Source organism: Bubalus bubalis, chromosome 3, assembly GCF_019923935.1.
Source record: "Bubalus bubalis isolate 160015118507 breed Murrah chromosome 3, NDDB_SH_1, whole genome shotgun sequence".
Lineage (NCBI taxonomy): Eukaryota > Metazoa > Chordata > Mammalia > Artiodactyla > Bovidae > Bubalus > Bubalus bubalis.
In genome coordinates this window covers 12,643,755-12,713,518 of record NC_059159.1, presented here as the reverse complement: position 1 = coordinate 12,713,518, position 69,764 = coordinate 12,643,755, and the positions used below count along the sequence as shown (strand labels likewise).

The following is a 69,764-nucleotide window of genomic DNA, read 5'->3' as shown; positions in this document are numbered from 1 at the left end:
TCCTGAGGAGAAGCCATGAGGAGAATATCAAGGGAACAGCCATGTGGGGGACATGAGGGGAACCATGAGAGGATTCTCTGAGGGGATATCAGGGGAGTGTGCCATGAGGGGACATTGACAGGCACACAAACGGCCCCACGGAGGCATAGCCACGCCTCCTACTTTATGCCCCTGTTCCTGCTGTGCGTTGCACTTTTGTTTACAGACCCACGACCAGACAAAACCAGCACGTCAACACAAGACTGAATCACATCCATAAATCTTTGGGTGGTGGGAGGATTATGGAACCTGAGGGCTTCCAGGAACCCTTGGCCTGCCCCACTGGCCTGTGGCAGGCCCCTCAAGTTCCTGGGGATCCCAACGACACGGAGGAGCAGCCCTGGGGCGGCAGCATCCGCTCCCAGGCCTGGGACTCTGCTGCTGACTTAGTGTTTGCCAATGGCATCCCCTGCTGGTGACTTCAGGCTGCATGGACTGGTGTGTCCCCACCCCAAACCACAGCCTCCAGAAAGTAGCCCCAGCCCTATGCCGGCCTGGCTGTCATCAGAACCAAAACTAAGAGCCTGTGCTTGGAAACGCTGAGAACTCCCGACTCTGATCTGTCTGGCCTATGTTTTCTGATCTGATGAATCAGGATGCTGCACCCTAGGGTCCTTTGTTCTCTCCCTTCAGAGCCCTGTCTGGTGGGTTGGGAACATGTGGAAGCCATCCCCAGGCCAGCTCTGCTGCATCACCAGCCCCACAGACCTGCTGTGAGTGTGCAGATGTGTCATGTCTGTGAGTGCGGGTGTGCAGTGTCTAAGTGTGCATGCATGTGCCCCTGGTGTTAGGTGTGTTCCCAGGGCCCTTGGAGGAGGTACCATGGTTCCTGGATCCCTCGTGCCTTGGCCAGGTCTAGTGACTGCAAGTCAATAGAAGACCTGATTAATAACCACAGGACCTTGAGATGCAGAGGGCTGGACCCCAAAGGCAGGAACCACAAACTTAGAGGACTGAGAACCAGATGTTGGCCAAGGCCACTTTTGGGAAGGATTTTCTGCCTATCTGCGTTTTCCAAGGCTTCTAAAATGAACATAAACTACTGTGGAAATAAGAAAACACACAACTGTAACATTCTCAGCCAGTCTGTAGCCTATGTCCACAGTCTGGGTGAAGCAGAGACACGGAGAAGCATCAAGAAGGGCAAAGGGGCCACCCATCCAGCCTTCCCCTGCAGATGGAAACGCCAGGCCATGCACAAGCCTGTGAGTGGGGTGCGGGTGTGTGGGTGCTATGTCACTGTGCTGGGTTCGACAGCAAAGGGGCGGGGGGCGGTGTTAGGGAAATTACAATGGAGGAAGGCTTGTTCAGGTTTCAGAGGCTGGAGAGAAGGCCTCTGACTGACTTCTCATCTTGCCTGGACTATGTGCTGCTTGCAAACACACAAATTGTTACCAGCAAGTCAAGTGGCACTTTGGATAAGAAAGGGAATGGGGCTTGGATTTTCTTGAGCCCCTGGAGTTCTGCCCAACTCCCTGGGGTCTGGAAAATCTTGTGACTCACAAGGTGAAACAAACAACAGTGTAAAAGGTGAAGGAAAACCAGAGCTGCATTGTTGCACACCCACGGATGATGGTATAAGCTGGCATCCTGGGATAATAAGCGGGAGCCTCCAAAACTGCAATATGAAGTCTCACCTGTGTGATGCAGACCTTTTCCCAATTGGGACTCCATATGGCTTTTATCGAGGGACCTTCCAGCTCTGTTTAAGTCTGGATGTTGGTCAGCCCCATGTGGTGATGTATGTGCTGTTACTTTTCTCTATTGTTTCTATTTCTCTTTTTTTAAGGGCTGTATACTGAAATTAAGCCAAATAATCTTCTAGTAAATATTGAAATTGTTTATTGTGTGACAAGTGGTTTCTTTTGTTAATGAATCCCTTGAACCAAAAACAAAAGTAAAAAACTCTCCAGAAAGCAGGAATAGAAGGAACATACCTCAACATAATAAAAGCTATATATGACAAACCCACAGCAAACATTATCCTCAATGGTGAAAAATTGAAAGCATTTCCCCTAAAGTCAGAAACAAAACAAGGGGGCCCACTTTCACCATTGCTATTCAACATAGTTTTGGAAGTTTTGGCCACAGCAATCAGAGCAGAAAAAGAAATAAAAGGAATCCAAATTGGAAAAGAAGAAGTAAAACTCTCACTGTTTGCAGATGATATGATCCTCTACATAGAAAACCCTAAAGACTCCACCAGAAAATTACTAGAACTAATCAATGAATATAGTAAAGTTGCAGGATATAAAATCAACACACAGAGATCCCTGGCATTCCTATACACTAATAATGAGAAAATAGAAAGAGAACTTAAGGAAACAATTCCATTCACCATGCAACGAAAAGAATAAAATACTTGGGAATATATCTACCTAAAGAAACTAAAGACCTATATATAGAAAACTATAAAACACTGGTGAGAGAAATCAAAGAGGACACTAATAGATGGAGAAATATACCATATTCATGGATTGGAAGAATCAATATAGTGAAAATGAGTATACTACCCAAAGCAATTTATAGATTCAATGCAATCCCTATCAAGCTACCAACGGTATGCTTCACAGAGCTAGAACAAATAATTTCACAATTTCTATGGAAATACAAAAAACCTCGAATAGCCAAAGCAATCTTGAGAAAGAAGAAAGGAACTGGAGGAATCAACCTACCTGACTTCAGGCTCTACTACAAAGCCACAGTTATCAAGACAGTATGGTACTGGCACAAAGACAGAAATATAGATCAATGGAACAAAATAGAAAGCCCAGAGATAAATCCACACACCTATGGACACCTTATCTTCGACGAAGGAGGCAAGAATATACAATGGATTAAAGACAATCTCTTTAACAAGTGGTGCTGGGAAATCTGGTCAACCACTTGTAAAAGAATGAAACTAGAACACTTTCTAACACCATACATAAAAATAAACTCAAAATGGATTAAAGATCTAAACCAGAAACTATAAAACTCCTAGAAGAGAACATAGGCAAAACACTCTCTGACATACATCACAGCAGGATCCTCTATGACCCACCTCCCAGAATATTGGAAATAAAAGCAAAAATAAACAAATGGGACCTAATTAAACTTAAAAGCGTCTGCACAACAAAGGAAACTATAAGCAAGGTGAAAAGACAGACTTCAGAATGGGGGGAAATAATAGCAAATGAAGCAACTGACAAACAACTAATCTCAAAAATATACAAGCAACTCCTACAGCTCAATTCCAGAAACATAAATGACCCAATCAAAAAATGGGCCAAAGAACTAAATAGACCTTTCTCCAAAGAAGACATACAGATGGCTAACAAACACATGAAAAGATGCTCAACATCACTCATTATCAGAGAAATGCAAATCAAAACCAGATGAGGTACCATTTCACGCCAGTCAGAATGGCTGCGATCCAAAAGTCTACAAGCAATAGACTTGTAGAGTCTGGAGAGGGTGTGGAGAAAAGGGAACCGTCTTACACTGTTGGTGAGAATACAAACTAGTACAGCCACTATGGAGAACAGTGTGGAGATTCCTTAAAAAACTGGAAACAGAACTGCCTTATGACCCAGCAATCCCACTACTGGGCATATACACTGAGGAAACCAGAATTGAAAGAGACCCATGTACCCCAGTGTTCATCGCAGCACTGTTTATAAAAGCCAGGACATGGAAGCAACCTAGATGTCCATCAGCAGATGAATGGATAAGAAAGCCGTGGTACATATACACAATGGAGTATTACTCAGCCATTAAAAGAATACATTTGAATCAGTTCTAATGAAGTGGATGAAACTGGAGCCTATTATACAGAGTGAAGTAAGCCAGAAAGAAAAACACCAATACAGTATACTAAGGCATATATATGGAATTTAGAAAGATGGTAACAATAACCCTGTATACGAGACAGCAAAAGAGACACTGATGTATAGAACAGTCTTTTGGACTCCGTGGGAGAGGGAGAGAGTGGGATGATTTGGGAGAATGGCACTGAAACATGTATAATATCATATATGAAACGAGTCACCAGTCCAGGTTCGATGCACGATACTGGATGCTTGGGGCTGGTGCACTGGGACGACCCAGAGGGATGGTACAGGGAGGGAGGAGGGAGGAGGGAGGAGGGTTTAGGATGTGGAACATGTGCATACCTGTGGTGGATTCATGTTGATATATGGCAAAACCAATACTATATTGTAAAGTTAAAAAATACAATAAAGAAAAAAAAAAACTTTCAGCAAAATGGTGAGGGGCAGGGGCGGCTCCGAGGTCACCCAGCCAGATGTGATGCAGCACCATCCTTGAGGACTGTTTTACCTCTTTCTGTGACAACTGAGATTCTCTGCAATCTCAACAGACTGTCCTGGCAGCATAGGTGCCCACGAACACTCCCTGCGATGCCGGGAAAAGTGATACTGCAGCTGGGGGATGGTTTTCAAACTGGGTCCTGGAGCTCATCTTTGTACTAAGACTCCAGGAACAGTCATGCTTGTCTGGGGTTCATCCTGTGCCAGGCCGCATAGGACATGTGTGTGCTTACAACAGGGCATCCAACCCCGAGACACTGCGAGGCCAGTGCTGAGAAACTTCAAAACAGCCGAGTTCATGCCAGACTGGTGGGCTCAGGGCCCCCACAGCTGGGTGTGGCCCCTCAGCTGGACTCCAGCCTGGGTCAGGCCCCCTGAGAACTGGAGAAACAGAAGGTGCCGTTTCAGAGTCCAAGGCCCTGAATCCTCAGCCAAAGGTCACTCTCATGTGGAGAAACCTCTGTAGCCTGTTCAGGGTCTGGCGTTGACTGGTTCACACCCTGGGCATCTTGCCCTGAAAATGACACTCTCTGCCCTAGCTTTCCAGTCGCTGTCATTTCCACTTTGGCCCAGCCTCTTCATTCTTTCTGAAGCTATTAGTAATTGCTTTCTGCTCGTCCTGCTCTTGCTCAGTATCATATTGGACACCTTCTCATCTGGGGCTGGTGTGCGGTGGGGTGCTCATAGGGTATCATATGTTTTTGCCTTTGCATACCGTTCATGGGGTCCTCATGGCAAGAATACTGAGAGGAGTCTCCATTTCCTCCTCCAGTGGATCAATTTTGTGAGAACCCTTCACTATGTCCCGTCTCTCTTGAGTGGCCCCATGTGGCATGACTCACAGCTTCACTGAGTTACACAAGCCCCTTCACCACGACAGGGCTGTGATCATGAAGGGGCTAAGAAGGTGTATGTGCCATAATCATGATGCTGGAGATTCTTAAAGGTGCTTTCTCAGACACCTCAGTAGAGGCAGTGGCTGGTGTGCCCTCTTTTGGTGGACTTTGCTTCTTGGGATTTGGTGGCAATTCCTTTTTATTCTTTCCTGAAGTGCAAAAAGAGAAATTGTAGGAGCAAGCCCTCGGAACACTCCAGCTTCTAGAAGCACAGTCTTCAGTACCCTGGCTCGTCTTTGCCGCTGTAGAAAGGAGGTCACCATAGCAGTGACTTGGGAGTGGGCTGGGTAATCGGCCTGGTGGATGGAGGTCACACCCTAAAACACTTTCTCTTTACACCCAAGCTTTTCGAACAGATCGAGTAATGGGGCAGAGTGACACGCTTCCCTGTGGAGGGATGGGCCCTGCCTGGGGAGGAGGAAACGTGCCTTGTGCCAGCCACCACATGCACGGCCCTTGGTTAAAGCTGCAAATTCTGCTCCTTTTTGGAAAGCAAGACTCTAAATGTTGGACTCTAGGGACATTTGGGCTAAAATGTACTCACATAACTCAGACCCAGATGACGCAGGAATTCTCTGTCAATTTAAATGCCATTCTCTCAGTAATAGAAGTTTAAAAGTCATTTATATCAATGGCTTGGGGAAACAGGATTTGTGGGTCGTCAAAGATGTCTCCCCTTTTGCAAGTCTTATAATTAGGAAAACTGCTAAGAAAGAAGCTATTAAACCATGTACATGGTCTCCAATCTAAGCTGCAAGCAAATGAGACAAGGAAGCTCATTGCTCAGGTGTTAGGAAACCCAAACCGAGAGGGCCGGGAATGCGGTGCAGGAGGTAATAGAATCACTCACTAATTAAAGCCATTGCTGCCCCCGCCCCCCAGGCTTGGCTTCCAAGCCACTGCTGGAGGAAACGGGAGAGACAGGGTGGAAATGGCAAAAGGGGGCCGGGCTAGCTGCTGCCCTGATTCTGGTCACTTGCGTTAGAAGGAAGAGGAGGAACTTGCTGCTTTTGCAATAGGTTGCCAAGCTCCACATTTCTGCCTTTTGATCTTGACTTTCCAATGTATCGTGATCCCAATTATCACCATACCTTGGATCACAGGTGGTTTTTTTTAGAACCTCAGCTTAACGCCTCCCGGTCTCTGGAAACCCTTCCACACCTGTGCCGTTGGCGCCCTCTGCAGGGTGGCTCAGTGACTTACAGGTTCATCATGCCCTCGCCCCGGGGGGCCAAGTGTGCTTTCCAGGCTCCCCTAAAGAAACTGGTCAAAGGAATGTCTCAAAATAAAACCTGGCAGGGAAAGTGCATCAGATGTCAGGTGGGTGAGTTGGAGGAGAAGAGAGAGATGAAGAAAGGTTGTGGGGTGATGGCCAGGGCAGGATGGTGGCAGCAGCCAGCCTGAGGAATCGCAAGAGACCTTATGGAGGGGCCTCAGCCCTGACGACCCCTTTTCCCTGGCCAGCAGGTGGGCGCCCGTTCCTCCAGCTCTGGTTCTCTTTTCTGTGTCCTGAGGCTCCAGTATCTTCCATCCGTCCAACCACTAGGACTCAGAACTGAAATAGAAACCCAAATCCCACTTTTCCACCATGAGGACAGGTTAACCTGAAGCCCCTCAAAGGAAACACGAATCAGAAAGTCAGAAGGCTTTAGCTCTAATGAAAGAAAAATGTGAGTCCTCTGAGTGTGTCTGGCCTTGATTCCCCAGTGCTGTGCTGTGATGTGCCCTGACTGTGTGTCCTGCAGGGTGATAGAGAGAGCTCTGACCACTGATCAGCCCTTGAAGCTGGGGGCCCTCTCCCTCTGGGCTCCAGCCACAGGGGAAGGTTTTGCCCCTGGGAGGGCTGGCCACCGTGCCTGCCTGTGGAGCAGGGTTGGACCCACCTGAAACAAATCTGTGGCCACCAGGTTTGTGAGGAGTGGGCCAGCATGGGGCATGGCTCCTGGACACCTCCCCCCGTGTGGTCCAGGAGCAGCAGCAGCTGGTGAGCAGCACACAGCATCGCCGCTGTCCAGACCTGAAGAACAAAGCCACACGTGACTGGGTGCTCCAGGGATGCACAGGCAGGAGACAGGGTGATCACAGCAGGCACAGTCCTGAGATCTGATGTGGTCTCCTGTGTGCTTATGAGCGGTGGGCTGCCCTCTCCTCTTCAGCAGTGCTTAATTCTAAAATTAAATTCTACAATTCTCCTGACAATTTTAACTCTAAACCTGTCTTGGAGCTTTATTCATTGTCTGACTCCAGCAGCAGAGATCGCTCCCAGCCCAGTGGCTCCATGGCATGTACGTGTGAGCATACAGGAGCCCGTGTTTGTGAAAGAGCCCGGCTGTGGGTCAAGTCGAGCCCGAGGGCAGTGACCACCGTCATGGGGTAGGTGGGCTAACGGAAGTGCACGGTGAGCCCAGCAGGACAGCACCGGGTGCCTTGAGGCAACCTCCTGTGGCATGAAGGGTTCCAGCCACACTGAGCTCCAAGGTGAAGTCGCTCTGCAGAGTCTCCATGCTGTCTAAGTAAAGGTTAAACAAAAGACAAAAAAGAAAAAAATACACGTGAGTTGTGTCAAAGTCTGTTTTGAGAAAAAGGTGTAGATCTGGGTTGGAAGAGACACGGGGCAAAAGTGACCTGGGAGCTCCCTATCCTCCGTGAACTGCCCTGCGACATGACAGCGACAGGTGCAGCCAGGGCAGGCCCACGTGCGATGCTGACGACGACCGTGTCACCAGCCGGGGGGGCCTCTGGCTGCCTGGACCCCTGAATGACCGTGTGGCACAGGCCCCCTGCACAGGCTCCCAGGGTATGGGTGGAGGCCCCTGTATCCACAGATCCCCCACTGCAGACCATCACCAGGAGGCCACTGTTCCAACAGTGGCATGGGCAGCCGAGGGGAGACCAGGTCAGGTGCATATGTGCACAGGGGATGACCCGACATGAGTCTCCCTCACTGTGAGCAGACCCTCAGACCAGGCCCCCCAGGCATGCTGACTCAGACCTGCCAACAAGGCGCCAAGTTCAGAATCGTATTCCACGCCCCCTCCGCCCGACAGCAGCTGCCTCCAAGGCCTGTCCAGTTAGAGCCAGACATGACACAACGGACTGGTTCCTTATTGGGAAAGGAGTACGTCAAGGCTGTATATTGTCATCCTGCATATTTAACTTATATGCAGAGTACATTGTGCAAAATGCTGGGCTGGTTGAAGCACAAGCCAGAATCAAGATGCCAGAATTAACATCCATAATCTCAGCTATGCAGATGACACCACCCTTATGGCAGAAAGCGAACGGGAACTAAAGAGCCTCTTGATGAAAATGAAAGAAGAGAGTGAAAAAACTGGCTTAAAACACGACATTCAAAAGACTAAGATCATGGCATCTGGTCCCATCAGTTCAGTTCAGTTCAGTCGCTCAGTCGTGTCCGACTCTTTGCAACCCCACAGACTGCAGCATTCCAGGACTTCCTGTCATTCACCAACTGCCAGAGTTAACTCAAACTCATGTCATTTGAGTCGGTGATGCCATCCAACCATCTCATCCTCTGTCATCCCCTTCTCCCGTCTTCATTTTTCCCCAGCATCAGGGTCTTTCAAATGAGTCAGTTCTTCGCATCAGGTGGCCAAAGTATTGGACTTTCAGCTTCAACATCAGTCCCTCCAATGAATATTCAGGACTGATTTCCTTTAGGATGGACTGGTTGGATCTCCTTGCAGTCCAAGGGACTCTCAAGAGTCTTCTCCAACACCACAGTTCAAAAGCATTAATTCCTTGCTGCTCAGCTTTCTTCATAGTCCAACTCTCACATCCATATATGACTACTGGAAAAACCATAGCCTTGACTAAATGGACCTTTGTTGGCAAAGTCTCTGCATCTCTGCTTTTTAATATGCTGTCTAGGTTAGTCATAACTTTTCTTCCAAGGAGGAAACATCTTTTAATTTCCAGGCTGCAGTCACTGGTCCCATCATTCATGGCAAATAGATGGGGAAACAATGGAAACAGACTTTATTTTCTTAGGCTCTACAATCACTGTAGATGGTGTCTGCGGCCGTGAAATTAAAAGACAGTGGCTCCTTGAAATGACTCTAGCAGTCATGTATGGATGTGAGAGTCAGATCGTAAAGAAAGCTGAGCACCAAAGAACTGATGCTTTTGAACTGTGATATGGGGAAGACTCTTGAGAGTCCCTTGAACTGCAAGGAGATCCAACCAGTCCATCCTAAAGGAAATCAGTCTTCAATATGCATTGGAAGGACTGATGCTGAAGTTGAAGCTCCAACACTTTGGCCCCTTGAGCGAAGAGTCAGTTCTTTGCAAAAGACTCTGATGCTGGGAATGATTGAAGTCAGGAGGAGAAAGGAACAATAGAGGAATAGATGGTTGGATGGAAATGAGTTGGACGACTTGATGGAAATGAGTTTTAGCAAGCTCTGGGATTTGGTGATGGACAGGAAAACCTGGCGTGCTGCAGTCCATGGGGTCCCAAAGAGTTAGTCACAACTGAGTGACTGAACTGATCCTGAGAAGGCCTGCCTCTGTGGTAGGGGCCTCCCCCAGTGAGCCTGGTCCCCGTCTGGGCTCATAGCCTGAACACCCAGCACCTGTGTCCTCGAGCAGGTGCCCACATTTCCAGCTTCTTCTGATTTTAAGAGCGAGGCAATGGACAGCCTGTCAGACCAGCACCAGTTCCCAGAACAGCAGGCACAGTTCAGGGCAGCATGGGGAGCCCGGAGATCGGCAGGGAGAGGCTGTCCGGCTGACTCAGCTCTTCTGTGCAGATGATGCTGAGGCTCGGCTCGACAAGGACCGAGTGGACAAGTTGTAAAGAGTGAGGGAGGAACTCAACTCACCAGCACCCCACCCTGACAGGTCTCCTCACCTGCTTCCCAGTCCTCTCAGCTTTCTGGCAGGAGAGCCCTCACGGGCACACGGAGGCAGGAGGCTGGGCTGCTCCGCGGGCTGGCCGTTCTGTCAAGGCCTCTGCCTAGTCCCTAGTCTGGCTTCTGAGACAGGATGACCTTCTGCTCCCGACAAGTGCCTTCCCCACCCACCTCCCCTCCCCCTAGCAGAGTGCAAGCCAGAGACGTGCAGGAGTGATGAGTATTCCAGGCCCAAGGCCACATAATTGGTTCCAGGTCCACGTGTTCCTCTGTGTGTGTGTGAGTCGCTCAGTCATGTCCAACTCTTAGTGACCCCATGGACTGTTGCTTGCCAGGCTTCTCTGCCCACGGAGTTCTCCAGGCAAGAATACTGGAGTGGGTTGCCATTCCCTCTTCCAGGGGTTCTTCCCGACTCAAGGACTGAAACTGAGTTTCCTACATTGCAGGCAGATTCTGTACCGTCTGAGCCACCAGGGAATCCCATCTGCTCCTTTAGTAGCAAACAGTCCCCACATTCTTTTAGCCTCTGAATCCTTTTTAGAACCCTTTGTCAGCTGAGACAGTGAAAATCCAACGAGAAAATGGCAACTGGGTGGCCGATACTCCATGCTCGAAAACGATGGAGTGAAGGAGTATGGGACCTCCATTCACATGCCACCAGTCAAGTCCCAAGATTTTGTGCCAAATGGCAACAGACTGGGTTTTGGAGAAGACAATGGCACCCCACTCCAGTACTCTTGCCTGGAAAATCCCATGAACGGAGGGCCTGGTGGGCTGTAGTCCATGGGGTCGCTAAGAGTCGGACACGACTGAGCGACTTCACTTTCACTTTTCACTTTCATGCATTGGAGAAGGAAATGGCAACCCACTCCAGTGTTCTTGCCTCGAGAATCCCAGGGATGGGAGAGCCTCGTGGGCTGCTGTCTATGGGGTCACACAGAGTCAGACATGACTGAAGCGCTTCCCAGGTGACTCAGAGATAAAGAATCTGTCTACCCAGCAAGAGAGGCAAGTTTGGTCCCTGGGTGGGAAAGACCCCTGGAGAAGGGAATGGCAACATATTCCAGGATTCTTGCCTGGGAAATCTCAGGGATGGAGGAGCCTGATGGTCTACAGTCCATGGGATGCTAAATGAGTTGGACCCAACTCAGCAAATAAAACAGCAGCAGCCACCTACAAAGTGGGGAGGGGCGGGACGCCGACTCTGTAAACACGTGTTCCTCCTCCCCAGGGACACCCATGGCTGTTGAGCAGCCTTCATTGAGAACCCACTGTGCTCAGAATGGCTGGCCTTCACCCCGTTGGGAGAGCAGGGACCTCGTCAGAACAAACACCCTTGTTTACGGACCCCTTGAAGATTGGAACTGCACGCTCTCTCCCTCCCTCCTCCCACCCCAGGGGGCCCAGCCTCAGTGTGGACAGTCCCCTGGGGTTCCCATGAAGCCTGAGCAGCCGGCTGGGCTCTGCTCTCAGCCTGTGGACCTCCCCCTCAGGCTGACTCTGGCACATTCCGGAAGGGGGGGACCTGAACCCTCAGGTGTGTGCTGACCAGCTGAGACCCAGGCTTCTGGACCTGTCCCCAGGACACCTGCCCTCAGCCTCCTGCTCACAGCCCTCCTCGGGGCCCCTTGTGGGAAAACACCCAATTTTAAACTTTGACCCTCAGTCACTCTCAGACCTGGTGGCCTCTGGCCCGTATATTCTAGCCCTGGGTCAGGACGCTCTGCCAGGAGGGGAGGTCAGAGTTGAAATGAGGATGCAGAGGAAGTAAGCACTGCCCCAGGGTTGGGGTGAGGAGTGGGAGGACAGGAGGGGCATCTGTGCTCCTGGAGTGTCCTGGCGCTGAGGGCCAATCTGCTCAGGCCAGGAGGGCGGGAAGACCCTTGAACCTTCTGACACCTACTCAAGGCTGAGTGAGCCTCTGAACAGGGTGGCGTTGGGGGAGTGTTTTGGGGGGATGCAGTTGACTAAAAGAAAACCACAGAGTGAGAGAGCTATGATGGAGTGAGAGAATCTGTCCCAAGAGATGGGAGAGGCCAGTTCGTGGGGCTTCTGGCCAGGAGTACAGGAGGACTTTCCTGGTGCACTAGTGGAAAAGAACCCGCCTACCAATGCAGGAACCGTAAGAGACCTGGGTTCGATCTCTGGGTTAGGAAGACCCCCTGAGGAGGGCATGGCAACCCACCCCAGTATTCTTGCTTGGAGAATCCAATAGCTACAGGCTGTAGGGTCACAGAGTCGGACACAACTGACATGACTTGACATGATGCACAGACGGTGAAGGATACGTCTGGGCGAAAGTGACTCTACTTCTTGCCACAGAGAACAGATAAATCACACGTTAAGATGACGGTGCCTTTCTCTGTGTGGGAAAACAAAAGCAGGTAGGGTCAGTGAAATTCTTCCTGAGTCACAGATCTAACGATCTAAGAGGCTGCTTGTCCAGATACACAGAGTCCGTTAACGTCTCTAATTCCTGTCTGAGCGCAGAAGTGCACTGTGAGTCAGCGGCTGCAGAGGATTCATCTTTGCAGAACTGGACAGTGAGCAAGACACTCTGTGCTCCTCTTTTGTGTGCAGGGTCAAGCCCAGCAGGCTGCAGCCCTCAGCTGAGTCACTCAGGGATGGCCCCTCGGCCTTGGTGACCATCCAGGAGCCCCTGGGGGCTCCCCCTCTTCTCCAGATGGTCTTGGGGTGACAGTCCTCCCAGGAAAGGCAGCATGGTGGTGCCAGGGTCCCACAGCCCCTCCCCTGGGAGAGGCCCCGGATGGGTCAGAAGAGTGAGGTGATGGCCTTCAAAGGACCCATGGTTTTGCACTTAGAGCCCGTGGGCATTTCAGCCTGGCCCCAGCCCTTCCACCCACCGCCTCAGGGCCTTGGGGAAGCCCCGAGATAGCCATGTGGGGGGTTATTTTACTGTCCCTTCACATCCCATCAACTCCACTCTCTTTAATCTAATAAAAATTGTTGTTTATTCTTAAAGAACACAGTATTCTCTGATTACTTGAGCACAGGATCATTGTAGAAATTCTGGAGGAAAAAAAGTTGAAGAAACTGTAAAAACCTATAGTTCCCAAACTCAGACATACTTCCTAATGACATTTTATGTTCATCTAGCTTTTCTGGAAGTATATGTTTCTATGGATTCAAAAGGAAGGGGCTTCCCAGGTGGCACTAGAACCTGCCTGCCAATTCAGGAGCTATGAGCACATGCAGGCTCGATCCCCGGATCGGGAAGATCTCCTGGAGGATCGCATGGCAACCCACTTCAGAATTCTTGCCTGGGAAATCCCATTACAGAGGAGCCTGGCAGGCTGCACGCCAGTGGGTCCCAAAGAGTCAGACGCCATTGAAATGAGTTAGGGAAATTGGGACGATGCTGTCTGCACAGCTAGGGGTTTAGGCTGCCTGGTTCTGCTGATGCCCCGACAGTACTGTCAGACATGCCCAGCCTCACCACAGCCCTCAGTCCACACCAGACACGTCCACACACAGGAGCTGTGTATGGAACCTGTAACTGATGCAGCTACGGTCACAGGAGCACCCCAACCAGATCCTCTGCTTCCCTGCAGACCCTCAGGTGGTCCCAGGAGCACTGGCTGCTCTAGGCTCAGTGGCACTTCCAGGAGCAGGGCCCCTCTCTGCCACACGACAGACCTCAGGGGCCCTCCCCCTCAACGACCATTTCAAGCAGCCCCTGAAGAAGGTCTTTCCCAGCTCCTGCCTCCCCCAGGAACAGCAGAGGAGTCTCCCTCTGTCCGCAGAGCTCTTTCTGAGATGCCTCTCGGAAACTCCCACGGAAGGAGGGCATCTCCCATGATCAGAAGGAGCCGCATCCCAGGCCCTGGCCTGCCCTCTCTTTGGTCTGGGGTTAGAGTCTTCCCAGAGAAGCGTCCTGATTCTCGGGTAATTCTGGGAATGGAGGCAGAAAGTTGAAAGGAGAGAGCAGACTCTGTGGGTGAAGGTTCCTCCACCACCTTCTCTGGGGGTCACGCAGGGTGACTAGGGCAAGAGAGAGCCGGAAGCCGGGGTGTATGGGCCAGTCTCACGCTCAGTGGGATGAAGGGAAGCCTCTTTGAAGGGCTCTAACTTTTATGTATGATTTTGTAACTGCATGTCCCTCCCTAGCCTGCTGGTCCAGGGACTTCCCGGGATTGGGGCATAAGCCTTACCCTTCCTGGCACTGGTTCCCACTCAGCCCTCCACAAATGTTTGTTGAATAAACAAGAGTTGATTTGGAAAAGAATTCACACTGTTAGAACAGAGTACTTTAAACAAATCAATAAATAACAACAGAAAATCAACCAACCAACACAAAAATGGACTTATCCTATCCCCAAAATTCCCTTGCTAGGGATGCCTACCACCTTACAGGTGAGGATTCTGTGGGGAGCAGGTTTGAACACCCCAAGTCTTCTGGCACCCTGGCAGTTTCCGAGGGTGCTCCCCCAGGGCCCAGAGTATCCAGGCCAGTCCCCCAGGAATGTCTGAGTCGGCTCAGAGACTCACGTCCGGTATCCCCAGCTCCTGTGCCTGCAGCCCCACCAGTGACTTGCCTGCCATGCCCCAGCTGATGCCAGGGAGCTCGTCACGCTTGCAGAGGACTTGCCTTCCAAGGTAAACACCCGACTGGGCCCCACCGGGGGCAGGATACCCACTCTGCACTCAGAGGCACTAGAACAAGGAGGAACTTGCTCTTTGGGGACCAGGGGGAAGCGCAGGCTGGTAAGCCTGTGCAGAGGCAGGGGGACAGCAGCAGGATGGGTGTTTAACTGAGGAAAGGGGGCAGGTGGTGCCTCAGTCAGGGCCACTGAGGGATGGGGCCACCAACCGCCTCATGGCACTGTGCATCCTGTACATAAACGCAGCGCTTGTGAGCACACCAGAGGATTCCCTCTCAGGATACCATCCCCGGAGACTTACTTTCTGTTTACCTCTTATTTCACTTCTATGCAGAGTACATCATGCTAATTGCCGGGCTGGATGAAGCTCAAGCTGGAGTCAAGACTGTTGGAAGAAATACCAACAACCTCATAGATGCAGACGATACCACTCTAAATGGCAGAAAGTGAAGAGGAACCAAAGAGCCTCCTGATGAGGGTGAAAGAGGAGAGTGAAAAAGCTGGCTTAAAACTCAATATTCATAAAACGAAGACCATAGCATCTGATCCCATCACTTCAGGGCAAAGAAAGGGAAAAAGTGGAAGCAGTGACAGATTTTCTTTTCTTGGGCTTGAAAATCACTGTGGATGGTGACTGCAGCCATGAAACTAAAAGACTTTTGCTTCTTTCAGAAGGAAGGAAAGCTATGCCCAACCTAAACAGCATGTTAAAAAACAGAGACATCACTTTGCTGACAAAGTTCCATATAGTCAAAGCTATGTTTTTTTCAGTAGTCATGGACAGATGTGAGAGTTGGACCATAAAAAGGCTGAGTGCTGAAGAACTGATGCTTTTGAACGGTGGTGCTGGAAAAGACTCTTGAGAGTCCCTTGGACAGCAAGGAGATCAAACCAGCCAATCCTAAATGAAATCAACACATTGGCCACCTGATGCGAAGAGCTGACTCACTGGAAATGACCCTGATGCTGGGAAAGAGTGAAGTCAAAAGGAGGAGGCAGCAGAGGATGCGGTGGTTGGACAGCATCACTGACTCAATGGACACAAATCTGAGCAAACTCTGGGAGACGGTGAAGAATGGGGAGCCTGCCATGCTGCCGCCCATGGGGGTCACAGAGTCAGACACAACTTAGCAACCCAACAACAACAGCTTTTGTAAATGCTGGGCAATGAACAGGTTGTCATGATAAGGGGGTAACAGTGCTCTAATGTTTAAATCGCCTAGTGAGCCCTTCCCCTTCCAGGCAGAGCTGCCTCCCCCGGGCTACTCTGGCCACTGAATCTCCATTCCTGTTGCCCCATCAGCAAGGTGACCTAAGGTACACTGGCAGGGCTCGTCCCCAGAGGGGAGAGGAGAGCGTCCAGTCAGCAGTGGCCTGTGCGCCAGGGTCTGGGCAGCCCAGAAGCATCAGGGACCCTGGAGGGAGCTGTGGGGACCACGTGGCTCAGCCAGACTGGCGGAGCCCGCCTCCTCCCTGACTCTGAGGGGCCACTGCAGGAGTTAGACCCACAGGACCCAGTTACTCAATGCACGGCGGGCGCGGGGCCAGACCAACCTCCCGTTCCCTGAAGCAGCAACAAGCACCCCAGTTATAAGCACTTCCATAAGTAAAATGTTATACTATTTTGAAGAAAATAAAAGAACGTTCAGATAAAGGGAAAGGCATATCTGGGCGTTGGTTGAGGAAGGATGAATACTGAAAATGTGATTCTTTCAAAAAATGAAATGTAAAGACAAATAATTCCCAAGAGCACTGATTGCTGGGGCAGCTGGGGACAAAATAACCAGATGTTGAAGGAATGCAGCCATTTCAGAAAGCAAACATCACGCTTCCGGGTGACTCCATCAGAAAGAGAAATATTAATGGGTCAAGAATTTTAGTCTTACATTTTAAAACTTAAAACTTTCTAAAGCATGGACGTTCCCTGGTACTCTAATGGTATGGATTTTGCACTTTCACTGCCGTGGCCTGGGTCCAATCGCTAGTTGAGGAATTGAGATCCCACAAGCCACGTGGAACGGCCAGCTTGGCTGAAAACATTCTGGACCTGAGACTGAAAAGACTGACGTGAATGCTGACATCTTGACCGCAGGAGCCCTAGGGAGATCACTGAAAAGGAAGAGGAAGGATGTGCATTTCTTGGAGTTTAGAAAAAAGAAGAAAAGAAAATGCAAGATTTTGGTTGGAAGGGGGATATAGGCGCTAGGGTGAGGAAGTAAGTAAAACACTCCCCTCCCCTAACCAAGGGCTTCCCAGGTGGCTCAGTGGTAGAGAATCTGCTTGACAAAGCAGGAGACGCAGGAGGCACGGGCTCAATGCCTAGGTCAGGACGATCCTCTGGCCGAGGAAATGGCAACCCCCTCCACTGGCCGAGGAAATGGCAACCCCCTCCAGTATTCTTGCCTGGAGAATCCCATGGACAGAAGAGCCTGGTGGGCTGCAGTCCACAGGGTCACAAAACACCAGACACGACTCAGCAACTGAGCCCAGCACAGCACTCCTAACCAGAGACAAGAGGAAAAGTTTAAATATTCCCCAAAAGGATGATGTACATAGGAATGAGCACAACTGGATTCTTCCTCAGCTGCTCTGGAAATAAGGCGACACTGGACCAGGGCTTTCGAAATATCGAGGAAACGAGAAGCCCGGATTCTGGGGCTGTGAACCCAGCCTCAAAGCTCACAAACACAAAGCGCTGTTTAAACACACCCTTAGGCCCATGAGCCCTTGGAGGGTCTGCACTCTGAGACCTGCCCTGAAGTGGGGATGCCGAGTGTCTGAGATGCCAGCAGACATGTGTTCATGAATGTGGCCACATGCCTCGGGGAAGCTGCTCAACCAGAGTGAGAGAATACAAGTCTACACATGTCAGCATAGGATGGGTGAGGGCTGGTCCACGAGGATCCATAACTGGATGCCTGGAAAGAGAACTCAACTATCAGAGACTGTCACGTTAGATAAAAATCTAGATAGCCTCTACTTATAAGAGATAAACCTACCTTGTGGACACAAAGGGCTGAAAGTAAAAGTCTTTAAAATGATCTACCATGAAGATTCTAACAAGAGACAGTTAGTATTTTTGTACTGATATCAGACAAAAGAGACTAAGATAAATTGGATGATTAGGGTGAAGCGGGTCACTATCTGACGACAAAGGCTCAGTTTACCGAGAAGGTAAAGTCTCCTACACACGAACCTTCAAATTGAGAGCTTTCAAAACTGCTAACGTGTGTTCACATGTCCATTCACGTAAGTTGATCCACGTGTCTGGCGTGCATTGCCATATGCAAGCATCCTGCACAAGCCGCTGTGCTTTCGGGCACTTCGCAGTACTATATAGAGTACAGTGTCTTTATTTCAGGGACAAGACCTGAACGTGGAACAGTGCATGACCTGTGCAGCAGCCCGCAGAATGCAATCCAGTGTTACCAAGTCATCAATGTACTGTCCAGACATCACTGATCTGTTTTTCAAGAGGATAGATAGAATTGAATTCGGTGAGGAACTGGAACCTATGCCCTTGGGTCATGAATGAAGTTGCAGCTTGCCCTCCATCTCCTATTGCTGATCACCCTTCATGTCTACCATCTGCCACCTCCTCTCCCTCCTTTTGCAGTTAGTAACTCTGCTTGCCTGTTCACCTGACACCGGACCCTGTATGCCAGTACTGCATTACTGGACTTTTCAACAGCTGCACTCTAAGATTTAAACAGTTCATTTTTTGTGTTTGTGGGTTTGTTATGTATTATTTGTGTAAAAAGTACTATAAACCGATTGGTCTTCAAAGGTAGCCCTACTGGTAAAGAACCCGCCTCCCAATGCAGCAGACATAAGAGATGTGGGTTCAGTTCCTGGGTAGGGAAGAGCCCCCGGAGGAGGGAATGGCAACCCACTCCAGTATTCTTGCCTGGAGAATCCCGTGCACAGAGGAGCCTGGCGGGCTACAGTCCATAGTGTTGCACAGAGTCGGACACAGAGGAAGCAACTTGGCACGCATGCATTACAAACCGATTACAGTATAGCAGTACCCACTCCAGTGATCTTGCCTGGAGAATCCCAGGGACGGGAACCTGGTGGGCTGCCGTCTATGGGGTCGCACAGAGTCAGACACGACTGAAGCGACTTAGCAGCAGCAGCACTACATAGCCATTGTGTTAGTCGGGTACCAAGGCTAGCTTTGTTGGACTCACAAATTAGACTTGTGAATGTGCTCTCAAAACACACATGTAAGGTTCATATGTAGGGGACTCAGTGTATAACACTTTAAATATTTTTGCATCTAATAGCATAGCTTCCATATATGCTTCTAATAGCATATATGATAAAAGACCACTAGAACCTCAGGGAGAAATGGATGATCCTCTGTCTTCTGAGCAATTCCAACCCACCTCTCCCAACCATTGACAAATCAGCTCAAGCTGAAAACATTTGGCAAGTACATAAAAGATCTACATTACCCCACTGACCACCTTGATGGGAGGGACCCCAGAAGATACAGGGATGTCTCAAGGACCTGAGGCATTTACAAAAACTGTGTGTGTGTGTGTGTGTGTGGTAACCGAGACACAAAATGGCAAAATGTCCCAGTGAGGGAGCCCAGAGAATGAGGACAGAAGTTAGAAAGAAGGCACAAGTTGCTAACAGAAAGATAAACATGCCACCACTTCTGGAATATGAAGAATGTGCTGCTGAATATTTGTTTGTAGTCAGACAGGAAATCAGAACTGAAATCAACAAATTCCTAGAACCAAGAGAAAATGAAACTCCACCCTTCCTGTGATGCAGCAGATGCTATGATTTGAGGGTGAAACTTTCAAGAGAAGTAAAGGGACAACATTGAGGGAGCCTAGTGCCCTTGAAAGAGGTTCCCAGGTTGCAGAGCAAAAGATGCACGCCTTAGACAAGCGTGAGTGTTTGTACAGACACAAGAAATGTCTAGCAAGCTCTAAAAGGAAGTGTCCACAAATGTTACCTTTGGGAAGTAAACAGGAGTCCCAGTGAGATGCAGCACAGTTCATTTATCTTATCTTCTTGGGACATTTGAGTGGTTTCAGTTCAGTTCAGTTCAGTTCAGTCGCTCAGTCGTGTCCGACTCTTTGCGACCCCATGAACCACAGCATGCCAGGCCTCCCTGTCCATCACCAACTCCCTGAGTCCACCCAAACCCATGTCCATCGAGTCGGTGATGCCATCCAACCATCTCATCCTCTGTGGTCCCCTTCTCCTCCTGCATCAGGGTCTTTTCAAATGAGTCAGCTCTTTGCATCAGGTGGCCAGAGTATTGGAGTTTCAGCTTCAACATCCGTCCTTCCAATGAACACCCAGGACTGATCTCCTTAAGGATGGACTGGTTGGATCTCCTTGCAGACCAAGGGACTCTCAAGAGTCTTCTCCAGCACCACAGTTCAGAAGCATCAATTCTGTGCTCAGCTTTCTTCACGGTCCAACTCTCACATCCATACATGACCACTGGAAAAACCATAGCCTTGACTAGATGGACCTTTGTTGGCAATGTCTCTGCTCTTTAATATGCTGTCTAAGTTGGTAATAACTTTCCTTCCAAGGAGTAAGTGTCTTTTAATTTCATTGCCACAATCACCATCTGCAGTGCTTTACTTTCAACATAAACTAGTTTCATTTTCAAATGCTTTATCAGGATACCCATTTTCATCAAGGTCCCAGGAGATCTCATTCTGTAGGGACAAGACTCTAAGTGCTCAGCCGAAGCTCAAGGCCCGTCAGTGTGTGGGACTCTCCTCTCCTCCTGCTGCAACAGCCACTTCCCAGGAGCCCCCATGAGCTGAGAGACCCTAGGCAAGGCTGGATGTGAGGGGAAGCAAGGACTGATTTGGAAGGTGGCCTTGGGACTAGACCCTCCTTCCAGCACAGAGGGGAATGGTGGGCAAGCATCAAACACGACGTGTGGCAATTTGGTCCCCAGGCTGGATCATATGTGAGGCCCTTCTGATGGGGCCAGGGACCCAGGCCTCCGTGCCTCTTTGTGGGGAGGATGAATTTCACACTGACTTTCGTGCACCTTCCTGTAAGGACAACTGACTCTGAGGTTTATTTATCCACCAGGCAAAGGTTACTCCTTTGGTACAGCCAGGACTTTGTCCTGTTCAACCCAGCTCCAGATACCAAGTTGTTGCTCAACGTTCAGTCCCTGAGTCCAGCTGGAGAATGGCCCTTCTTGCCCTTGATCTCCTTCTGTGGGGCAGCTGCAATGTTCTGTCCTGTCCAGTCTGGGCCATTCCTCTGCCACCCACAAAATTCAGGGAAATTTTGTGTATTTTACATGAAAGCTGGGCATCACCCACACCAGCAACTCTCTGCCCACTTGACGAGTACTTGCCTAGCCTGAGTCCACAGCCTCTCCCCTGGTGGCCCAGAAATACCTCTTTGCCCTTTACTCCGCTCTACACCCTGCCAGCAGGTCACTTTAGGTTTTAGTGGAAGGGGACAGTCCACATGGCGCTCAGTTGGCACTGCGGACCTCTGGGCTTCCTCACCCCACCTCCAAACCACTGATAACTGTGGGGTCTCCCTTCTCCATACACCTTCGAGGCTTCTGCTCCCCCGTGGAAGGACCTTCAGACGCACTGCTCCCACCCCACTCCTGCCTTCCAGGGGGCTTTATTGGAAGTGCAGGTCTGATGAGGAACGTCCTGCAATGAACAGAAACAAACTCTTTCTCCTGCCCCCAACCCCTGCCACAGCATCCCTGCTGGGTCTCTCTCCCAGCCTCTCTCCTCGGGGGTGCGGGGACAGAGCCAGGCCCAGGCCTGCGCGTGCCCCTTTGTCTCAGGTCACCCTTGGCTCATGACTCTGCCGCCCCAGGTGTGAGCTCCCAGGACACATGCTGCCCGCAGCTGAGGCTGCACCTGCCCTCTGCCACAGGGAAGATGGAGCTGGGAGGGTGTACGCAGGCAGGCTAGGCAGCGGGATGACGTCAGCAGCCTTCCTCCGGGCGGGTCTGCAAGAAATCTGGGCGCTGCTGGCGAGAGCCCGGAAGCTAGCGAGGCTGGACATGGACCAAGGACTCCGGGTTCAAGTCAACAGCAGCCGCTTGCCTCCAGCAATTTGAAAAAAACGGAGCCTGGAGTCGAGCAAAGGACAAAGAGTCGAAACACCTCTGTCCTTCCCCGCCCTTGTGACTCTCACACATTGCCCTTATTCCCCACTTTCAGAGTCTCAAAGAGAGACATCTATCTTAGAGATTTTTATAAGCACGGAAACCATTTCTACATGAGAGACGTACACACCCCTGCAAGGAAACTCCTGGCTTCCAGCACTTCTCTGAGGTCAGCACCTATTGGACTCCACCCTCTGGGAATGAGGGCACTCAGGTATGCCCCAGGGACACCTGTTTTGGCCACAGAGTGTCTCTATACCCAGCCTGCTAGGACCCTCCGTGGGGAGGGAGCCGGGAAGAGGGGCTCCTTCTGCTCAAGGGCTAATGAAGGACAATTTATAGTTTAAACTCTTTACCACTTGCTCCTATTCACTCTTGCTCTTTATCCCTGCCTGTGTCCCCAGCATGACTTCTATCTAGGTCGACCCAACTTGCATTTCTGAAAGCTGGAATCAGGCTCTGAGGATTCTCAATGGGCAGGGCTCTGCCCAGTGTCTGTGTGTGGGGGTGATGCACACAGCAGGGGACTAGCAGGTCCCCAGATCCACGCAGTGGGGTGAACACACCCAGCTCCCCAAAGGAGGATCTGTTCAGACGGAGCTTGAAAGTGGAGAACTCCAGGAACTTCGTCTTCTGGAAAACTGCCACCTACCGTTTTCTTTAGAATGATCATCTAATGCCCTGCGTTTAATAAAAATATAATAAGAAATTCACTATCAAGAAACTCTTTTTCCCTGAACTCAGGGCAGTTCCTGAAACTCGAGTGACTTCCCATAACTTGATGTTTCCTTCCTGAATGTTGGACCTGGGTGTCAGACCTCACGTGCATGGATTCTGAATCCTCCTTCCCGCCTCCTCCTTGCTTGGCTCCGCCCTGGAATCTTTCGGGTTTAGTCCAGCCGCGCAAACCAGCGCACGGACAGGCTGAAGCTGCGGACCGGCTGGGCAGGCAGAGTGCAGAAGACGCAGGCGTGGAGGAGGCGGGGTACCCGGGCGCAGGTGAGAGCTTGAGGGGCGGTTGCCGGGGCTCCTGGTGTCGGACCAGTCAGCGCACTCAAATGGGGGCTGGGTTGATGGAGATGGGGCGCTGAGCTCTCAGGCTCTGCGCTGTGCGCCTCCGCTGAGGGAGTGAAAAAGACAAAGACTTCGCAGTCCTGGTGGGGAACTGCGTCTCTGCAGGGCGGCCCCAGGCTTGGCTCTGCCCGTCTGTGGAAGGACAGAGAGTTGGCATCTCGAGCTCCTAGACGTCCACCCATCCGCACAGAGCCCCTGCTGCCCGAGACCACATCTGGGACGAAACACTTTCACATCCAAGCCAACACTGGGGCTCTCATACTTGCCCACACGCTCACTTTCATGCACATACACACTTGTGTGCACTCACAAGGGGCACACATGCACACTCAGCTCATTCACTCACAAACACTCATTAAAACAGAACGAAACCTCTGAGACTTCCCCTAAGGTCGGGGGAGAGGGGCACTCCACTGCCTCTTTCTACGCTCTCCTTTCATTTTTGGTTAAGCTGCAGCAGCAATCTCTAAATTCAATTCACCACCCACTACTGGTGAATGATCTGCCATTTGAAAACCACTTTCCACTCCCAGTGCCTGAGAAGCCAGAGCCCCTGGGAGGCCCTCATCCCCTGGGACTAAATAATGAAGGTGGTGGGGAGGTACAGGCCACTCCCTCTCCCCTCCCCTCCCCCCCCACCCCGCCGCCCCCCTGAGGGTGCAACCAGCAGGTGCAAGGAGGGGGAGGATTCTCAGAGGAAGTGCCTTGTGAAAGAGAGTGAGAAGTAGCTCAGCTGATGGGCTGGCCTGTACTGAGGCTGTGAGCCGGCAAGGGTTTACAGACTCAGCCCCCAGGCCTGGAGGAACTTATTACTGCCCAGTAGGGATCTCTCCTGGCCATAGCAGCAGGGACAGGACACAGCAAAGGCTCCCCGGACTGGGGCATCCCTTCCCTCTGAGCCAGGGTTGGGGCTCCGTTTCAGTGTCTCCTGAAGGTGGTTGGTCGCCTCCCTCCACACTGTTGGTGAAAGGCCTGCCTGGACAGCAGGGTGCTCACCCTCCCATGTAAATATCCAGGTACATACACGTTACCACTGAGCCTTTGTGTGGGAAACCTGGTCCAGCTTCTCCTGGTGCTGCAGGAATGGAGATCCCTGCTGACCGAGAACCCCTGTGCCCCTGGTCAGCTGATAAGCCTCAAACCACATATCTGCTGCCTCAGTTTCCCCAAGGTCCTGTGGCAGGACAAAGTGCTGGCAACGGCATGCACTTTCCAAGGTGTTCCGCTGACTCCCAAATGTGATCAGGTCCCCAGTGACAGCACAAACCCCAGCTGTGTGCCCCGGCTTAATACACGGAGATACCAGCAGCTGTGACAGTGATCTGAGAGAATGGTGAATTGTTGCCTCACTTTTCCCAACTCCAGAAACCTCAGGGCCCTCCAGGTCTTGCCCCATGCATGCAGTCTTCCTGTACCACCCCCGACCCTCTGCCTTCTCACCCCTCTCTTCCCCTGTTCTGCCCTGGCTTCTCTCTCTCCCATTTTCCTGTCCTTTGCAGCATCAGAGACAAGAGGAGGAACTCAGACAGAGGAGTGGAAATGCCAAACTTAAAAACCCATCTGAATTTCAGATAATGAATCACTTTGAAATGTAAATATGTGGCAAATATTGCATAAAATATACCTATATTTAAAAATAAGACAGCAGTGGAACCCCAGACTGATAAGGGCGGCAGAGGTGCCTGAGGACACGGGGAGCTCCTCCCATCCCCAGTCCAGCTCCTCTATCCCCAGTCCAGCTCTTTGCAGACAGCCCTTCTGCACTCTATAAGGTGGAAAAGTCTGTGTCTCCATTGTACAGATTTGGTTTAATTGAGACTGGTCGATGGTTTCCAGGATCTGCCCCAACCTGGAGTTCTTCCCAGCTCCTAGGCTGTATCGTCTGATGATGAGGAGCCAGGCCCATGGTGGTTGGAGTTTGGGAGCAGAGCCTGGAGGGAAGGGACCCTGGCATTTCCTTGTCCAGATTCTGGAACCCTCCAAGGGCTTTCCCGGTGAGGAAAACCTCAGGAAGCTCATGAAGTTGGACTAAGAGGCTCGTGTGTGTGAGGGCAGAGCCCCGCCATGGCCTGGGGAAGGCTCAGGGAAGACTGGAGGTTTGGGGGCAGCGGGAAGAGCTGCAAGGAGTCCCAGCCAGTGCCCGTCTGGGAGCCCACACCTTCAGCAACCTTGGACAACACGACAGAAGATGGCCAGGGCTCACCTGTGCACAGGCCATACTCCCTCAGGAGAACTCCAAGTGGTGGTAGAAAGTCTGTGACACTTTCTGCTTTCATAGTCTTCTGGTCCTTTCATTTTCTGTGAGAACATGCCTATAAATAGCACATCTAAATAAATAAATAAATAACACAAATTGGTATTTAAGGTGAAGCTAAAACAGATACTAATGTTTAAAAATGAGTCAATGTAAAATAATTTTTAAGACATAGGGGTATGTGAAAAGTGAAAGTGTTAGTTGCTCCGTCATGTCTGACTCTTTGTGACCCCATGGACTGTAGCCCACCAGGCTCTTGCATCCATGGGATTCTCCAGGCAAGAATACTGAAGTGGGTTGCCATGCCCTCCTCCAAGGGATCATTCCAACCCAGGGGTCAAACCCACGTCTCCTGCATTACAGGCAGATTCTTTACCATCTGAGCCACCAGAGGAGCCCACGAATACTGGAATGGGTAGCCTATCCCTTCTCCAGGGGATCTTCCCAACCCAGGAATCGAACCTGGGTCTCCTGCATTAAAGGCAAATTCTTTACCAGGTGAACTACCAGGGAAGAACTAATTTTTAGGACATAGGGATATGTAGTGTTGTGAAAACCACAGAGATTAGGGTGGGGAGGCTGGCAGGGCAGGGAGGCTGGCAAGACAGGCTCTCTAGGGTGTTTCCCTGGAAGGTAGACAAAATATGAGATATTGAGAGCAAAGCGTGGTTTGGTGAGCCTGAAGTAGGCTCAAGGGACCCCACACACCTTTCCCAGGGGGCCATGCCCTCTCTGCTGGAAGACACCATCCGCCCTCCCACCCGACCTCTGGACTTCAGCCTGCTTCGTCCCTTTTGCTTTCCTTTTACTTGTCAACACACACGCTCCCTCCCAGAGTCCAGTCGGGTAGGTCAGCGTGTGTTACAAAAACACCGTTTTGCTGAGGTCACCCCCTCTCCATGTCACCTGGTCCAGGTGCAGACCAAGGTTGACCTTTGACTCATTCAGCTCTGCCGGGCCCCTGCCCAGAGCTCATTGGAGGGGACTGACCACACCCTTCATGTGGCATCGGCCCTGCAGGGAATTCTGAGCAGGTCTGCAGGGATTGAGCACCTATTGTAGGCAAAGCATGTGGGCAGCCCTAGGGGCCCTCCCCCCAGCACTGTGTGTGTGTATGTGTGTATGTCTCTGTCTGTGTGTGTGTGTCTGTGTATGAGTGTGTCTGTGTGTGTGTGTCTGTGTGTGTTTCTGTGTGTGTGTCTGTGTGTGTGGGTCTGTGTGTGTGTCTGTGTGTGTGTGTTAGTGTGTGTGTCTGTGTGTGTGTGTTAGTGTGTGTGTCTGTGTGTGTGTGTGTCTGTGTGTGTGTGTGTCTGTGTGTGTCTGTGTGTCTGTGTGTGTGCATGTGTCTGTGTGTGTGTGTGTGTGTGTGTGTGTGTGTGCGCTGTGTGCAGTGACAGGGTGTTCTCCCAGGGAGTGGTAGTAGGATCCTGGAAGCTTCTGAAGAGGGGGTGGCTTTGCCAGGCTAGCTTGTCCTGGCTCCACATGGAGTGAGACCCTGCGTGGTTCAGGACTGTGAATGAACCCACTCATTCATTTACTTTCAATCAACGTCCTGGTGGCTCAGAGAATCTGCCTCCAAGGCGGGAGACTCAGGTTCCATCTCTGGGTTGGGAAAATCCCCTGGAGAAGGGAAGGGCAACCTACTCCAGTATTCTTGCCTGAAAAATCCCATGGACAGAGGACCCTGGCGGACTACAGTCCATGGGGTCACAAACAGTCAAACAGGACTGAGTGATTTTCACTTTCACTTTTCACTCAGCATCCCAGAAAGTGCACTAGGAACTTGAAACACGACTCCTAAATTTATGGAAAGGATGAAAGCTGGACAATGGTCAGGAAAACGTGATGAGGAAAGGTTTTGAGGGGGCGAGTTTCCTTCTGGAAACTATAGACTGTCTCCCTCCCAGAGAGAACACACCTGCCCTTCCCACTAAGTCTCCTGGTCGCACTGGGCATTCGGTGATGATGCCAGGTCACCAGCAGGAGGCTCCCCCTCTCACACATGAGGGATCACTGCTCTCAGAGCACAGGCTTAGGTGGCATTCTTCCTTTGGGTCCCTGGGGGGTTAGCCTTCCATGTGACCCTGAGGACACCTGCCTGCTCCAGCCTTGGGGCCAGTGGGCAGGCCTCCCCGGGAACGTATTTTCAGGCTGGGGAGACTTGGTCTGCCTCCCCATCGATAGGACACACAGGCCCACCTTCGATGGGGAGCAGTGGGGCAAAGGCTGTTCTGAGGTCAGTGGAAGCAGCAGAGTGGCTGGGATCCGAGGGGAGACCTTGAGGAGACTGGAAACGCTGGGGGTCCTGCCCAAGACTTCCTCCAGAATGGGTCAGTGGCCAGAGATGAGCACACAAGATCAATCTCCTGCCTGCTGAGGCAGGCTCAGGGGAGGACATCCCTGGGAGAGGGTCTCCCTTCAGGCAGCCCCGAGGGCTCTGGCTAGGAGGCCAGGAGTCACTGTCGACCACCAGCAAGGATGCCTTTGGGCCCTATGGGTCACTGGGCACCATTCTGTGTATGAGAACCTTCCAATTTAAGAAAAGTTATTTTATAAAAAATACTCAGGAAACGAATTGAGCAGATCTTATCTGAGGCACCAGGAAAAGCCCCAGCACAGGAAGTTGCAACACCTCTTTCAAGAACATTCCATCACATGAGGTTCTCAGCAGCAAGTAATAGTGAGGAGCTATTTATGCCCCATCCTGGCAATTGCTGAAAGGCAGATACTGGGTTGTGTCTACATGTGAAATCTCAGCCTCTCTTGCATTATGCTGAGCAGGTTGGGGCAGGATCAGGGCAGCTGCCTCTCTTCACTCAATCACCAAATTCTTGGTTCCAAAAAAAAAATGATTAAAACTGTGTTAATGTTCTTGTGAAAAACGAATGCCCAAGGAAAGATAAACAGCCATAGAGAGAACCTGCCTTCCCGGGGTGAAAACGCATGATGGACAGCATAGTGGCCTGTATCCTGCAGCTGGCAGGGCCTGAATGGCCCCACGTGGTGGGGGCGCCTTGGCCAGGGCGACAGGGTGCTTCACTCTTCAGTGCCTCAGGCACCACTTGTCCTCCTGGAAAGGAGCAACATTAGACCTGTGACATGCCGCTTGCAAACAGACCTTGAGGAATATTCAAGATTTGAGCATAAAAATAGACAAAATTTGACAGTGATGGATATTCCACCATCTGGGAAGCCTTTTAAAAAGGATTCTCTACACAAACAAACAAAAACTACTTTAAAACAAAACCCTGAAGCTTTGAAGGAAAAGACAGACAGGACGACATAAACATGTGGAGTCCTTATTCCAAAGACGATCTGGGGAGAAATGATGATGGAAACATACCTCTCCTGGAAGGCAGTTTGTTTCTTTAAGGGGTGAAAGTCTTATAAACCTGTAAGAAGAAGACAGACACTCCCAGGAGGAGGAGCAAAGGGCTTGCAAAGGCAGTGACAATGTGGAAATCTGAAGGGTGCAGCCCTCCACAGCACCAGGTGTCACCAGGAAGAGGCGGAGCTAGAAGCCCAGGGGACAGGGCAGCTCAGGAGCTAAGACAAAGGGAATCCTTGCAGCCACTGAAGTCAAGCTTTCAGGATCAGGGAGGCAGACCTCACCAGCAACACACTACAAAGTGAGAACCAGACACAGAGAAATAGACAGAACATGACCCCAGAACACTCCCTCCAGTGTCTGTGGTTTGTGCCTGATTATTCCAGTGAGGGGAAAGTTGAGGTCTGGGCAAAGAGGGAGGGGCCAGTGTGAGTGTCCTGAGGCAGCCGTGACCGAGGACCACAAAAAAAGGGATCAAAAGAAGCAAAGTTTGCCCTCCTCCAGTTTGGAGCCGGAAGTCCAAAATCAAGCTGTCAGCATGGCTGTGGGGAAATATCCTTCATTGTCTCTTCCAGCTTCTGGAAGCTCTGGCGTCCCTTGGCTTGTGGCCACATCCCTCCAGTCTGTGCCTCTGTCAGCTCCTGGCCTCTCCCTTGTCTGTTTCTGACAAATTTCTCTCTTCTTACAAGAAAGCCAGTCATATTAGATTGGGACCCATGCTGCCCTGATACGACTTCCTCTTTATTTATGGCTGCAAAGGGTCTATTTCCAAGTAAGGTCACCTTCACAGATTCTGGGTGGACATGTGTTTTGGGGCCACCTTTCACCCTTCCCTGATGGATCAGTGGTAAAGAAACTGCCTGCCAACGCGGGAAAGGCAAGTTTGATCCCAGAGTCGGGAAGATCCCCTAGAGACGGAAATGGCAACCCACTCCAATATTCTTGCAAGGGAAATCCCATGGACAGAAGAGCCTGGTGGGCTCCAGAACATGGGGTTGCAAAGAGTCAGACACGGCTTAGCAACTAAAGAGCAGCATTCACCCTAGTACATACAGTACAGAGTGCGAGAAGAGAAAGACAGTAGTGGGCTGTCTAACCTGATTCCACGTATGTAAAATCACATACATCTGTGTGCACAGAACACGTGTCTCTCAGGTGACGTCTTTCTTCCTCAACTACAAATGTTGTACTTATGTGAGAAAAGAAGGCTGTCCATCTTACGGTAAATTAGGAACAGAAGCAAGTTTAGAAAATCAAGGGAAGCCAGAGACAGCAGCACCAGTCACAGGGGTCTGGGGGCTGAGACTGTCCCTCGCCATGTCATTCTCCTTGTTTGACCCAGAGTCTCCTGGAGTCAGGACTGGGGCTGGTCACCAATGGCCCTCAGCTCCTGGAAGGGATTACATCCACACTTTCCTTTGCTCCTGGCCCTTCCGCCCAGTACCCCGCAAAGTGGAAAAGGAAAATCAGAGACACTGAATTCAAAACCAAAGAGTACCAAGTCCATGGCATTCTGGAAAAGGCAAAACTCCTGCAATGGTAAAAAGATCAATGGTTATCAGGAGTTGTGGGGAAGGATGGATGAATGGATGGAAAACAGAGGATTTTTCCGGCAGTGAAGCTACTTTTTGTTGTTGTTCAGTCACTAAGTCACATCCCATTCTTTGTAACTCCATGGATTGTAACCCACCAGGCTCCTCTATCCTCCTCTATCTCCTGAGTTTGCTCAAATTCATGTCCATAGAGTTGGTGATACTATCTAACCATCTCATCCTCTGTGTAGTACCTAATGGTAGCTACATGTCATTATGAAAAGTGAAAGTGTTAGTCACTCAGTCATGTCTGAGTCTGTCCATGGTATTCCCCAGGAAAGGCTACTGGAGTTGGTTGCCATTTTCTACTCCAGAGGATCTCCCTGACCCAGGGATTGAACCCTCATCTCTTGTGTCTCCTGCATCGGCAGGCAGATTCTTTACCACTGTGCCATCTGGGAAGCCCAAATGTCAATTTTACTGGATGCCAAAGCCTGAGATGATCATTTGTTTCAGAGGAAGTGAAAGTTCAGCTTTCCGGACTGTAACTCACGAGTTCCACAAGAAGACTCTTTTTGTTGATAAAAGCACATCTGGAGAGTGGACCAAATGTCCCCAAATGCCAATCCTCAGAATGCAAGAGTGGAAGAGGGGCAGGGAGCATCCAAGGTGGTCTTAGGCTGGTGTCAGGGTCAAGTGGCCACACGAGATTCTGTGTGTCACGACCGTCTCCACAGGACACATGGCTCAGGGAGTTTGCATGTTTTATATAAAATTCAAGATAACCCCAGCAATATAAATGCACTTGTGTCCCAGGGACTTGTTTCCTGCCTCATCTGTTTCTCATCTGTCTGACAGTGGTCCCACTGCAGACATTATAAAGGTGTCGAGAAGGGTCATGACACAGTTGGGTCAGGGAGGAGCTTGGGGACCCTCGCCCACCCTGGCCAGGGTGCAGCCCCTCTCACTGGCTTCCCAAGGAGCCTAAGGGAACTCTGACTCATCAGCTTTCCTTCCTCCAGGGAGTGTCCCCAAAACCAGTAAGGAGGACGAGGGACCCCTTAAAACTCATCCACATCCTGCTGGCCATGCTGCCGTCAGCATCCACTCTCCTCGCTCCCAGGATATTCTGGGTCCTCTTGTTGTTGGCCGCCTTCAGGAGTGCTCAGAGTGGAAGTAAGTCTCATGGTCCCAACTCTGCCAGGGGGACCCCAGCAGGGGCAAGATGGGTGTGGGAGGAGAGACCTAGATCAGGCCAGGAGGGGCCCAGGCTCCAGGTCGTGCCAGTGACCCCAGGAAGGACAGTCAGTGGATGTCCTGAGGTCTAGCCATGACCCACAGGTGTGACTTTCCCCGCACAGCCTGGGACAACCCCAACTGCACCAAGGGCGTGGTTTCTGTGTTGAGGGGCAAGCCAGCCACGATGAGCTGCAGCATCTCCAATGCCTTCTCCCACATCAACATCTCCCTGAAAGCGAACCACACAGCACCCTGGAAGCTCATCTTCAGTGTAAAGCCCCCAGGAGACTTCTGCCAGGATGGATGGCAGCTCCGGATTTGGGAGGGCGAGGCCCATCTGGTGACTGAAGAAGCCCAGGACACCCAGGCGGGGCAGTACAAGTGGAGTCTGCAGGGGCGCCAGAGAAATGTCGAAACCACCACCCTGAACGTCTCAGGTCAGCGGAGCGGGGATCGGGGGTTTGACCCCAACAGCTGTTCTGTTCGGCTGGGGGCGGGGGAGCAACTGGGGAGGAGTGATTCCAGCCCACCTGAGGTGCCCAGAGCCACGGAGATGAGGCCTGAAGAGGACTTCCACCCTGCCCCACCCACGCCACAGCTGTGCCCTCTCTGAGCTTCTCAGGGCAGCCCCGGCACGTGTGCCTGCTCATTGTCCCCATGTGCTCAGGGAGCTGGCCCCTCCCTCCCTAAACACCGCCTATCCCCCCACACCCACCCCTTGCTTTGCTGCAAACTCCCCAAGTCACCGTCGCTCCCTCCCCCCGCTTCGCCTGTTCATACGCAGTCAGTCACCCTGAGCGCTGGGGACAGGAAGCAGGGGTCCAGCTTTGCCCCGGACCAGGAACAGTGGGAGGGGCTGAGAAGGCACCCCTCAGCCTAGCCAGGCCCTGGGCGGGGGACCCAGTGAGGCCTTTATGAACTCCTGTATCCAGGGCTCATCTGACACCTGGGGCGGAGGGGCTGCTTCAGGGCAGGCCCTGGGCAGGCCCCCACCAACATGCCCTGTGTCTCTTTAGCAGACCTGCATTACCCGCCTCTCACACCTCCCACAGGTAGGTGTTCCTATCTTCATCCTGGGCTACAGGAGGGGAGCCCCCAGAAAGCCCCCTCAGGTCTTCCCTCTGCAGACACCTTCACCCTCTGTGCCTGGAGCCCTGCCCATCCCATGCACCCATTCCTCTGCCACTCTCCCACCCATGGGCTTCCCAACCACAGGCAATGTCCCCCTCGAGGGTGCCCCCAAGGTGGTGGGGGCTCCTGCACAATTGAACAAAGGAGGCAGGGCCTGGCCCCACCCCCACAGACCCGTGCATAACGCTGCGCAGTCTCCAGACTGATCCCAAGGACAAGAGCCAGATCCCGGTGATCCTCCCCATCCTCACCCTGGTCGTCCTCTCCATCCTGCTGATCTGCGCGCTGGCCTGGCGACGAAGGCGTGGTTACCCACTCTCCAGGCTCCAGCAGGTATGGGCCACTGTGCCTGGGCAGTGGGCTGGGGAGGGAATCTCGCGTGGGGTCATCTCAGACCTGGCATAAACACTCTGCCCCATGTCCATGTACCCACCAAGACTAGTGAGAGAGAGTGAGCAGTGCCCCTTCCCCGGAGGACCCCAGCCAGCAAATGCAGTCCCAGTCCCAGAACGCAGATGCCCCACCGCAGACAGGCCACTGATTCCACACCGTCCCTAGGACCCCCTGGAGGATGGCATGCGGGCTTCCTGCTCCTTCCAGGAGACCTAAGATGTGTGGATGGTGGATGTGTCTGCAGATGCACCTGCAGACAGAGTGGTGTCTGCACGTGGCTTTCATCTCCCTCCCTCCCTCCTCTCTCCCCAGGTAAGGAGGCTCTGAACCCGGAGTACCCAGTGCACCACACTACGCAGAGCGGAATTGCTGTGGGGAAGACCAGGCCGAGGACTAGAAGCTTGGCAACATCCTGGCCTCTCCCTAACACACATGCCAAGGAGGGGTCCTTAGTAGGTCCTGGGGTCCAAAGTACAAAAATCTCAAGTTCCAAAGCACTTGACCTAACAGGACCCTCCCCCGTCCTCCACCCCACCCATGCCTAGGCTCCTCCTCTGGACAGGAGTGCCACGCTGCGGTCACCTGGGAGATGCCCCAGTATGGGGTCCTCGGCCGATCATGCCTTTGGACCATGAATAAGACCCTCTTGGACCCTCTTTTCTTTGGACCATGAATAAGAACCAGTTTGAGGGACCCTCCAGGAAGCACCTGTGGAACCAAAATGAGGATATCAGTGGCCTGAAATGATGCATGAAGCCTCCTCTACCACCCCCAAAGGGTAGAGCAGCCCCTGTGGATGGGAGGCTGGACAGGTGGCTGCTGGTGGAATCTGTGTCCAACCTCCCTGGTCTCCCCCAGACCTCTCTGTCACCTGCCCCACATGCTGCCCCTTCCTGTTCCCAAATGTATATCAAACAGTACCCCAAACTGTATATGTCAGATGTCTTTACAAAAAAAAATTTTATAACTCCTGTGAGTGTATCCATTGTTTTTTTTGGGGGGGTGGGTGGCGGTAGGTTTTTTTTTTCTTCCTTTTCTCTTTTGTTCTCTTACGATTGGATGACTATCTTTAGTCCTGCGCTTGAATTGCTTTTTCTTTTGTGTGTGTATATCTATGATATTAATAGATTTTTGGTTTGCCGTAACCATGAGACTCTGATACAGCAGTCTACATACACGTGTATGATTGCTTTAAGTTGCTGATCTCTTCCTTTCCAATGCATTTCAAATATCCTGCATGCATCCTCTCCTCCTCTCATGATTACTGGTTTTGATATCATGTGTGTGTGTGTGGATGATTTCCTACTTTTACTGTATGTTTGCTTTTACCGGTGAGCCCTCCCATTTCATCCTTTTCTTGTTTCTCGTTGTGGCCTTTTCTTTTCAGCATAGAGAAGTTCCTTTAAAGATAGAGCTGCTGGGATGACCCAGAGGGATGGTTTGGGGAGGGAGGAGGGAGGGGGGTTCAGGATGGAGAACACGTGTACACCCGTGGCAGATTCATGTTGATGTATGACAAAACCAATACAATATTGTAAAGTTATTAGCCTCCAATTAAAATAAATAAATAAATAAAAAGATAGAGCTGGTTTGGTGGTTCATTGAGTGTATTCTAACTCATGTTAGAGTAGAAAATAGTCTCTTGTGTGTGAAAACACTACATCTAAATTATGGCATTCTTTTGAATCTATAAACATTTTTTTAGAGACATGATGAAGTTGTACAAAAAAAAAAAAGTTGATGTATTTAAGGGTTTGCTTTGCTGGATTTGTACTTAGTGCTCATTTCAACTAATATGGAAGAGTTCAAGAAAGTAAATTCAAGTTGCATAGGCTGAAATTAGATAGCCAGGCCTAGTTTTGGAGCAGTATTTGATTTTTATGCCAAAAGTATAGAACGTTACTGATTGCTAGTATTTTATGCTACAGAAACAGTCCTGTGGATGGACAGAGGAAGAGACCTCTTATTCAGGCAGTTGGAAAACAGATATATTAGCATAATGGGCTACATAAAATTGGACTAGAAGGCACTTGCTGCATGCCTGTCTCTTCATGGCTGATGAAATAGGAGGACAGCCACAGAATCCCAAAACTTGAGACTTGGAGGACAACTGGGCTCTAAAAGTAAAACTGTAATAACTACTGAAAAGAGCTAAAAGAATCATATATAGTACAGAAAATTTTCTTCTAGGACTGTAAAAACTTAGCTTGAACTGTAACTTCTATTTTGTCTATGTATCTTAATCACATATATAGGCATCTCCTGCTTACTCTCAGTTATCTGTGAAAAATTAAAGTTTCTGTGTGAAAATGCAAAAAAAAAAAAAAAGATACATATAAAGTGATAAAAGAAGGTTTTTCTAGAAGTACTACATTCAGCGCTTGGCAAAGCAAACATCCACATTGCTAATCTTCAAGATGAATACACTAAACCGACTAGCATATCATTGAATGAGCTGAGAAATACATCTTTAAGTGAAGAAAATAAAAATCTGAAAGAAGCTGCTGTGAGTCTTACAAGCTGAAAAGCCCAACGAGGGCTTCCCTGGTGGTCCAGTGGTTAAGAATTCGCCTTGCAACGCAGGGGACATGGGTTCGATCCCTGGTGAGGGAATTAAGATCCCAAGCACTGTGGGGCAGCTAAGCCTACATGCCACAACTAGAGAGCCCATGAGACCCGACACAGCCAAATAAATAAGTATTAAAAAAACAAAGAAGTCCAGATACATGCAGAAGGCCAGATATCTGGGAGTGCTTACTCACCATGAAGAATCTCAGATTGGATCAATGCACGGTGCCTGGCGACTGTATTCTCACAGGAGGGTAACAATCCCAGAACAACTTCACTGGCACCCAGAGTCCAGGTCTAGAACTGACTGTATTTGCATCTCCCAGGTTAAAGAAAGGTTCGTGCCAGAGATGCTGGGTTTGTTCCACCCCCTGGGCCAGGCCCCTCAGACACAGTGGGCACAGCACGTGGGACCGCCATGCTTTGGGGGCCGTGGAAATCTGTTCCATTTGGCCTAAAACAAACCAAAGGTGTTGATGCTATGAAAGTCATTCAAAGGTCATTTTAATATTGCTATTACGGTAGGATGGGCTCACTTTAAGTCATTCAGCCCCTGCACACCCAAGGCAGGAAACCTAGAAAGAAATACTGTGTCTGGGTCTTTGACTAATTTTAATTTTTGACTTGTTGCTTATCTGTACGTTCAAGGATTTCTCTAAAGGAAGTTTAGCTCTGAGTCCTTGCAGTGCCCTAGAGACCTTTCCCCCCAGGCCCCCCTTGCTCGTCCTCAGCCACACTGGCCCTCTTGCAGGCGCTCAGAAACCCCAGGCATTCTCTGGCCTTGGGGACCATACGTGTGCTGATGCCTCTGCTTGGAACCCTGTTCCCAGATGTGCCACCTGACCCTCTCTCACCTCCTCAGCCCTTTACTCCTGTGGCTCCTGAGGTTCGGCACCCCTCTCCCAACAGGTGCTGTGTGTCCTGCCGCAGGTCTGCTGGTCCTTCCCTGGAGTCGTCTCCAGTCCCCGGGGCTCTCGTTCGTCTCACCCTCTGCCCTTGGCACTGGCGCTGGCACACACGGGCGCCCAGGGAGTGCTGGTGATGAACAAAGGCAGGACGAGGTTGGAATGGGGTGTGTTTGACAAGTCAGATGCTTTTATTGCTTCCTGGCAACAATTTTGCTAGGATCCTCTGGGCTTTTGGCAAGATTCTGCCCCTGAAATAGATACCCCCTCACGCAAGAAGTGTCTGTAGATAGGTGGACAGCCCCTGCTAGGGGCAGTCACCCAGCAAACCTAATCTGCCCCCACCCCAGACCCCACCCAGGACCCCGAACCATCAGCACAGAAGCGTCCAGTCAGAGGAGGGGGTCTCCAGGGAGGAAATCTCTTAGGGCTTTCTGGCCATGCGTGAGCCATGTGCACACACCCGGCACACACACATGTAGCTTTGGGCCAACACTGGAAACTTAGCCCTCTAGCCCAAGGCTGCCAGGACAGAGAAATGTCTTCCTCTTCCTGGTTGCCCAGAGTCTGTCTCCTCTTCAAGCACCTCTGAGCCCTCGGGGTCAGGGTCCAGGCATGGGTCTCCCTCTGCCCTGAGGGCTGCTCACCAGGACCCTGGTGCCCCAACATACTGGATGTAGCCCAGCTGGGCAGTCTCCAGCCCTTGCACCCGCAGGAAAGAGAATTGTGAGCCACTCGGGCAGCCACAACCTGGGCACATGCCCCGGGCCTTTCCCCCAGGCTGCAGTGGTGACTGACTTGATACTCCAAGTTTCTGGACATAAATCAGGTCCCAGGAGAAAGTGAACCAGAAGACCAGGACATCTGGAAGCTGACCCCCATCCCCACCTGGGGACCCCCTTGTCTTTCTCCTGGTTCTGCCCCTGCCCATTCTTGCCCTCCTTTCTCCTCTCCCTGGTGTGCAACCGGGGCAGAGGGCAGGATCACGGATCTACATGTGAGTGCTCAGACTTAAGAGTTGGGGAGGAGCACTGCCCCTCCCAGCCTCGCCTACAGCACATCCCCTCGCTCATGGTACCACCTCCAGCAAGCCTTCCTGGAGGGCTCAACCGCCCGTCACTGTGTGCAGCCCCCTGCCTACCTCCTGCTCCATCTTGCTCCCACCGCGCCTGAACGTGGCACCTGGGAGCTGGTGGTGGCATGCAGTTGGGCGCTACAGACAGGAAGAACTGTGACAGCCCAGTGAGAGGGGCCCCTGCTCTTCCTCCTGCAGTGAGCATGGTTGGGCTCCTGGGGCTCCTGCTGTTCCCCTTGCTCCAGGCCACTGGAGGTAAGGCTTCCCGACTCTCCATTACCCCATCCCCCACCACACCCCCCCAGCAGGCTTAGCGCTTCCACTCAGCCGCGTTGCAGCCCTCCCCTCCCCACCTCAGACTGTCTTTCCGGGGAAGGGGGGTGATCTCTGGTAACTTTGAGGGAGACCTTCCCTTGGGGCCCTGGCAGTCCCTGCTGGGGGTCAGGTCCAGCCTTGGACACTTGGACCCAAAACCATGGGCGTTGAGATGTGGCTGATGTTTGGGTACAGAGTCTCTGTGGTTGAAACTCTTCTTTCTCTTTATCTGAATTTTCTCCTACAACCATCAAGGCTGTCTTTGTCTTGAGAAAACATCGTCCTTCTGCTTGCCTTTTGTGCAAAGTTCTGCAGTGAGAAAGAGCCCTTAGTTCCATAAAGTGGGATGGGGAATTGGCGGGCACAATTCTTGTGCCCCCTCCCCCCAAAAAAGAGCTGCAGAATTTAGTTTCTGGAAAAGTTGATGTTTGGATTATGTTTGCACCTGGAAGCTGGCCCTGCTGGGCCCCACTGGGCAGATGAGGGAAATTTTGGGGTGTCTCAGGGACAAGCCAGATGTGCCCACCTCATGGAGCCACTGGCTTCAAGTGCCTGGAAATGGTGGGGAAACTGAGGCAGTTAGTGTTAAAAGAAACAGGGAGAGAAGACAGTGCCCCTGGCTCTTGCGGGAACTGCCATTTAAGAGGGGGAGAAGGTGTAGAACCGGGAAGAGTGGTTGGAGGTCTGAGTGCTTTGGAAGGAAGAGGCCCCACCTCCGACTTCCCCTGACCCTCAGGGTGGGGAGAGGTCACAGGTGGCCTGGCCCTCTGGGATCCCCCTGGAACTTGAGGACAGCCCAGGGTGCTGGCATCATGTGTCGCTTGCTCCAAGGCTTCCAAAAGTTGCTTCATCCTTGGTGACATGTCAACAGTGGACTGTCCCTGGGCACCACTGCCCTGTCACCATCCCCTGCACAGAGATGGGTCCCTGCCCTTCTGGCCAGGCCAGTGGTGATGGTGGCAGGTCCTCCTTGCAGAGGTGTGGCAGTCCCCCCGCAAAACGATCGCTTTAGAGGGGGACTCCGTCAACATCACCTGCTCCACCCTGGGGACACTGCATGGCATCTACCTGAAAAAAACGTGGCCGAGCAACAGCGATGTGATTTACTATGAAGATGGGTTGGAGCCCACCGTGGACCCGTGGTTCCAGGGCCGCATTGCCTACTCAGGGCTGCAAAGCAACCTGACCATCAGCTTGTACCACCTGCAGTTGGCCGACAGCGGTGGCTACACCTGCGTGGCCATCGTGGATGATAAGATCTCTGGTCCCGGCACCTTGGTCATGGTGACAGGTAGGGAGTATGCCAGTCCTGGGACCTCTCCACCTGCCACTCGCCAGCCTGGGCTCCATCTGCCCCTGTCTGGGAACCTTCCCTCTAAGTTTGCTTGAGTTACTCCTTCCAACATGAGCCCAACTCCTCTAGGAAGCCTCCTGGATTCCCCCCCACCCCCCATACACACTCCAAAGCCCCACCCTGCCCTGAACCACAGAGGTTCCCAGGGACTCCCTCACCTGCCGAATGCCTCTCTCCGTTCCTTCTTCCCAGACCAACTGCCCCAGGCAGCGAACACGTGCCAGGAGTCTTGGCCAATACACTTTGCCCTCCCCACGGCCCTGGCTGTGGGCTTCTTCCTCATCGGGCTGGGACTGGGAGCAGTGTGTGTGCTGAAAAGAACACAGGTCAGTATGGACCCTTGGGTGTCACCAGTGTCCCTAGAAGCCCACTCCTCTCAGAGAGCATGACGGGAAGGAGAGTGGGTAAGCCTCGGGGATCTGGCCACATGGGAAACCCCAGCACCCACTCACTCCTTCTGTCAGGGGCCCTGGGAGCTTAGAGGGTTTGGATGGTGAGGCCCAAGATGAGAGGAAGCCCAAGAACTGGAACCACCTGCAGGGATGATCATGGTGCCAGGAACACAGGTCCTGGTCAGCTATTTAAGGGGGATTAGCAAGGTTCAGGGTGGCTCAGAGGGTAAAGAATCTGCCTGCAGTGCAGCAGACCCGAGTTTGAGCCCTGGATCAGGAAGATCCCCCAGAGAAGGGAATGGCTACTCACTCCAGTATTCTTGCCTGGAGAATCCACATGAACAGTGGAGCCTGGTGGGCTATAGCCCCTGTGGTTGCAAAGAGGTGGACACGACTGAGTGACTAATACTTTTCACAGAGGGTTCCAGAGAGATCCTTTCAGAGAACATGGGCATGCTGCATGTGACTGTGAAAGTGTGCACGCATGTACATATGTGTGCATGCGTGCATGAGTGAGGCCTGTGAGCATGTGAAAACCACGTGCAATCGGGTGCTGGAGGTGGGAGAGGAGGGGCCAACAGAAACGGGGGCCAGGAGGTGGTCAACTCACCCCTGGTCCTTCAGCTTTCACCCCCACATTCGCCCAGCACCTCCAGCTCTGCATCTCCAGAGAGCCAGGCCCCCTTCCCTGTCCAGGGCCAGGGTGCAAGGTCAATTCCACCTTCCACCTCCCCACCGCTGCCCCCGGGGCCCTGCCTCTGCCCACCTCACACAGGCCTGGGCAGCGCTGGAGAACCGAGGGGCTGGCTGAGGACCCTCCTGTAACGGCTTCATGCAGGCCCCCAAATCTATTATAAAAACTTCCTGAGGGGAAATGCCATGAAGACAGAGGGTGCTCCTGAGTGAGCTGCCCCAGTGGGAGACAGCAGGCTTTCTTTCAGATCCAGAAACTCTGCTGTGCGAAGGATAAGAGCCCAGTGTTCGTGATCTATGAGGACATGTCCCACAGCCGCTGTAACACCATGTCCATCCCCAACCAGTACCAGTGAGCCCGGCAGGACCCCAGGCCTCCCTCTGTCCAGCAGAGCTCTGGGCCGACCATCCACCCAGAACGAACACACAGGCAGCTCCCCACAGCAGTCAGGCTCCCACAGCCTCCTCCAGGAAGCCCTCCTTGCCTGCCTCCCACCCTTCTGGCTGCTCCTGGCACCTTGGAACCACTGGGAAGGAAACTTCTCTGTCCCACGGCTACCCTGGCCTTTGCATGGCAAAAGAGACTGCTCTGAAGGATGGACTTGCCTTGGGGCAGTGGTCAACTGGGGGGCTGGGAGCTGAACTCTGACCCCAGTCAAGCCTTGCCAGAAATAAAGGACTTCTCTTCTCCCCTTTCCAACTCCAGTGTCTATTTCTCAGCCACTTCAGAGTCAAGGCAGGGAGGTTTGCCTGACACCTTTTCTGGCATCGCTGAAGATTTCTGCAGCCTAAAGGATTCTGTGTGAGATTTTCAGGAAGGAGGGAGGGGCCAGGGGACACAAACTCACTCCAGTTCCTGTTATGGCTGAGAAGGTGCAAATCAACCGAAGCCCTCCCAGCCTCGCTGGTCTCCACCACAGGGTGAGTTGCGGACGGAGGAAGGGGAGCAGTGATCTGAGAGTCTTAACAGAGCTGCTGGGCTCTTAACTGGGCTGCTCCCAGTGTGCGCTCATGTTGCGGTGTGATGGGAATTGGGGAACCGACCTTGGGGAAACAAATGCACCCCACACGGGTGTGAACTGTAGCTGCATCCTCCTGGACCTGGGGCCAAGAACTGGTAGACCATGCTGCCCACCAACTGAAATGAGAAAGCCCTTCATCCATTGGGTTTGCAAAGATTAAAATGTCTTTAAGTAATACCACTCCTTTTAGCTGGAATTGAGTCTTGGGGACATGATCTTTGGTCACAGAAACAAGATTACAGTGATAGCCATGGCAGTGTTGCTTTCAATGACAAAACCAGCCACTGAGAAACTCCCTAGATGTCCAAATAAGAGAACCGCTCTACCGATTATGGTGCGCGCACACCAAGTGCTAAAAAGACCCCATGAAGAGCGAAACATCATGCTAGGACCTTTGCAAGATGCCATAAGGATACACGCTGGTGCAGAGTATATATGTGACCCCACATATGTACAGATGGGTGTGTGTGGTTGTTTAAACGCCTGGCAGCACCATTGCGTCTACACGGATGAAATAATGGAAGAACAGAAGAGGTGGTTCTGTCTGGCTGTGGGGTGTGTGTCACTGGGGCAGCGAGTCACTGAGACACACTGGGTTTGGGATGGGCAGCTTGGGATGTGGTCTCAACAGCTCTTGTGGAGGGTACCAGGACCTGCGGCTGGGACCCAGATGGGGAGGCAGAGACAAGGAACACAGCACCCCGGTCTCCCAGGGGCCCGAGGAAAGGCAGGCCGCCCCGCTGAGCCAAGTGCAGCAAGTGTTCACCTGTTACCTGCTGACTTCTGGTCCCGCTCCTGACCATTCAGCAGCATGTCATTGGGCAAGTCCTGCCCCTCTGGGACTCAGTTTCCCCATCTGTAAATTAGGGGAGTGGGCCCATGCTCCCTTCCAGAGCTGGGTTCAGGACTTCCCTGGGGGTCCATTGGCTAAGACTCCATGCCCCCAGTGTAGGAGGCCCAGGCTCAATTCTTGGTCAGGGAGCTACATCCCACGTGCCGCTACCTAAAGATGCCACATGCCGCAAGGAAGATCAAAGATCCTGAGTGCTGCGACTAAGACCTGGCACAGCCAAATAAATAATAATAATAATAATTTACAAAGAGCTGGACTCTGTGGTTTCCCAGTCACAATGAGTGCCCTTTCCACTGCCCCCACCCTCAGCTCTCACCGTAGCTTTAGCCTCTTCCCAGCTCCTGAGACAAAAACAGACAGCACCATCAGCATCAGCCCACTTCCAGAGGCCCTTGTCATCGGACACATCTCTCCACCCGACTCCACCCCAGTGACCAGCGGTCGTGTCCCCTCCAACCTCTGCCCTTCCTTGTGGTCTGTGCTGGGGGTCATGCTGCCTACCGTCCTCCCCTCACATGATCACCCTTAACTGTCTGCTTCTCTGTCCTTTCTATGGAGGGCAGGGCTGAGTCCCTCCTCCATGTGCCCCCTGCCCCACATCGAGCCCCATGCTTGCTGGACGTGTTCCATACACGTAAGCACATTGGCATTTAAATACTGCTGGCTTTGTTTCTGTTGTGACAGACAGCCTGAGTGCGCTCTGGGTCTTGGTTCTCCCACATCTACCCCTGGGCCTCGATTTCCTCGCGTCAAATGGGGACAGGGAATGCCCTGGCAGTCCAGTGGTTGGAACTTTGTCCTTTCACTGCCAAAGGCCCAGGTTCGACCCCTGGTCAGGGAACTAGGATCCCGAGAGCTGCACAGCGTGGCCAATAAATAAATCAATAAAAAAGAAGGGTGGGGTCTGCTCTACCTAGGGGTGGGGGGGCATGAGGACTGAGATATCTCGGGACAGCCCTCAGAGTAGCCTCTGTACAGCCAACGCTCCACCACCTGTGCAGGTATGGGCTGAGCCCCTGGAAGCTGGAGGCAAAGGCCTTGACTGCAGGCAGCAGCCCCATCCTCAGACTGAAGCTTTGGGGGTTCCAATGCGGGGCTTTTAGAATTGGAGAAACAGAGTTCAGCTTGGCCCAGGCTGGCCTATCACTGGGGATAGCAATGGAAACACGGGCCTCTAGGCATTGGCTCCTCCCCTCTCAGGCCCCTAGAGCCCGAGCATGGCCACTGACCATCCTGACACAGGAGCTGGCCAGGGGCTGCATCCAATGGGGAGGGGCTGGCACGGTGGGCAGAGGGGTTGGAGTGGAGGGTCTCGGCTGACTCAGGGGGGCCCTCTTTCCACTCCAGTTTGGCCTGCTCCAAAACCCTGGGCTAAACTCTCAAATTAAAAGAAAGTCTCAAATTGGATTTAAAAGAAAAGATTCAACACTATATTTTCTTCAAAGAGCCACAGGACACCTGTGGAACAAAAAGTATGGAAAACATAGAAAAAGCTAACATGAACTACAAGAAAGCCAGAGTTACCAATTCTATTTTCTGACAAAACAGTACTTCTGGCAAAGCAGCAACAGAACAAAAACATATAACCAACATGTACCCGTGTATCTAAAATTAGCAAAATAGGTACGAACAGGAAGGACATAACCGCCGGGAGAAATAGATAGATCAACCACTTACGCCTGAGATTTCAAAATGCCCCTTCAGATGTGAATTATGCTATTAGTTAATGTGAAATCCCACACTCATCAAACAGAAAACAGACACGACGGCACGGCATATGAAAAGCTTTTAAAAATGATCATTTACTGTCAAAAGGAGCTGAGCAAAAACAGAAACAGAATGAAGTCTGCAGACTCAACGTTGTTGACATGAGCTGCAAACGTTAACCACACAAAGGAGCAACACACGTTTTATCCTAACTAGACATTCCCATGAGAAGTCAGCCCTGAGCTTCTGAGGTGGGCAGGGGGCAGGCTGTGAGTTATCCTGGATGATCTGGAGGGGCCTCTGACAGGGACCCAGCCTGGAGGCCGTGTGGCCAGCCCCAAGATCCACCCCGGGCTCGCCCTAGAGTACGGCAGGGAGGCTTGCTCCAAGGTTCAGGCGGCACCCAGGGGAGCCAGAGCTCACGCACACCAAGAGGGACTCTCTAAGGAAACCAACATGAAATCACCAGTACAAAACCAGAGACAGAAGCAAATGCTTATTTGAAATGAGGAAAGAAATCGCAAATTTTATAAATCATCTAAAATATCCAGGAAATAACAATATTTTGAAATTAACTGACACCACTGACCATTCTGGTGTGTTTTGTGTTTTTTTTTTGGCTGCATAATTTCACTGCCTCGTCTTTGGTGGCCTCTTCAAATGACCATGAAAGAACACAGAGAAATATAATCCTTATGAAAGCACAAGCCTGGCCAGGACAAGATGTTCATGAGGGACCAGGATGTGCTTGGCCAGCTGGGGATGTGAAACAAGTGCCTTGGCTCCCTACAAACACAGGAATTTCAGGAAATTCTACTTTTCAGGAGTCTCACAAAAAAAGAAAAACGGGTGGGGGCGGGGGCGTGCAGCTATAATTGTGTCTGACTGCATCGTGGAGAGCAGTCCTAGAAGTGAAATGTGTGTTGACCAGCATGGACGAGTACCACGGCCTCTGCCAACAATCTCACATCTTATACACCTCAGCTGACGCTGCCAGGACACGGATGCGAAGGACACGGATCCCTTTTGTCCACCCCTTGAATGACACATCTCACACCTTCCTGTCATGAAGCCAGAGAGCCCGCCCAGAGCAGCAGGCGTGCAGGGAAGAAATCTGTACCTGGAGGCCAGAATGAATTACAAATGTAGTTGTTTAAAACAAACAGCAATTAATTTTTTCACAATTCTGGAGGCCAGAAGTTCAAAACCAGCGTAGGGTTGGTGCTTCCTGGAGGCTCCGAGGGAGAACCTGCCCCAGGCTTCTTCCAGCTCCTGGTGGTGCCGGCGATGCGTGCTTCCGGGGCTTGTGGCCACGTCTCTACACTCTCTGCCCCGTCACCACATGGCCTTCTCCCAGTGTCCAGAATCGTCTCTCCTTGTAAGGACATCAGTCGTATCGGGATTAAGGCCAGACAGGATGGTCTCATCCTAACTTGACTACATCTGCAAAGACCCTGTCTCCAAATAAGGTTCCATTCACACGTCCTGGGTGGACATGAATCTGGGGGAGTACCATTCACCCTTGGGCTTCCCTGGTGGCTCAGCCATAAAGAACCTGCCTGCAATGCAGGAGCTGCAGGAGACGTGGGTTCGATCCCTAGGTCAGGAAGATCCCCTGGAGGAGAGCATAGCAACCCGCTCCAATATTCTTGCCTGGAGAATCCCATGGACAGAAGAACCTGGTGGGCTACAGTCCATGGGGTTGCAAAGAGTCAGACCCAAGTGAAGCAACTTAGCACACACGTATTCACCCTCAGTGCTCCATTCCTCTCCCAGATAGATAGCAAAATCTTCATCGATCTTAAGAGCCACTGCACACCCATAAATAGACCTCACAAACCAACTAAATGTATTCTCAGCTCAATTTGCTCTTAGCCAGGCCTCAGAGATGCTCTGGGTCAGACTGAGGCCACCTGACACGCAAGCAGACTGGAGGGAGACAGGGGTCTGGACCACTGCGGTTACACATCTTCACCAAGTTTTACATCATACACGATGCTCCAGGCCTTGCGAGCGCCTAAGGCCTGATTGTCAGAACCACATAGCAAAGCTGCGTGGGCCCGCTGGCTAGTTTGTTTCCAGGAGATGGTGTCCACCCTGATTCTGCTCAAACCACCTACGCACTGCTTCTAGATACCATAGAGGGGATGGTTATTTCTGTATGGCAGGTGAGATAGAGCCCAGATCCTTGAAGGGCAGCATGGATCCCAGATCAAAGACCCACCTCAGCCCTACATCCTGAAGCTTCCTTGAGGGTCTGCTATGGGCCTCTCAACCATCAGGACTGAGACCACCACAAGCCCTTACCCTACTGTGGAGCTTTCCAGCCCTGCCACATACCACATTGCTGTGGGGTCAGCTCTGGGCTCTCCGAGGAGGGGACACCCAATTCAGGGTCAGTGGCTGCTTGGCCTGAAGAACACGCCGGGTTGTGCCTGACTGATGTAACCACTTTGGGGTCCAAAGGCAGAACCAGGGCAGTTTTTGTTCTCACTGAACAATTTTCATGTCTGTGCAACAAATAGTGACCGAGTGGCCATTCTGCATGGTGCAGGTCTAGGCCCTGTGGGTACACCAGTAAAACAGGGCCCAACCCCCAAGGAGCCAGCACTCCCAGGAGCCAGGAGAGAGGTCTGGAAAGAAGCACTTGGGCGCAGGTGACAGAAACAGCATGAGGGGCTTCAGGGAGCCGGGGCCGGGGGAGGGCTGCAAGGCTTCACAGGGCCAGCTTGGGGACTCCTGGGGACCATGCCGCAAGAGGGACAGAAGGGTCTCAGCCTGACACCAGGCTGAGGGTCAGGGCTATAGACAAGTCCATCTGCTGCCCTCACTGCCCCCGTGGAGAACTCAGATGACTACGGGCCTGAGCAAGGGGGAGGGCTAAACACGAGGAGCCAGGCACAGAGATGGGCAGCCACCAAAATGTCAGGCCACCCACAGGCGCCTGTCAGCCGCATCAGCAGAGGCTGTGGTTGCCATGACAGGGGCTTCTCTCAGGGCCACAGGAAGGAGAGGCAAGACCTGCAGTTCCCCTCACCAAATTCTCACCCCCCAACACCGCAGGCCTCACATCCGCCCCCAACCCTCCTCAGTCCTGCAGCCCCCCATCCTTCCCACAAGCTCCCAACCCCCACACGGGTAATAGCTCAGGTGGTGTCTGGTGCCTGTATCCTGGCAACTACCTTTCACACCTACACCCAGGAACCTGCGACTCACAAAGTGAGCCCTGCCCCCACCGCCCTGGCAAATGAAAACCCACAGCCTCAACATGGTCCAGGGACCCTTGGGCACTCTGTCCTGTCCCCCTGCCCCCACCCAGCTACCGGTGCAGCCAGAGTCCTGGCAGGCCCAGGCCTGACCCCCATGCCCACCTCACTGGGTCCTGCCCCACCTCCTCTGGAGCCCTTGGCCAGCCCTCTCCACCCGTCTCTGGCTCGGCGTGCTTCTTTCACCCTCCTTCCCTCCCCTCTGCCTCCTCCCCTTCCCTCCTCTTCTTGGGTCCCCCTCATCCCTCCCCTCTTCCTCCTCCCCCTCCTCAGATTCTGACCACTCTGTTCTCTGGTGGTTGGTGTCCAGGGCCTCCTGAGCCTCCCTGGTCTCCCTGGGGATGGATGACCATGGACAGGTGGCCTGTCTTCTCAGGCTGGGGCTCCCACAGATCCTCAGACCTGCCCCCCAACACACGCATGGCCTCTGCTTCTCTCAGCCTCAAGCCCTGGGCTTCAGGCATTTCAGTCCTCAAAAGGCCACAGTCTGCCTCCCCCCAAGTGACAAAACCAAGTCAAGGTGGGTGACCAAGTCAGGGGCCCCCCCTGAGCCCCCACTTCTGACAGATGGCCCAGGAAGGAGGGCTCCCTGCAGGTTGTTACAAAACTCAGGTTCTGCTGCTCACCACTCAAAAGCCAATAATTCAAGAGGCAAGTATCAGTAGAGAGGAAAGTTGCTTTACTCACAAAAGCTGGCAATCTGGGGAGAAGGTGGACTCATGTACGGAGACCAACTCTGAAGATTCTGCTCAGACAAGACAGTTTTTATTTTTTATTATTTTATTTTTATTTTTTTTAACACCAAATATATTTTGTACTGTGGTATAGCCGATCAGCCATGACAGTTTTAAAGGGGAAAAAAGGGAAAGAATCTCAGTGAATCACTGAGGCAGGAACTTGGGTGCTATATCATTCTCCTTTGCATGCATTGGCTGCCTCTCTCTCTCGATGTTATCTTGCCTTTGTGATCTGCCTGCAGGATTGTGAGAGCTGGTCATTTTTTAACTCCGCAGTTCTTCGTTCTTACTTCTTTTTATCTAGGAAACAAGTCAACAGATTAGGCAAGACATGGTGTGCATTCAGGAGAGCATAAGCCAAGAGTTAGCTTAAGTTACCTAGTGATCTTGTTCCTAGAATTAGTCTTTTAAGGTTGGAAGGGAACAGAAATGGGCAAATAGGAAATGAGGCAAAAGAGCTGCTTTCAACTCCCCACTGTCAAACATCATTCCATTTCTATAGAATTATGGGTGAAGTTCCATCTTCTGTAACTTCATGCTGATATAAGACACCATATTCATAAGACTGGAAGATGTCAACTTGGACCTATAGCATCTCTTTGCTGACAATTTTAGGATTGCCCGCTTACATATATGGGCAGAGCAAGCTACTATTATTTTGATGCCCACAAAAGGTATGGATTATTATGAGAAAAAATGTTAATCCCATTCTCTTGAGGCCAGTTCTTGGAATTGTGATAGCCATAGATTCAGTGGGTTTCCCTGGTGGCTCAGAGGGTAAAGAATCTGCCTGCAATGCAGGAGACCCAGGTTCAATACCTGGGTTGGGAAGATGCTCTGGAGAAGGGAATGGCAACCCCTCCGGTATTCTTGCCTGGAGAATCCCATGGAGAGAGGAGCCTGGCGGGCTACAGTCCGTGGGGTTGCCAAGAATCGGCCACGACTGAACAACTAACATACACACACAGATTCCGTGTGGCTCGAGTTGGAGCAGCTTCTTTCATGTCTGTGGTCTGGTCATCACACAGTTAGATTTTCCCTCTGGTGGCAGTTATAGTATCTGTAAAGTCAACTCAAAAATATGTTATCAGACTCTTTGTGACTCTGTTGTCCTGATCATTAACTGTTTAGTTTTATATTTGGGGAGGGGGGGTCTGCAGGGTTCTGCTTGGTTCCAAGGAGAGACCCCACATCTCCTTGAAGGTAAGGGGTCGCCATCAAGTCCTATGGTTGCATTTCAGGAGTTGCATCAAAACCACTGCTGCCCCACCCCCACCCCATTCAGACACAGCAGCCCCAGGAGATGAAAGGGAGGGGGCTCTGCTTCACTGAAAGACCTGCAAATGGGGGAATCTCCCCACTTGACATTTGACACGTGGAGACTCAGAAGGCCAAGTGACACAGCATTGGGCCTCAGTCCCCCCATACCCCAATGTGTCCCTTCCCCATAGCTCCACAGCCTGGAACACAGTTCACCCCTCCAGAATCCCCACCTTTCTGGTAGGATGGGACTTTCCAGCTCTCCTAAAGGCTCAGGCACCCAACAGCCCAAGGCCCTTCCCTACAGCTCCTGGCAGCAGCAGCCTGCACTCCTCTCTGTACTCACAGCTCAGCATGGTCTTGGGGCTTTCTGAGTCAGAGCAAACCTGCCTAGATACCACGGAGAAAGACCGCAGAAAGCTGAGGGACCCCATCCTGGACTCCTGTCAGTCATCCCCATACCCACAGTGGTCACCGGGGTGGTGGAATAGTTTCTATTTCTAAGAAATTGACTCTGAGCAAGATGTGGTACCCTGGGTCCCGGGGGTCTTTGAGGAGCCTCCTGGGCTACAGCTGAGTTGAGTTCAAGAGTTACCTGTCCCCTGTGTCATAAGCTCCAAGCGCACTCTGGCCACCCAGCTCTTCCTCACCCACAAATGTGGGAATGCCACTCAGGATCCAGGAACAGCTCCCAGAGGCTGGAGGAGATGGCCCACCTTGTCTGTGAACCTGCATGATGCTGGGCCACGATCAGGGGGAGCCAGCCCAGACCTACAGCTCCTGTAGGCCAAGTTCACCCAGCAGGGCCTACAGGTAGATGCTGTGGAGGCCAGGCTTCCTGTTTTTCACAGGTGGACAGGGAACCCACATCTTGCCTCTCCTAGGGGTGCACTTCTCTGAACATACTCTGCTCCAGGGCAGTGTTCTCTCCATTCCCAACCATTGTCTCCCCTCTCCTGGGGCCTCTACCAGGTGCCTCCATAGCAGGAACACAGTTCTACCCTCCAGGATCTCCATCCTGTAAGACCCCACCCATCGTGGTGGGATGGCACTCTCCAGCCTGGACCACCCTCCATCATTACAGGATCCCCACCCTGTAAGACCCCACTCATGGTGGGATGGCACTCTCTGGCTCTCTTAAAGACTCAGGCACCCAACAGCCATCCCCCACAGTCAGGCCAGGAGCATGAGGCCCAGAGGATGTCCCACCTGCTCAAGGCCACCTTGGTCCCCACCTGATAGGTGACCTCAGAAGGAAGATCTCTTCAAGAGGGACCCCAAACCCCATATTTTGTGATTTTACCGTATATAATTTGAGTAACAAGGCATGGGACTCTCAGCAGGGACCCTCAGCTCTGCCTCAGGCATGGGTGTGAGTCATGTGATCTCCATAAAGAGGGATTCCTGGGGGAAGATCAGAGGGCCAAACCATGGGTGCAGGGTATTCTGGGCAACCCCACTTTCTCTCCTGAACATGGTACATGGCAAGGTTCCAGGCTGTACTTGGTACATCCAGAGAACAACCACCTTAACCTCCTTCTACCTACCTTCCCCCCCCACACACACCTTCTGCCTGAGTGTCTCACTTCACCTAGACTCAAGGCTTTGGCCTTCACATGCCACAGGTGGGCAGTCTCCTGGGGGACCAGCAGAAGCTGGAAAGATCCCCTGCCCACTCTTGCAACTCCTTGGGTCCCAACCTCCCCCTGCCAAGGGGCTGTCACTTTCCAAACTACAGGGGTGGAAAACAGTGGTCAACCCCCCAAATTAGCTGTCCTCCTATGATCCTCCAGCCATGGCATCCTGGGGGCACGCCGATGTCCCTCACTTGGGCCTCATCGGCAGCATCAGAAAGGACAGTTGGTGTTGAATGGGATCTCTTGTGACATGGCCCATCACATCATCTTGCCTGTAGCCAGGCCACTTAGAAGTGGGGCTACCTCTCTCATCCCTTCCCAGGACATTGTATGTCCCCCAGGTCAACCTCAAGCATGCTGGACTCCTGCCTGGACCTTTTCCTCTGCTCCAGGGCCCGGGCTCCCGCCATCATGTGCTGCCCCTCCCTACTCACCCAATTCTCTTCTGGTTCCCTGCTGTTGTCACCTCCCCACTCTTCACCCAGAGAGCCTGCTCTGAGCTCAGATCTGCCCCTCCATTTCTGCCCTCTCGTCTCTAGGCCAAACCCTGATGGCCCCACCCAGTCCATTCTGGGCACTTGTGACTAAGAGGTCCAGTTGGGCCCACATGTCATAGCCTCTCCCTTCCCAATATCTCAGCTGGCTATCCTCCCATGGCCCCCAGAACCCCTGGCTAGTTTTGTGGGACTGAAGCCTTCTCCACCTACTTCCTCTGGAGCCACGGGAAAGGTTTGAACAAGGAGAAGGGCCCTGAGTAGTGGCTGTGCCCACGACACAGCCTGCACACACACACACACACACCTTTTCTTTCCCCTGGCTTGCCTGTGACCCGCCCTCTTCTCTCTGCTGGAATCCTCAGACCTGGCCCCTAGCTGCCTTCAAGGGCCTTCCGTGCTCGCAGGTGTGGAGCTCCCAGATGGTGTCCCTGCCTGCACCCAGCCTGGTACAGTGTAGCTGCCGGGCGGGGTCTGAACCAGGTCCCCAGTCCCTGTGAGTGCTATGGAGCCCAAGGAGCCTTAACCAATTCACGTCTATGCAGCGGCAGCTGCCTCCCCTCAGAGTGATGTGAAGTGCAGAGCCTCCTGCCCTCTGGCGGCAGGACCAGGATACGGCAGGGAGCCGGCCCTGCTAGTGTTCCTGGTTTGACACATCAGGCCAGAAGGGGAACACCAAGTTCCTGGAGTGCAGCCCCTCATTGACAGGTGGGGAAACTGAGGTCCAGGCACAGCAGGGGCCTTTGACAGGAGACAGAGAACCTCCAGCCTCGAGATGACTTTCCCAGTGGGCTAGATGCTGATTATGGATCGGTAAGAGGGTCTCACCAGACTGTCACCTTGTCCCCAAGAAATGAGCATCCTCACAACATTTCTGATGGTTTGGGGGTCTTGGGTTTGGGAACTTTAACAATCAACCTGAGAGGCTGGGGTTATGAGGGCCAGAAGAGCTGACACCCCAAAGTCAAGATTTGGGGAGCAGGAGAGGACAGAGGGCAAGGATCCAATTTTCTTCCTGGGGAAAAGCACTCTGGAAATATATAAGAATGATAGGAAGGAGCAGGCAGGTCTCAAACAAGGTAACAGCTGATGTAGATGCATTAAAAAAATGCTCACCCCCAATTAAAGAAAAGCAATGGGCAGCTCCCAAGTGCAATTTTCACCTGCAACTGAGCAAAAGTCTCAGAAATCTCAGAAATACAGGATTGGCAATGCTATGAGGATCGGACCCCTCACACACAACATCTTGTTTACAGAGATGAACTCAGCAAGAAACACGGGCCAAAGGAGCCCTTAGATCCCAGCAGCTGAAAACTGTGGCTGTAAACACAGGACCTGTGGCCCCCACCGCCAACCAAGAGAGGCATGCTGATGCAGCCAGACAGGTGGGGAACACCTCACCCCTCAAACTGGCTGGACAATTCGACCTCAGCAGATGTGGAGGTTTGGGTGTGTGCCACGGGGGTATGGGGCACAGGCGTCACTAATTGTTCATTTAACCGAAATCCTGCCAGGGCCCACATCAGTCCTAGATCAGGCTCCAGGTTTTCTTTTTAAAGAATAAAAATTGTATTAGAAATTTTAATAAGAATCTAAATACAGCCTCCGTACTTTCATCAAGTGGTTTTAAAGCACAGACATCACCAAAGATGAAAGAATATTGTCCTGGGTTGTCATGCGAGATGGTCCAGGTGCTGATGGAGAGACACTGGGATCTGCTCCCACCGTCACTGTGGCCCAGCGCTGCTCTGTGCATCTTCTGATGCCCTTACTTCTCGTGTCAGGCTTCTCTGCGTTGCAGGCAGCAGATGGGAGATTCCAGACCCTCCACTGCATTCAGTAGAACAAACTGCAGCCACAGAGCGGGTGTCTGCACTTCCGAGGCCACGTGGGAAACTGAAGGAAGCAGCATCATCCTCTCAGGTGACGTCATCACTCTCCTGTTTTCTTGCTCGTTTAGTCATTGTGGGCACAGTTGGTAATAGTTGACGAGTAATGGTGAAATTATTCCTGTAACTGAGCAGAGCAGTTTTACAGACACTAAACCCCCCACCAAAAGGCAGACATTCACGTCCATGAGCCTATAGGCCCCACGCCTTCTGGAGCCTAAAGATACTGTCAACCCCTGTGACACCTCCCGGTTACCTCACCATCAACCAATCAGAGAACTATGCCCGAGCTGATCAATGAGGGGCACCCTGGGATGCCCCTCCCCTCACCTGGCCTTTAAAAAGGCTTTCCTGAAACCCATCAGGAGTCCGGGCTCTCCCAGCACGAGCTATCCCAGATTCTGTTTATGGTGTGCGTGCTAATTTGCTTCAGTCACGTCCTACTCTTTGCAACCCTATAGACTGTAGCCCGCCAGGCTCCTCTGTCCATAGGACTCTCCAGGCAAGAACACTGGAGTGGGCTGCCATGCCCTTCTCCAGGGGATCTTTCCGACCAAGGGATCGAACCCTAGTCTCTTACATCTAATGCATTGGCAAGCCAGTTCTTTACCACTAGCGCCACCTGGGAAAGCCCTCTTTTAAGGCTTCTGACATTAAGTGCTGCACTTTCCTTCACCACTGGGTGTCAGCAGATTGGCTTCACTGCAGCAGACCCAAGTTTGGTTGGGTAACAAATATTCCCAAGAATGATGAACTAGCAAAATGCCTCAAGATACAGGAAAAGTAACTGCAGCAGACCCAAGTTTGGTTGGGTAACAAATATTCCCAAGAATGATGAACTAGCAAAATGCCTCAAGATACAGGAAAAGTAAGACCAAGGTCAGTGGACCACAGTGGTAACTGCAAGCCGGGAGATGATTTATTCTATCTGGAATAGAATAAAGGAAACAAGTAACACAAGGAAACAAAAATAACCTTGTGTTCCCCTTGTGCTTTGAAGACCTGTACAAATTAAAGTCTCACAGGAGTTAGGACTGCCCACTACCTGGTGCTAAAGAGGCACTGGAGACCCCGTGTTGCACCTGGCCCCTGGAAGGTGCAGCTGGGGTGCGTGCGGGCGCCACCTGGAAGGGCGGAGAGAGGATCCAGGAAGGGGAGGAGGGCAGGGTGGGGGTCACTACAGGCTGGGGAGTGGGGAGAAACATCACAGGGAGGGACAAGGAGCAGGGTAGGGAGGAGTAAGGTAGGTGCAGAAAAGGGAGGGCATGCAGGCTCAAAGCCCAACACCCACCCACCTGCAGGCGCTGAGGGGGCAGAGGGAATGGGGGAAGCTAGGCATCCAGGCCGCTCCAGACCAGACTGTTTTGGAGGCACCCCTGAAGTAGAGGAGCCTGCTGAGCTGGGGTTGCCCCCTCTGCACTGCAGGGACCACTGAGCATCAAGGGAGGGCCAGGAGGCTGGCTTGGGACCAGACCAGACTCTCCAGAAGGGTTTGTGAGCGCGGCACCCGGTGGACAGAGACCCAGAAAGCTGGGCACGCCTGCGAGGAGATCCCCCTCCGTGTCTTCGTCAGAATGCGGAGCCTCGGGAGACCTGAGCCGTGGCACCGACCCTCCGGCCAGAGCCCAGGAGTCAGCCCATGAGTGAAGGGGCTCCTTGCAGGGCCCAATGCCAACCCTCCCACACACACTGAGGGTCAGTGCCAATGCTGCCTTCTCCAGGAGAGGCGCCACACATCTGCTCACTTTATATGCCATCTGACTTTTTGCAAAAGTACCAGAGTAGCCCAGCAAACAAAGCTAAGTCTTTTTAACATATGATGCTGCAATAACCAGACCTGCATGTGGCAAAAAATGAACCCTATGCTACACTGATAATGACGGAGTAAAGGCACAAAGTGAAAAGTGTGGCAGTCGTGTCAGACTCTGTGACCCCAAGGACTGCAGTGCCCCCAAGCTCTTCTGTCATGGAATTCTCCAGGCAAGAATACCGGAGTGGGTTGCCATTCCCTTCTCCAGGGGATCTTCCCAACCCAGGGACTGAACCCAGGTCTCCTGCATTGCAGGTGGATCCTTTATCGTCTGAATGAATCAGGGAAGCCCCAAAAGGGACGAAATAGGTGATTAAATAGTTAATCCCATTAGGGGATTATAAGCAGAAGAAATACACGAGACTCTTGTAAGTTAACGATTACTCAAGAAAGCAGTTTTGCTTAACCACAAAACCAAGCAGGCTTGCTTAGCAACAAACCTGTACAACAGAAGCATGAGACATGCCCCCAAACAATAAAACAATGAGGCCTACATTTTGCCCAGTGAACTCAATAAGTTAGGACATGCTCTCTGAGCACGTAAAAAACAATAATCTGTGGACCCAGCTTGACCTTATAAGGACAAGAAAACTCCCCCGCTCAACCTGGAGGAGGAACTGATGACCGAAGCATGACGTCTACTCAAGAAAGACAAGAACTTCTCCCCCTCCCCACTTTTCCTTTGATTATAAAACTGTAGCTCAGTACGTTCTCAGGACATGGTACCCCCTTGCCCACCCGTGTGTAGGCCTCATAAGCATCCTATTCTAAAAAATCACTTCTTATCTATCACTTTGCCTTTCGCTGAATTCTTTCTGTGCTGAGACATAAAAGATTATAGTATTATAGCTCTTCAGAACTCCCCCCAAAATGACACCCAACAGTTTCAACATTGTGTGCAAAAATTAATTTACAACGCACCATAGATTTAAAAGTGAAAGCTAAAACCCTAAAGCTTTAGAGGAAAATATCTTTTGACTTAGGGAAAGGCTTCTTAGTTCTGAGAAAATGGAGAAATTTGACTTCATTGAAATTCAAAAAATTTTCTGTTCAAGAAAATCCACTGTTAAGACGATCAATCAGCAATCCAGAGGATGGGAGAACATATTTGCAAAACTAATATCTGACAAAGAATGATCTCCAGACTATATAAATAACTCCCACTGCTCTAAATGAAAAATTCAGACTACCCACTTAGAAAACTCCATCCTATCTCACTTTTGCTTTTTTGATCACATTTGAAAAAGGGTCAGCCAAAGCATGGAGCTGAATGCAACTGTCTTTTGCGGAACAAAGTCCATGGTTTGGGCGTTATTTCCACTGCACCTTGACGGGGAGAGCCAGCCAGCCCAAGAAAGTGAATTGGGAGCAGTCATCAACTGAAGGACACAAAGCAAAAGCACCCAGGAGGAAGCTAATGTATCAGAAATGGGAATATCTGCTTTTTTCCAGATGTAACAATATTTTTTTCGATTTTTTTTTTTTAATGTGGACCATTTTTAAAGTCTCTATTGAGTTGTAACTATATTGTTTCTGCTCTATGTTTTTGGTCTTTTAGCCGCAAGGCAAGTGGATTCTTAGTTCTCTGACCAGGGATTGAACCTGCACCCACTGCATTGGAAGGTGAAGTCTCAACCACTGGACCACCCAGGAAGTCCCCAGATGTAACAACTTAATTGCCTACATGATAGAAAGTTACATAAAATATACACTAACCTCCTTACTCTTCAATTATCAAATACCCTCCCTGCAACATGAGTAAAGCTGTTAGAGGGAGGTGTGCTGCTCAGAATTACCAAAAGCCTGAAAATCCTCTTTTGCAGCACAGACGTTTAGGTGGTCCCATTAGACTAACTACACTTCTGCTATCTTAAACAAGGGCTTGAACACTGGGAGGGGTATTCGAAAATTCCTTTTCTGTGTAAAAATCCCTTTTAAATGCCCTCCTGGAAGTTACCTGTGATAGTATGTTTCTAATATTAACAAAATGCCACTGTTGAAAAACACATTTAAGCTAAATAACCTAGTTTTTTTAAATGGACAAAAGATTTGTTATTTTCAAAAGAAGAAAAAAGTGCTTTAGTATCATTCATTATCAGAACAATGAAAATTAAAACCACAGTGAGATACCACTTCACTTCTATTAGAATGGCTACCACTTTTTTAAAAGTACTGATGAGGATATAGAGAAATTAGAACCCTCATACACTGTTAGTGGCCTGAAAATTGAAAGCCATGATGGAGGAAGCTCTGTCAGCTTCTGGTGAAACAAACACACTCCTATCCTTTGACCCAGTCCTGGATATCTGCCCAGAGAAATAAGAGCCTATGTCCACTGGAAGGCTTCAAAAAGAATGTTTGCAGAAGCTTAATTTACAATCGCCAAAAAACGAGCCAGTCCAAGTGTCCATCAACAGGGAGTTTACAATGGGGCCCTACCAGCAACCAAAAGGGCAAACTATCAATGCAGGAAATGAGAGTGGGTCGCAAAACCATAATACTAAGTGAAGAAACCTTACACAAGAGTGTGTACCCTGTGCTTCATTATATGGCTCCTGGAACAGGCAAAACTATAGTGGAAATAATCAGAACAGTGGATGTCTTTTACAGTAGAGGTGGACATGGAATGGGAAGGGCAAGAAGGAACTTTCTGGGGTGATGAGCATGTTCTGTTTGTCCTGACTGTGTCTTGGGTCACACAGTAGTGTGTATTTGCTAAAGCTCAGCAAAACTATGATTAGGGTTTATGTACTTCATTGTAAATTTAACATTAAAAATCTATAAATAAATACTACATGCTAATGCTATGCATGCTAAAGTATTTGGGGGGACAAGTGCTTATATTTGCAATTTAATAATATTAGAAACATTAGAAATATATAGTTTTATGTTAATGGTTTAATAATGAGCACCTGCAAATCTACCACCAGCATCAAAACTGGAGCATTTCCAGAAACTTATGTCTACTGGTGAGCTTGTCCCCACCCCTTTCCCCAAAATGTTTAGTATTTTCTTGCTTTAAAGGGTTCCCCCGAGCCTTCCTAAGTGATCAATGCAAAGAAATAGAGGAAAACAATAGAACGGAAAAGACTAGAGGTCCCTTCAAGAAAACTAGAGCTACCAAGGGAACATTTCATGCAAACATGGGCACAAAAAAATGACAGAAACAGTATGGACCTAACAGAAGCAGAAGATATTAAGAAGAGGGGATAAGAATACATGGAAGAACTATACCGAAAAAGATCTTCATTACCCAGATAACCACGATGGTGTGATCGCTCACCAAGAGCCAGACATCCTGGAATGTGAAGTCAAATGGGCCTTAGGAAGCATCACTATGAACAAAGTTAATGGAGGCAATGGAATTTCAGTGGAGCTATTTGAAATCCTAAAAGATGATGCTGTGAAAGTGCTACACTCAATATGTCAGCAAATTTGGAAAACTCATCAGTGGCCACAGGACTGGAAAAGGTCAGTTTTCATTCCAATCCCAAAAAAAGGCAATGCCAAAAAATGTTCCAACTACCATACAATTGCACTCATCTCACACATTAGCAAAGTACTGCTCAAAATTCTCCAAGCTAGGCTTCAATAGTATGTGAACCGAGAAGTTCCAGATGTTCAAGCTGGATTTAGAAAAGTCAGAGGAACCAGAAATCAAACTGCCAACATCACTGGATCATAGAAAAAGCAAGAGAATTCCAGAAAAACATCTACTTCAGCTTTATTGACTATGCCAAAGACTTTGACTGTATGGATCACAGCAAACTGTGGAAAATTCTGAAAGAGATGGGAATACCAGACCACCTGACCCGCCTCCTGAGAAATCTGTGTGCAGGTCAAGAAGCAACAGTTAGAACTGGACATGGAACAACAGACTGGTTCCAAATAGGAAAAGGAGTATGTCAAGGCTGTATACTGTCACCCTGCTTATTTAACTTATATGCAGAGTACATCATGAGAAACGCTGGGCTGGAAGAAGCACAAGCTGGAATCAAGATTGCTGGGAGACATATCTAACCTCAGATATGCAGTTGACACCACCCTTATGGCAGAAAGTGAAGAAGAACTAAAGAGCCTCTTGATGAAAGTGAAAGTGGAGAGTGATAAAATTGGCTTAAAGCTGAACATTCAGAAAACGAAGATCATGGCATCTGGTCCCATCACTTCATGGCAAATAGATGGGGAAACAGTGGCTGACTTTATTTTTCTGGGCTCCAAAATCACTGCAGATGGTGACTGCAGCCATGAAATTAAAAGACGCTTACTCCTTGGAAGGAAAGTTATGACCAACCTAGACAGCATATTCAAAAGCAGAGACATTACTTTGTCAACAAAGGTCCGTCTAGTCCAGGCTATGGTTTTTCCAGTGGTCATGTATGGATGTGAGAGTTGGACTGTGAAGAAGGCTGAGCGCCAAAGAATTGATGCTTTTGAACTGTGGTGTTGGAGAAGGCTCTTGAGAGTCCCTTGGACTACAAGGAGATCCAACCAGTCCATTCTGAAGGAGATCAGCCCTGGGATTTCTTTGGAAGGAATGATACTAAAGTTGAAACTCCAGTACTTTGGCCACCTCATACGAAGAGTTGACTCATTGGGAAAGACTCTGATGCTGGGAGGGATTGCGGGCAGGAGGAAAAGGGGACGACAGAGGATGAGATGGCTGGATGGCATCACTGACTCGATGGACATGAGTCTGAGTGAACTCCGGGAGTTGGTGATGGACAGGGAGGCCTGGCATGCTGCGATTCATGGGGTCGCAAAGAGTCAGACACGACTGAGCAACTGATCTGATCTGAATCTTATTAATTTAAGATGTATGTTGTGGGAGTGGGTCTGGTAAAAGTATATAAGGCCTTGGTAAGACTGGTGAGTGGGGGCACTTTCCGTCCCCTTCTGATGTGTATGTCAGAGGCTTTCTCTGTCCCTTTTTCACTTTAATAAAACTCTGCTACACAAAAGTTTTTGAGTGATCAAGCCTGGTCCCTGGTCCTGAAGCTAAATCTTCTTCAGAGATCACAAATCTGACTTTGTTCACAATAAGCTATCACAGGGGCCAAGGCTATTTGCAAATTGTATCCACCTGTGGTTTCCCTTGGTCAGAGCTTGGGGCAGCCCAGGGTCACCAAGGAAGGGTTTTGTGGCCCTGGCTCACACCCTGGAGGGAAGGCTGAGCCGATGGCTACCTTCCTTGACTGGCTCCTACCGGAGCACCCAGGAGTGATTCTCCTCCTTTCTGCTAAGTTAAGCTAAGCTAAGCTAAGTCACTTCAGTCGTGTCCGACTCTGTGCGATCCCATGGACTGCAGCCCACCAGGCTCCCCTGTCCCTGGGATTCTCCAGGCAAGAGTACTGGAGTGGGGTGCCATTGCCTTCTCTGCTCCCTTCTGCTACATGTCAACAAACCATAGGAATGCTGATTCATGTTGTTCCCTTAGAGATCATCATTACATCATTACAAGATGCAGAAACAGGCCCAGAGAGGCCATCTGACTAAAATTCTGAGATTTTCCGGGGCACCTGCAATTTCAACTTCTCTGTGATTTTAACAAAAGCCAACAAAAAGAGAGATTCAAGAGAGGATGGGATAACCAAAAGATGAAAGCAACCCAAGATGGATAAAGGGATAAACAAAATGTAGCATAGACAGGCAGGACACCTGGGAGATATTTCAGGTTCAGGTCCAGGCTATCAAAACAAAACAAATATCACAGTAAAGTCAGTCACCTGAATTTTTGGGTTTCCTAGTGCATTTGAGGAGAAGGCAATGGCACCCCACTCCAGTACTCTTGCCTGGAAAATCCCATGGATGGAGGAACCTGATAGGCTGCAGTCCATGAGGTCACTAAGAGTCGAACACTACTGAGTGACTTCACTTTCACTTTTCACTTTCATGCATTGGAGAAGGAAATGGCAACCCACTCCGGTGTTCTTGCCTGGAGAATCCCAGGGACGGGGGAGCCTGGTGGGCTACCGTCTGTGGGGTCGCACAGAGTCAGACACAACTGAATCGACTTAGCAGCAGCAGCAGCAGCAGCAGTGCATTTGAAGAAGGCTGAGCGCCGAAGAATTGATGCTTTTGAACTATGGTGCTGGAGAAGACTCTTGAGCGTCCCTTGGGCAGCAGGGAGAGCCAATCAGTCAATCCTGAAGGAAATAAACCCTGAATATTCATTGGAAGGACTGGGGCTGAAACGGAAGCTCCGATACTTTCGCCACCTTGTGCGAGGAGCCAACTCATTGGAAAAGACCCTGATGCTGGGAAAGATTGAGGGCAGGAGGAGAAGGGGGTGACAGAGGATGAGTTAGTTATATGGCATCACTGACTCATTGGTCATGAGTCTGAGCAAACTCCAGGAGATAGTGAAGGACAGGGAAGCCTGGCATGCTGCAGTCAATGGGGTTGCAAAGAGTCAGACATGACTTAGCAACTGAACGACAACAGTGCATATGAAAGCTGTGTTTACACTTTTTCCAGAGAGGAAATGTAGATGACAAGCAGGCGAGAAGATGTTCAACATCACTAATCATCAAGGAAAGGCAAGCAAAACCATAATAAGATACCACCTCACACTTGTCCGAATGGCTATCATCAAAATGAATACAAATAACAAGTGTTGCTGAGGATACGGAGAAAAGGGAACCCCGGTTCACTGTTGATGGGAATATAAATTGGTGCAATCACTGTAGAAAACGGTATGGAAATTTCTCTAAAATCTAAAAATAGAGCTACCATGTTACCCAGCAATTTCACTTCTGGGTGTAGAATATAAAGAATACAAAAACACAAATTCAGAAAGATACATGGACCCCAATGTTCATAGCATTATTTACAGTTGCCAAGATATGGAAGCAACCTAAACGTTCATCAACAGATGAATGGATAAAGAAGATGTGTATACAATGGAATATTACTCAGCCATTAAAAAGAATACATTTGAGTCAGTTCTAATGAGGTGGATGAAACTGGAGCCTATTATATACAGTGAAGTAAGCCAGAAAAAAAACACCAATACAGTATACTAATGCATATATATGGAATTTAGAAAGATGGTAATGATAACCCTGTATGTGAGACAGCAAAAGAGACACAGATGTATAGAACAGTCTTTTGGACTCTGTGGGAGAGGGCAAGGGCAGGATGATATGGGAGAATGGCATTGAAACATGTAAATTATCACATGTGAAATGAATCTCCAGTCCAGGTTCAATGCATGATACAGGGTGCTCAGGGCTGGTGCACTGGGATGACCCAGAGGGATGGGATGGGGAGAGAGGTGGGAGGGGGGTTCAGGATGGGGAACACGTGTACACCCATGGTGGATTCATGTCAATGTATGGCAAAACCAATACAAAATTGTAAAGTAAAATAAATAAATAAATAAAACTAGGAAAAAAAAAAAAAAAGAAGATATGTATATATATAACGGACTATTGGTGGCTCAGAGGGTAAAGCGTCTGTCTGCAATGTAGGAGACCTGGGTTCGATCCCTGGGTCAGGAAGATCCCCTGGAGAAGGAAATGGCAACCCACTCCAGTACTCTTGCCTGAAAAATCCCATGGACAGAGAAGCCTGGTAGACTACAGTCCATGAGATCGCAAAGAGTCAGACATGACTAAGCGACTTAAAAAAAAAAAAAGAATTAAAAAAAACAGAATTAAATCTTGCCATTTGTAACAACATGGATGACTTGGAGGATATTATGCTAAGTGAAATAAGTTAGACAGAGAAAGACAAATACTGTATGATATCACCTATATGTGGAATCTAAAAAATATAACAAACTAGTGAATATAACAAAAAAGAAACAGACCCACAGATATAGAGAACAAACTAGTGATTACCAGTGGGGAGAGGAAAGGGAGAAGAAAAATATAGGGGTAGGGGACTAAAAAGTACAAACTATTAGGTATAAAGTAAGAAATATGGATATATTGCACAACACAGGGAATGTAGCCAATTATTTTATAATGTAAAATAATAGCCATTTATTTTAAAATAGCCACAAATGGGGTATAACTTTTAAAAATTGTCAAACACTGTATTGTACACCTGTAGCTTATAATACTGCTGTACAACTATACTTCAGTAAAAATTATGTTTACACTATTCTATAGTCTATTAATTGTGCAAAAGCATTATGGCTAAAAAATACCCCAATTTTATTTTTAAATTTTATTTGTCTTTTGGCCACACCACACAGCATGTGGGATCTTAGTTTGCAGACCAGAGATGGAACCAGCACTCCCTGCATTGGAAGCGCAAGGGGAAGTGCGAGGTCTTAACCACTGATGGCCAGGAAAGTCCCTACACCTTAATTTTAAAACAATGCTGTTGAAAAATTGTGTCTATAGACTTGCTCGATACAGAGCACAAATGTTCAAATTTGTTTAAAAAAAAAAAAAAGCAGGACTTCACTGGTGGCACTGTGGATAAGAATCTGCCTGCCAATGCAGGGGGCATGGGTTCAATACCTGGTTTGGGAGGATTCTACGTGCTGTGGAGCAACTAAGCCTCTGTGCCACAGCTACTGAGCCCACGCTCTAGAACCTGCAAGCTGCAACTACTGACCCCGCCTGCTGCAACTGCTGAAGCCCTCGAGCCTAGAGCCTGTGTTCGGCAACAAAAGAAGCTTCTCAACAGTGAGAAGCCCGCACACTGCCTTGAAGAGTAGCCCTCACTCACTGCAACTAGAGAAAGCCTGCTGCTGCTGCTGAGTCGCTCCAGTCGTGTCCGACTCTGTGACTCCATAGACGGCAGCCCACCAGGCTCCCCCGTCCCTGGGATTCTCCAGGCAAGAACACTGGAGTGGGTTGCCATTTCCTTCTCCAATGCATGAAAGTGAAAGCCTGCACACAGCAACAAAGACCCAATGCAGCCAAAAATAAAAATAAATTAAAAAAATGCAATATCTGCAAAGCACAATAAAATGAGGTGTGCCTGTACATACATTAGAATATTATTCAGCCATTAAAAAGGGAGGAAATTCCAACAAGTGCTTAACGTGGATGAACCTTGAAGACATTGTACTAAATGAAATCAGCCAGTCACAAAAGGCCAAGGGCAGTCTGATTCCATGTGCATGAGGTCCCTAGAGCAGGCAAATTCATAGCGACAATCAAGTAGAAGTTCCCAGAGGAGGGAGAGGGAGAGGGGAAGTTAGTGTTTAATGGAGACAAAGTCTCAGTTTAGGAAGGTGAAAAAGAGTCTGGAGATGGATGGTGGTAATGGTTACACAATAAACTGTGGAAAATTCTGAAAGAGATGGGAATACCAGACCACCTGACCTGCCTCTTGAGAAATCTGTATGCAGGCCAGGAAGCAGCAGTTAGAACTGGACATGTAACAACAGACTGGTTCCAAATAGGAAAAGGAGTACGTCAAGGCTGTATATTGTCACCCTGCTTATTTAACTTATATGCAGAGTACATCATGAGAAACGCTGGACTGGAAGAAACACATGCTGGAATCAAGATTTCTGGGAGAAATATCAATAACCTCAGATATGCAGATGACACCACCCTCATGGCAGAAAGTGAAGAGGAACTAAAAAGCCTCTTGATGAAAGTGAAAGTGGAGAGTGAAAAAGTTGGCTTAAAGCTCAACATTCAGAAAACGAAGATCATGGCATCTGGTCCCATCACTTCATGGGAAATAGATGGGGAAACAGTGGAAACAGTGTCAGACTTTATTTTTCTGGGCTCCAAAATCACTGCAGATGGTGACTGCAGCCATGAAATTAAAAGACGCTTACTCCTTGGACGGAAAGTTATGACCAACCTAGATAGCATATTGAAAAGCAGAGACATTACTTTGCCAACAAAGTCAAGGCTATGGTTTTTCCTGTGGTCATGTATGGATATGAGAGTTGGACTGTGAAGAAGGCTGAGCGCCAAAGAATTGATGCTTTTGAACTGTGGTGTTGGAGAAGGCTATTGAGAGTCCCTTGGACTGCAAGGAGATCCAACCAGTCCTTTCTGAAGGAGATCAGTCCTAGGATTTCTTTGGAAGGAATGATGCTAAAGCTGAAACTCCAGTACTTTGGCCACCTCATGCGAAGAGTTGACTCATTGAAAAAGACTGATGCTGGGAGGGATTGGGGGCAGGAGGAGAAGGGGACGACAGAGGATGAGATGGCTGGATGGCATCACTGACTCGATGGACGCGAGTCTGAGTGAACTCCGGGAGTTGGTGATGGATAGGGAGGCCTGGCGTCTTGCGATTCATGGGGTCGCAAAGAGTTGGACACGACTGAGCGACTGAACTGAACTGAACTGAATGGTTACACAACAGCATGAATGTACTTATTGTACTTAATGCCACTGAACTGTACACTTAGTGGTTTAAATGGTGAGTGTATGTTATGTATACTTAACACATTAAAAAAAAAAATCCATGGATTGGAAAAAAGGCAGAGGAGAAGAGGGGCAGAGGATTGGCTGGTGTAAACAGCTTTCTGTCCTAAAAGGCTCCAGGGGCCTTGGGATCCTTCATCCTAGAAGACTTGCCCCCTTCAGCACCTGCTGTTTCTTACCCCTCCGCTGCACACACACCACCCTCCCCCACCCGCCATAACTCTGATGGCTCCAGTCTTTCTTGCTTTCCTCACTTGGATGCCAAGAGCTTCACACAGCTGCAACAGTACTGTGCTGTCTGCTGGAGTCTTGCTTGTTTGTTTGTGTTTTAACTCTGTAACCGAGACTGTGGATAAGGCCACAGGTGCCGTGGAGATGGTGCCAGGAAGGGGGCAGGTGGGCCAGCCCACGGCAGCAGCCAGCCCAGGGCAGCCACCAATCCAGGACAAGATGATGGCTTCGTCCTCTTCGCTGGTGGGACCACAGATGCTGAGCCCAGTATCCCCTCCCATCAGACCCGGCACCAACGAGGCAACAATGCAGGGGCTCGAAGACCTGAGCCCAGGAGTCAAAGAGGAAGATCTGCCAGAGGAGGCAGTGTGAACATCCCACCCCTCTGCCCCGACAGAGAAAACCTGTGTGCATACATTTGAACACACACACACAAACACACACACTAGTGTGCTCACACGCAGAGAGGACTCCCTGAGACTGAACTAGGAAAATGAACTGAAGGAGAGGTGGCTGTCAAAGAACACCTGGATGTCCAGGTAGAAGGAACACCTCATATCACAGAGGGAAAATGTAAGGAGAGGCAAAGCACACAGGAAAAGGTGAAAGGCTTAGACCTCAGTTGTGGATGGAGTCCCAGAGGAGCAAAAGCAACAGGTGGTCAGTGCAACCAGGAGCACTGGATAGATAATAGAACATATCCCAGAAGATCCAAGGCTGTAGGCATGCTAGCCCCAGAGAGCTCCAGGCAGGAGGCCAAGATAGGCCCCGCCCAGCCCCATCCTGGTTAAACTCCTAAACCCCATGGGTAAACAGATTTTCAAAGCTTCATTGAGAAAGAGGTTGCTGACAAAGGAAAGACAGTCAGACTGGCATTGGGCTCCTTATGTGACCAGAAACCTGCAGAGGCGGGGGAAGAGCATCTTTGAACAGCTTGGACCATTCCCAGAACTCATGTGCCAGCACCTGACAACCTGAGCCCAACCAGAAAGGGGCCCAGAGAGGCCTCCTGGCAAACAAGAATGAGACAGAGCCAGACCTCTGGGCGGAGACATAAAGGAACCAGGAGAGCTGTGCTGAACTGTCTTTCCCCTAGCCCCTTATCTGTACATATGCACGCCCGCACAGACAGACATGCACATCGTGCGTGCCTTTATGTGTGCACCTATACATAGGTATGTGAGCACTCACGTGTGTGTATATGCACACCACAATCATGGATGCATCTGGGAGTTCATGTGTGTACCTACACGTATGCCTGTGCAGACATACATGCAGATGTGTGCCCAGATACACGTGTGCACATACATGTGGTTTGCATACATGTACTCACATGCGTGCTGACATATAGTGGAAAATAGGTAGTGATCATATCTGGGGAACTGGGGGAAGTAAGTGTTAAAAATAAAGATCCTTGATACATAGAGGTGGCTGCCAAGAAGTCTATCAGCAGACTGAAAGTGAAAGTTAGTCACTCAGTCATGCCTGACTCTTTATGACCCCAGGGACTGTTAGCCCACCAGGCTCCTCTGTCCATGGAATTCTCCAGGCAAGAATACTGGAGTGGGTAGCCATTCCTTTCTCCAGGGAATCTTCTTGACCCAGGATTGAACCCAGGCCTCCCATATTGCAGGCAGACTCTACCGACTGAGCTGCCAGGGAAGCCGCTATTAGTAAGCTAGCACTACCAAATCTGAAATTGAGGGGAAGGGGTCAGGGAATAGACTCCTTCCCAGGTCTTATGATAGGTGATCAGGAGGGGGGGAAACAGGAAAGATTGTTCCACAGATTTCATCTTGTTATGGGGCGGAGGGTGAGAAGTAGAGCATCTTGGTGAGAAAAATAGTTGGTGTCTTCCTTTCAAATAACAGCAGAAAAAAAAAAAAACTGTGCTTATTAACATCAGGAAGGGGAAGGAACGTCATGGATGAATGGAAAGTACTGCAGGGCTTCCAGGGCAGAAGCAGAGCGCGGGGGAGCCCATGTGGGGAGAGGAAGGGCCAGGCATGGCTGGGCAGCCTGAATCTGGGGGCCAGAGCAGGGAGCAGCTACGACTTCCTCCCCACTGTCCCGAGCCTGCTCTGAGAAAACTGCTTTTCCAGGCCCAGTGGGTTTTCTGGGCAGATCCGTGGTTTCTGGCCTCTTCATTTATTAAAACCCAAGTCCCAGGGGGCTTCCCTGGTGGCTCGGTGGTAAAGAATCTGCCTGCCAATGCAGGAGACACGTGTTTGATCCCTGGTCCGGGAAGATCCTGCAGGCCCCTGAGCAACTAGGCCCATGTGCCGCAACTACTAAGCCTGTGCTCTGGAGGCCGCAATTACTGAAGTCTTAAGCTCTAGAGCCCGTGCTCCCCAACAAGAGAAGCCACTGCAAGAAGCCTGGGCGCCACAACTAGAGAAAAGCCCAAGCAGCAACGAAGACCCACCACAGCCAAAAATAAAAAATAAATAAATAAATAAAAAAACAACCCCAAGGTAGTTAGCCTTCCAGAGATCCCAGGTCCAGTCTTTCGCTGGCCCAGGTCACCTACAGCTCTTGGAACTGGAGGGGACAGTCCCTTCATCTCCTGTGTCTGCTTTTTTACCCTGGTGGTCGGAGCTGGAGAATTGATGCTTTCAAACTGTCGTGTTGGAGAAGACTCTTGAGAGTCCTTGGACTTAAAGGAGATCAAATCAGTCCATCCTAAAGGAAATCAGCCCTGAATATTCATTAGAAGGACTGATGCTGAAGCTGAAGCTCCAATACTTTGGCCAACTGATGAGAAGAACTGACTCATTGGAAAAGACCCTGATGCTGGGCAAGATTGAAGGCAGGAGGAGAAGGGGATGACAGAGGATGAGATGGGTTGGATGGCATCACCGACTCGATGGACATGAGTTTGAGTAAGCTCCGGGAGTTGGTGATGAACAGGGAAGCCTGGTGTGCTGCAGTCCATGGGGTCGCAAAGAGTCGGACACAACTGAGCAACTGAACTGAACTGAACTGGAGCTGGAGGAAGAACAAGGAAAGTGGGCGAACTTCTGGACCCTCAATGCTCTCTGTGGGGCTGGTATGCCACCCCTCAACATTTGCTCTCTGACTGACCTTCTCCTGGGTCCCCACAATGAGCCAGTGTTTCTTGCCTGAGTCAGGGCGGGGGGTGGCGCTCATAAGTCCCCAGCCCCTTCCAGGTAGCCACCTTCCAGTCCCCAGCCCTGAATACATTGAGATCAATAAGTACAGACTGTCTCAGTCAGGCCTGGATGGATAAGCTGAGTAACAAACAGCCCCCAGACCTCAGGGACCAAAAGCAAGGGTTTCTTGCTTATCCCCCATCATGGCTGGGAGGAGACTCTGCTTGTCAGTCATTCACAGGCCCAGAGAGATGAAGCAGCTGGCCTCTCAAAAGGGAGAGCACATGAAGAGACTTCTGTGGGTCAGCAGGGGTGGGAGTACCACTTCTGCACACAGTTCACTGCGGCCCGTCCCCATCCAGGGGCCCGATGTGCAGTCAGAGAGCTGGGAACTCTCTCTTGGGGCCCTCATCTGAGCATTGGGAAGAGCTGTCTGAGAGTTGCTCTTCTGGGCCTTCCTAGGGGAGAGGAAAGCTCCCCTAGTGCTGGCTGGGGGCATAAAGGGTCCAGGGTTCCACTGCCACCAGGACAAACACAACCAACCTTCCTTTTGCTCCCAGGGTAGAGGGGGAGGGGAAGATCAGCCCACAAGACGTGCTCACTTCCTCACTCCTCCCTGAGACCAAGGTGAAGCTGTGCTTCCTTCATGGGGAGTACAACCTTGGCTGATGGAAACCACCTTTGACCTTTGAACAGTTGGCCTACACATCAGCTGTCTCACTCTCTGCTCCAAGCTCCCACTCTCCCGGGGTGTGGCCCAGAGCCTGGACTGTCCCCATCACCCTGGGGTCACCATGCAGCCTGCTCTCAGCCTCTCCCCTTCTCTTACTTTAAGAACTTTGCTCCCTGTTACTGAAAGACACGTCTTTTCTGCTAACAGCTTCTCCCTGGAAGCAGGAGGAGACTCTGGGGTTAGGGCATGATTCTAGGGCTAGCATGGGGATCGTGGGGAGCACAGCAGGGCCTGCCTCAGCGACCACAGACCAGGCCCAGAGTGCAACCACTCTGCCTGTGCTTTGGGCCTGGCTTCTCCAGCTGCATCCTTGACTCCCAACCTCCACGGCATCTCAGGCAGCAGAGTGCCCTCCAGGCAGGGATGCTTTCTTCATGTCAGTCCAGGGCCAGACCCTCCTCAGGAGCCTCCTGCTCAGATCCTGGTGCAGGTCCTGTGCCCGCACCTTGCCGCCAGTTCGTATGATCATCCCCACGAAATTAACCAAACTTGCCCAGTGAGTCCCTATCTAGGGGACTGAACCCACCA

The 69,764-nt window shown here is 50.6% G+C and overlaps 2 protein-coding genes and 3 long non-coding RNA genes across 14 annotated transcripts; 3 read left to right on the top strand and 2 right to left on the bottom strand.

Moving 5' to 3' along the window:
• Positions 1-21,744: 21,744 nt before the first annotated feature.
• On the top strand, positions 21,745-33,798 carry LOC102413061 (secreted and transmembrane protein 1b). 8 transcript variants are annotated; one of them, XM_044938721.2, is made up of 7 exons: positions 21,752-22,090; positions 22,281-22,875; positions 31,088-31,240; positions 31,426-31,740; positions 32,320-32,355; positions 32,586-32,767; positions 32,993-33,133. In XM_044938721.2, exons 2-7 carry the CDS (start codon positions 22,704-22,706, stop codon positions 33,041-33,043), a joined length of 909 nt encoding a protein of 302 aa, XP_044794656.2. In that variant the 5' UTR covers positions 21,752-22,090; positions 22,281-22,703; the 3' UTR covers positions 33,044-33,133. The 8 variants fall into 8 exon arrangements, with proteins under 8 accessions (XP_025135549.2, XP_044794656.2, XP_044794658.2 ...); XM_044938723.2 differs by lacking the exon at positions 32,993-33,133 and adding an exon at positions 33,140-33,798 and having other exon boundaries at positions 21,754-22,090; XM_044938718.2 differs by lacking the exon at positions 32,993-33,133 and adding an exon at positions 33,373-33,798 and having other exon boundaries at positions 21,755-22,090; positions 32,323-32,355.
• A 1,629-nt stretch (positions 33,799-35,427) lies between these two features.
• On the bottom strand, positions 35,428-37,561 carry LOC102411957. Its single transcript, XR_327827.4, has 3 exons — positions 37,442-37,561; positions 36,250-36,430; positions 35,428-35,849 (listed from the first exon to the last, which is right to left on the bottom strand). It is a non-coding gene; the product is annotated as an uncharacterized LOC102411957 (long non-coding RNA).
• CD7 (CD7 molecule) lies at positions 37,342-40,826 on the top strand. Of its 2 annotated transcripts, none has more exons than XM_006061803.4 (4): positions 37,342-37,630; positions 38,667-38,981; positions 39,237-39,448; positions 40,378-40,826. In XM_006061803.4, exons 1-3 carry the CDS (start codon positions 37,501-37,503, stop codon positions 39,431-39,433), a joined length of 642 nt encoding a protein of 213 aa, XP_006061865.1. In that variant the 5' UTR covers positions 37,342-37,500; the 3' UTR covers positions 39,434-39,448; positions 40,378-40,826. The 2 variants fall into 2 exon arrangements, with proteins under 2 accessions (XP_006061865.1, XP_006061864.1); XM_006061802.4 differs by having other exon boundaries at positions 37,347-37,630; positions 39,237-39,370.
• Positions 40,827-47,742: 6,916 nt separating this feature from the next.
• Positions 47,743-54,427, bottom strand: LOC112583635. 2 transcript variants are annotated; one of them, XR_006640775.1, is made up of 3 exons: positions 54,290-54,427; positions 48,534-53,121; positions 47,743-48,014 (listed from the first exon to the last, which is right to left on the bottom strand). It is a non-coding gene; the product is annotated as an uncharacterized LOC112583635 (long non-coding RNA). The 2 variants fall into 2 exon arrangements; XR_006640774.1 differs by lacking the exon at positions 54,290-54,427 and adding an exon at positions 53,325-53,775.
• Positions 53,779-54,679, top strand: LOC123332552. The gene is made up of 2 exons (XR_006549371.2): positions 53,779-53,873; positions 54,420-54,679. It is a non-coding gene; the product is annotated as an uncharacterized LOC123332552 (long non-coding RNA).
• Positions 54,680-69,764: the final 15,085 nt, after the last annotated feature.

What these genes read in the sequence shown, in the direction of transcription:
- LOC102413061 (XM_044938717.2), top strand. Translation starts at nt 22,704, where the DNA reads ATGGATTCTGAATCCTCCTTCCCGCCTCCTCCTTGCTTGGCTCCGCCC. An exon ending in CACCACCCTGAACGTCTCAG is followed by an intron (nt 31,741 to 32,319) that starts GTCAGCGGAGCG and finishes GTGTCTCTTTAG; the next exon opens with CAGACCTGCATTACCCGCCT. An exon ending in GCCTCTCACACCTCCCACAG is followed by an intron (nt 32,356 to 32,585) that starts GTAGGTGTTCCT and finishes CAAAGGAGGCAG; the next exon opens with GGCCTGGCCCCACCCCCACA.
- CD7 (XM_006061802.4), top strand. Translation starts at nt 37,501, where the DNA reads ATGCAGTTGGGCGCTACAGACAGGAAGAACTGTGACAGCCCAGTGAGA. An exon ending in CTTGCTCCAGGCCACTGGAG is followed by an intron (nt 37,631 to 38,666) that starts GTAAGGCTTCCC and finishes TCCTCCTTGCAG; the next exon opens with AGGTGTGGCAGTCCCCCCGC. An exon ending in GTGTGCTGAAAAGAACACAG is followed by an intron (nt 39,371 to 40,377) that starts GTCAGTATGGAC and finishes GCTTTCTTTCAG; the next exon opens with ATCCAGAAACTCTGCTGTGC.